Source organism: Anastrepha obliqua, chromosome 4 (genome assembly GCF_027943255.1).
Source record: "Anastrepha obliqua isolate idAnaObli1 chromosome 4, idAnaObli1_1.0, whole genome shotgun sequence".
NCBI lineage: Eukaryota > Metazoa > Arthropoda > Insecta > Diptera > Tephritidae > Anastrepha > Anastrepha obliqua.
This window is the reverse complement of record NC_072895.1, coordinates 13,108,654-13,180,742: the sequence shown is the minus strand read 5'-3', so window position 1 is coordinate 13,180,742 and position 72,089 is coordinate 13,108,654. Positions and strand designations below refer to the sequence as shown.

General features: G+C 38.2%; 2 protein-coding genes across 2 annotated transcripts; both read left to right on the top strand.

Annotated features, from left to right (window-relative positions):
• Nucleotides 1–48,189: 48,189 nt before the first annotated feature.
• LOC129243383 (uncharacterized) lies at nucleotides 48,190–50,787 on the top strand. The gene is made up of 2 exons (XM_054880356.1): nucleotides 48,190–48,689; nucleotides 48,933–50,787. Exons 1-2 carry the CDS (start codon nucleotides 48,190–48,192, stop codon nucleotides 50,785–50,787), a joined length of 2,355 nt encoding a protein of 784 aa, XP_054736331.1.
• A 928-nt stretch (nucleotides 50,788–51,715) lies between these two features.
• Nucleotides 51,716–52,726, top strand: LOC129243382 (uncharacterized). The gene has a single exon (XM_054880355.1). The coding sequence runs from the start codon at nucleotides 51,716–51,718 to the stop codon at nucleotides 52,724–52,726; it is 1,011 nt and encodes a 336-aa protein (XP_054736330.1).
• The last annotated feature ends 19,363 nt before the right edge of the window (nucleotides 52,727–72,089 follow it).

The following is a 72,089-nucleotide window of genomic DNA, read 5'->3' as shown; positions in this document are numbered from 1 at the left end:
CTCCGGGGAATACGGCGAATGCTGAAAGATCTCTCATTCGAGCTCTTGGACTCCGGCTTTGACGACTTGTGCAAAATGGTTTCTGACTTTGTCGTGTAGGAGTATGGTTTGACCATGTCGATCAGGTCTTTTCAGTCGAATAGCTTCATTCACGTGGTGTAGCTGGGCAATGTAGAGCTCCTTGTTGACCGTCGCATTCTTTTCGAGCATTTCCTAGAGCACCATGCCGCCTCAGTCCCACCAAACACATATCATGATCTCTTCTTTGTATGAAGATCTGGCTTAACTCTCGGCTGTTGCGTATCTTCTGGAGCCATCCACTCATGTCTTTGCTTCTTATTGTTGTATAAGCACTATTTTTTATCTCCTGTGACGATTCGGTACATAAGCGCTGTTTATGATCGCGTGTTGCTCGACGGCGAGCGAGATGCTGTAAAGCAATTTGAGTTCGACTTTCTTTGATTTTTTCCTTGATCTCGTGAGGCCCCCAGACTTCCGATTCTTCGGTAAAGCCCTTAAATGAAGTTGATTAAGAATCGTTTTATGATCGCAGTTCATTTTTTCCGTCAATTGACGACTAGTTTGGCGACCGTTCTCCTTTATCAAAAGTGATATGAGACGTTCTTCATCGAATCCGGAATTCCTTCTCCTGCAGGGCGTGTCATCGACGTCAAAGGCACCATTTTTGAACCTTGCAAACCATTTCCGTGCTGTAGACTCATCTATGACACCGTCTTCATACACGTCACAAATCTTCCCGGCTGCTTAGGTAGCCTTTTGACCTCGATTAAAATCAAAGAAGAGCAGGTGTCGAAAATGTTCATTTTTGCCTCCTGGATGTTCCATTGCTAAGCCTCAAAACTAATAAAAAATTAAATAACTGGAAAAAACCATTAACATAGTTTTGTAGAGCAGAAAGAGTTCTATCGAATCAATACTTACCTTGTGCCAAACAGCAAACAAATCGTTGTAAAATAAAAGAAAACATAAAAAAACGCCATGAACTTATTCCCCAATCCAATATTGTACAATATATTTGAAAAATCTATTCAGTCTAGACAAATCACCCTTTGCGCTTTTATTGACACATCAGAAGCTTTCAATAAAACATCGCATAAGGCGATCAACTCTGTCCTATCTCAAATGGACGTGCCTAGACCCAACGTAAGATTGATTGTATCGATGCTGGAATCTTAAATAATCAGTGCAGAATTAGGAGAAAGAATAAAGTCGATCAAGGCCGCAAGAGGTTGCCCGCTAGGGAGAGTACTCTCTCTTCTTCTCTTTTTGGGTATTAGTAATAGGTCAAGGTGATGCTTTGACTAGGCCTAGATATGAGGAAACCATCTCTAACCGCATGCAACAAATCCTTAACATATTAAACAAGTGGTGCACCGTCAAGGCGGTCTCTACTAACCCATCGATATCTGCGCTAATACCGTTCACTAGGAAAGGGAACATCAACATCATATGTCCTGTCTTAAGTGAATCAACTCACAACTCTCTTCTCTTGGCATCAATCTTGATAAAACGCTCACTTGCAACTCTCATCTGGAGAAAGTTACTACAGCAACCACAAGAGCACTCTTTGCCTGCATAAGGCCTTTTGGAAAAACATTGAGACTCAGCTCCAGAATGACTTACCCGGCATTCACTACAGTTGATAAGCCCATAGTGAATGACGTTTCCGTAGAATGGTGGTCTAAGGTTAAGCACCGAAAGGTACCCCGTCTGTGTCTATATAACAGGAGCATTCAAAGCATGTCCAACTGTCGCATTAGGTTAACTCTTATGTATACCACTGCTTGCAATTTTAATTAGAAGGGAAGCTTGTTTGAGCGCTTAAAGATAAAAAGGCATCTACGACCTATAAAGTGGGGATATGAAAGGACACGTAAAGATCTTCACAAAATTCAATTTTTTTTTTTTTCATGAAAGAAATTATTAAAATTAATTTAAAAAAATACTTACGAATATTATAATTCTTCAATAGTTCTTTATAATAGTTTATCAATATGTATCTTCATCATGTCACTCACTTAATAACCGGCGCAAGAATTTTATTTCTTAGTTAGTCTAATTAAAATTATGCCAGAGAGTACGCAGCAGTTTGTATGCAATCTTTATAAATTTTACATGAAGTTAAAAACTTGAATTACTACATATGTATGGTGTTTATTACAAAAGGAGCTATATATATTTTTATAATATTTTTTTAAAACCAAAAATAAATAAATCTGCAGTTAAAACTGGTCAATATTTGGTACCTGTATAATAATTTCGTGGTGTATAAAGCAACTCTCTTAGCCTGCGTTGTGAACGCCCCAAAGTGTGCTCCGTTAGTGTCCTGTTTAGGCTGCCCTCAATAACATTAGTGCGCAACTTAAATACCATAATAATTATTTCCTCCACGTATGCCACCGCTTCAACTCCATCTCACTTGACCCTTAAGATACTTTCGCTTACTCGTATAAAGTAAAATCGTAACTTATGCGGGAAGATACCGCCTTACAGAGTCCCTCCTCTTAGGTGGCTCATACCCTCGCTATTACCTAGCATTGCACTTGTAATCATTGCATGCAAGATTGACCAAATAAAGTACTCAATTAAAATACGATAAGACACAGTTTCAGTGTCTCTAAGCAAACAATATTGAAGCCTCCTTCTATAACCATGAAATGCGCTAACTTGTGGATATTTACATATTATCGAGCGCGGTTCCTGCCTTGTGCATGTTCTCATGTAGTGTAGTGCAGATTCCGCGGACTGCACCTTATATAGGTTGGCCAGGTGATCCTAAATTTCAAAACCCTGTTACATTTGCAAGCAAATTAATAAATTAAACAGTCACTAAACAGGTGCGAGCGTGAGCGTGATTTGCTTAAATACAATCAGCCAATTTCGTAATATTGCAAATCAGCAATGCACAAAAAGAGCAACGAGTCACAATTTTCGAAACTAAGGCTAAATATGAAAAAATCCAGACTACCATTCAACTACATGACGAAACTGCCTAATGCCACCACTGCTAACCGCTGAATATTGGTTAACCAAAGGCTGGATAGACGGCCAAACGAGAAGGTCTGCTGTGGCAAATTTAATTGAAAACAAAATCTATGGCAAAGTTTTAGAAATTGGAAAAACAAGAAAAACGAAAAAAAAACCTGCAATGAATTTTAATTTAAGCCATAACCCGGCCAGAAAAGTAAGCACAATGCAGATAAGGCAAAAACACCTACATTCGAGAATGTAAGCTTGCAATAGCGATAAGCGATAACAACGGCGAAACAGCAACAGTGCAAATTGTATTGTGCATAAAATCGATAAAGGCAAAATGAAAAACTAAAATTAGAGTAGACGCGCAAAAAAACAGAAACACACGGAAAAAAAGTTGTAAACAACAATGCGAATTACGAAAGGAAAAAATGTTTGTGCAGCCGAGCTAAAAAGCTTTATCCGCTTCACATTTCGACGCAGCGCAAAAAATTTACATAAAAAGCTGATGCATAGATAAAAAATTTCACCAGCAGACTACGCGCGCTTGTGCTTGTATGTGTAAATAAATATTTATGGGCGTTTGTGTGCTCGCATAAAAAGCATGAAATGCACTTAGTCAACATGCGACATGGGCTTGTTTAATATTACAACAAAAAGCCGACGCAATACAAAAGCAACATTAATGTGACTTGCATGCCAAGCCACCACATTTCAGCTGACCTGGTGGTGACCAACTTAATGGCAGGCGTTAAGGGCTGGAATATCAAAATGAACTCTAGGGAAAGCAGCAAACAGAAATATTTTCTAGGCAAATTAATACATTAAAAAGAAAAAAAAATTATATAAACTAAAGCATAAAAAAGTGATTTTAACAACGCTGAAAAGTGGAACACGTGACAAGATTTTGAAACGTTGATAGTCGGCCTACAGCAAAATGAATTGTATATACTAAGGTTGTCATCTACATGCGCCGTGGCGTATACGCAACTTCTATTCCATGTACGCAAATATTTGCATTCATCGCGGTTTATTTGGTTTTAAAGCAGCAGACTTGTTTGTTAGACATGCTTCGCAATAAGATTAAAAATACGCTTGTCAGAGGGTTTTTTTTTTGGTTGTTTTTTATCTTATTAAGGTGCTTTAATTTTTATATCTAGTGATTTATAGATTTGGATAGAGGTCTTTAAAAATACTTGTAAAAAAACTTGAAAACTGTTCCAAAAACCACTTAAATGCGAAATATAAGATACCTGCTTTTACAATACGAAATACAACTTCAAATGCGTTTTCTAAATTTCAATTTCAGTTTTTATTTGTTAGTATTTAAAAATAGCATTAACTAAGTTATACCTAAAATACATATTTAAATAAATTTTCTAAATTTATCAGGTGAAAATAGGTTTATTATATGTAATTATTGCTAGTTGCTCAATCAAGAAGATGTTGGGCGCGATTTCCAAATCCGTTGCACTTAGTTGTCACTTAGCCAAAACCAAGCAAATATACTTCAGGAAGCAGAGAGGGCAGGTCAAACTGTCACCTGCCAAAATAGACCTCTGCATACCCTAGATATGTCTGCCATTTCACACTCCTCTCCCTCAGGGTCTAATGTTGGATGATGTTAGATATCGCCTTCGACTCGAATGATGTCTAAGTAGGGTTTAATGGGACAGATACCTGTAAACGGCCATATTTTTCCTGATTTTCAATAAAATTTTTTAAAATGAAGAAGTCAATATATTTTTTTCTAAATTGGCAAAAAAAAATTACATTATTCTAATGTATAAATAATAATATATTATAATTTTTTTTTTATTTTAATCAACTCAATTCCTCTAGGAAGGTCACAGCGCAGCTTCTCAATCGGCGTTCATTGTAGCATCGGTGGCAGTGACCTGAACACTAAAGACCAAACATTTTTTTCTTTACTAATGTCATAATTTCTATATGAATTAACAACAAATGGAAAAAAAATTTGCGGAATAAAATGCTTCAAAAAAAAGGAATGTTGGGGCGAATTTTTCCGAAAAATTTTCGAAAACTTGTAAATTCACATAGAAAGCAAAATTTCAGGGAGATCGGTCAATAACTTTTCGAGCTATCGTGCACGCCAATTCCAAAAAGATAGTTTTGAGAAAAACGCGTCTAAATTTGAATACAACGTAACTATGCCTCTCCCAGCGCTTGAACGCAAAGAAAAGAGTCGTCACGGTTGACGATCTATAATCTAAGAAATACTTAAATTTACGTTCTAGCATTTTGTTGACTTATTCTTAAAGGAAAACATTTAACATTTGATGAAAAAAAAAAATTTTTTTTAAATGAAAAAATATTTCTACATAACATTCAAGTTTTAAAACTTTATATGGAATATTTTAGGAGGTATGGATAATATGCACCAAATGAAGCAAAAAGGATATTACTTACAAAAACTAAAGTTACATAAGATTTACAAAGCGACCTCCTTCCATTAACAAGCTGCACGACATCTATGTCTGAAGAATATTTGAACTAAAAGGATTATCGAAAGAATATGCGTTGTCATGTTGGAAAATCCGCGCCTTATCGCAATTATCATGAAAAAAATAGAATAAGTACTTCGTCTAGAAGTTCTATACGCTTCACACTGTTCATTTTTGTGAATATATTTGAAGACGTCTTGCCCTTGACACTAACGGTTACCCAAACCATGACAGAATCCTCTCCGAAATTACGCGTCATTTCCACCTCCTTTTTGTTTCGTTTATCATGCCAATACCTTTGGGAACCATCTTGTCCATCCAGATTGAATTTTTGTTTTCAACGGAAAAAATTACCTTTTTCCATTCATCTGATCTTGGAGGAGAACGGTTCAGAAGGAAGTTGAGACGTTGGAAAGAACTTGGATCGAAATCAAGCTACTTGCAAAAAATAGAACCAGTTGGTTGAGTTTTACTGAGGAGTGGTGGAGTTTTGGTGGAATTTTACTGAGAAACAGGAACCGATGATTATACATTAGGCCGGGTCGATTTGTGGGGAGGCAAAAAAATCGCCCATTGCTCTGCGAAAATCATATTCTAGGGATCAAAATAAGAAACTTTGCCGAAGGAACCATACCTCTAAAACGAATTCTGATGTCCCCCAATTTGGGTCGAACTTTTTAGTTTCTTTTCTCATGTAAAGGCCACAAATTGTGATATTTTGAAATACTTGTATGGGGAACCCCCCAGGGGAGTTCCAGGGGGTGTGCCACTGGCATGGGTGGATCGGCCGTCCAAAGTTAGTGGGGGTCGGTTATACATTTGGACTCGATTGGAGCACTCTAAATGGGTCAAAGTGGGATTTTTCGTTCGATCCAAATCGGGGGACATCAGAATTCGTTTTAGAGGTATGGTACCTTCGGCAAAGTTTCTTATTTTGATCCCTAGAATACGATTTTCACAGAGCAATGAGCGATTTTTAAATCGACCCGCCCTACTGTTTATTGGACTAAAACTTTATACAAAAAATTCATTTTAATTTTTCTTTACAAAAATTAGTATATAAAAAATCACTTGACCCAAAGAACAATGAAAAAAAAGTTACTCCACGGTCTGCATCATTTCTCCTCGAAATGTTGATGGATCTGTAAAAAAAATATTGTAAAATAAAGTTGTAGAGCCGAATTTTTGATTTTTGAAAAATTTTGCAATTTGCGGCATTTTAAAAAAGTATGCGTCAATCGACTCGAAACGCGTTCTCCGGAGTGGTCTCTTGAGTTTTGGAAATAGCCAGAAGTCACACGGAGCCCAATCAGGCAAATACGGTAGTTGTGGAACGATATGCGTGGAATTTTTGGCGAAATGGTCACGAAGAACGAGTGCAGTGTGAGACGGTGCATTATCGTGATGCAAAAACTAAGAGTTCTTGGCCCATAATTCGGGTCTTTTTAGACGAATTGCTTCACGTAAACGACGCATAACGCTCAAATAATATTCCTTATTAACAGTTTGGCCTGGTGGAAGGAATTCATAGTGCACCACACCACGAAAATTGAAAAAAACTGTAATCATGACCTTTATTTTTGAACGACTTTGACGTGCTCTTTTCGTTCTGGCCTCACCTTTAGCGCGATATTCGCTTGATTGGTCGGCTGTTTCAGGGTCGTAAGCATAAATCCAAGTCTCATCTCCCGTAATGATGCATTTGAGCTTGTCCTGATAGTCTGAAAGCATTGTTTCACACACATCAACGCGAGGACTTTTTTCCAAGAAATTAAGAGCTTTCGGTACCAAACGAGATTTGACTTTTCGTAGGCCCAAATGGTCTTTCAAAATGCTTTTCACAGATCCTTCTGATATTCCGATCATATCAGTAAGGTCTTTAACAGTCAACCGACGATTTTTGAGCACTAACTCCTTCACTTTATTGACGTGTTGTTCATCTGTTGACGTCGATGGTCGTCCGGAGCGCTCCAAGTCATCAACACGTTCTCGACCCTCTTTGAAGTCTTTGTACCACTTATAAATATTTTTCTGCGACATGGTCGAATCACCAAATGCCTTCTGCATGCTAAACGTTTCCGCAGCGAAATTTCATTCCGCAAACAAAATTTGATGGCACTTCTCTGCTCAATCAAATCAGACATTGTAAGAATCGAAAAATGCACCCTTGGTCGTTCGGTAAACACAAGCGTAAATATATTACTGATAATGACATTCACATGAAAGTTGGCCCAGATGTTATTAACAGTGCTGCCAACTCATGAAAAAAATAACTAGATAACTAGAGCGAAATTTTAATCCCGCGAAGTTTGACAAATAAATTCACCTTACTTTTTGCCCACAGTAGTATGTGTTTAATGTGATATGCCATATCTCATTGAAGTACTTGCACTTCACCTACATCACATTAGCCGAACATGAACTTAAACTATAATTAAATGGATTCACGGGAAATCCGAATAAAGGATTTTAAGTTGAAAATCTGTCTGAGAATTAGTTCTAAATCCTTCTTCAAAGCACACTCTAAAATATTTGCAACCATTGAAAAAGATTTTGCACATTGATAGCAAACTGAGTATTTAATGGCCCTCGCTGCCTTGCAATAACAATTTTTAACTGTTAGTATTTTACTCAAGGAAAAATCCTTGTATAGACATGCATAATTTAGAAAATATGCTGGTTTATCTCTTTAGTCACACATATCACAATACCCTAACTTACTGTACTAAGTAATTTACCAAGCCTCACATACAATAATCTTTAAATATATCGGTGTGAGAATCTAAAAAGTTTCCGATGGAATGAAAACATTCTCATCGGCTGCATAAAATAAGCTCTAGTGTAGCAGATTAGTTAAAAATATACTTTAGGTTAACAATACTACTTTAAGAGCTGTTACTACTGATACGCCATTTATTTTCGGATGCTCTTTTTATTTTCACTCGACAAGAACAGCGCGAAAGTTACACAACTAACAAGGAAATCCTTTCAATGGAAATTGATACAAAGTGATAATGCGTAGAAAATGCAATTAATTGCAATTTACACTACAACCAAACCAATACTTGTTTTGAAGCTACTAGCAAATCGCATTTTGTTACCATCTCAACAACAAACGCCGCTTAACCAACACGATTACCAATACCACAACACGTAAAAGTAAAGTTTTCCTCTCCTAGCCCTTAATTGTCGATTTGTGTGGTCGAAGTGGAGAAAATTGTGCAAAATAATGAGAAATCCAAAAAACACACACACGCACAAAATTACCAACACATAAGGAAAAGCATTAAAGGTAAACGTGAAAATAAGTGTAAGTAAAAAGTGGACTGCCAAAGGGCAAATTTCAAGCAGGCAAAGAGGGACAAGCTGACAGAGAAAAGTTGATGGTAAAGCATAAAACAAAAGTGGTGTTAATTAAAACCCGAAAACTAGATTGACCAAAGGCGATGTTGGCAAAAGCTTTGTATTAAAGCAAAATGGTAGAACAGGAGTTTGAGGAAGCAAAAACTTATGCAGCCATTTTGTCTGCGTGCATTGATTATAATTCGAATAGAAAAGCAAAACCACACAAGCAAATTTGCAATGAAACGTAGTAAGTAATGACCTTCTATTATTTTTGTTTTTCTTTGTTGGCGCCGCGCTATTCTTCTACCAGCCATTGCGTAAAGTTTTCATGGTCGTATTCGTGCACTCTCCAGCTGCACACCTCACCTTAAGCGCTCTTCACTAAATTCATTGGTGAGTTTGGTAACCGCCTGCCCACTTTACTGTCACTTAATCAGTGCCAATTCACTTGAGGGAATATCAGCAAATTAGAGTGATGATGAGCTTTATACTAGAATAGAGATTTTCGTTGCTGGTAAAAAGCCAACATAGCGAAGAGGAAGAGAAACTTTTGCTACACAGAGAATGCGAAGTGATTGTGAGCTGTTCTCAGGGGAGTTGCTCTAATTTGTGTGATAATCTTGAATAGCATTGCGTCGAAAATTTATAACATTTACAGCATTGAGAAGACTTTCGAAATTGTGAAGGCAGTCATTGCATAGTGAGAGTGAGAGTATGTAACTGGATGAATATTAAACTCTTTTTTTTTCTTTTTTTTTTGTGGGGGAGGGTAAGCATCCAAAGCCTATGGCCGAAGCTGTGGTGTGGGACTTTAGCCCAACTAAAAACCCCCTCATGTCCTACGGTATGTTCTCCTCGAACTTCACCGTTAAGTAGTACGTCAGGAGGCCGTTATGAGTATATTATTAATCAATCGTCCGTTATTGTCATTCTGTCCTGTACATTGTGTTAAGGAGCTCATTGTAGGGACCTACATGCATATTCCGCGTATTGAAGGTTCTTCATGATATTTGCGGCTACTACAAATGTAATTTTCCAGTTTTCTTCGTTTTCGCACATATGTGAGATGACATTTGTCTCACTTATGTTTTCAACAAACAAGATATACCTCGCCGTTTCTTGTTCTTCGGGGCACTTCGAGCAGTATGGATCGTTCTCAAGATGGAAACTGTGTAGGTATGTTTTAAAGCAATCGTGTCCAGTCAGAAACTGTGTGATACATTCTCAATTTCCCCGTGTTTTTGCTCAATCCACCTCGCAATGTTTGGAATCAGTTCAAATGTCCATCTACCTTTCTCGGATTGCTCCCATCGTATCTGCCATTCTTCAATTGTTCGCAGCCGTTCTTCTTTTTTAGCCACGTTCGACGGTTTCTGCCCAATGGTATTATGTAACCTATACAACTCAACCGCGAGAAGGTCGATAGGCACCATTCCCGTTATCACATAGATTGCGTCATCTGAGACAGTGCGATAGGCACTGGCCTCTCGCAGAGCACCAAGTCTGTACGTGGCTCGTATGTGTTGGAGGTACGATGGCTTTGTGTTTGCCCAGATTGGTGCTGCGTACAGATTCACTGAGGTTGTGACTGTTAACAGGAGTCTCCGTATACTTGCGCGAGGGCTGCCAATATTTCGCATTAGTCTAGTCAACGCGTTATTTATTCTTACTACTTTTTCACTGACTGACTGTAAATGATGCTTAAAGGTCATTTTCAATTCAATGAGTACTCCCAGATATTTGATATATGGTTGCGACCTTATATCATGGTCAGCTACCGTAATCACTAACTCTTCACGTACCCGTCGTGTTGTCAGTAGTACGACTTCAGTTTTTTGAGCTGCAAGTTTTAACTTCACATTTTTAAGTCATCTTCTAATTCTTACAACTGCAACACGTCCAGATGCTTTCCCACTACCACCAACGAAATTCTGTGCTCGGCATTACGAGTAGGTTAGGTTGCTGTTGTTGCAAGCACATGCAAGAGAGAGAGTGACGGTAGTAGAGGAAGGTGAGCAGTTGTTTAGTCTGAAAATGTTTCCTTATGCGAAATGCCAAATGTCATACTAGGATTTTTGGCATTTCCTGCCATTACACATTGATATATTGTAAAAGTAAGCAGAAATCTCAAGTTATTATTCGATTTTTTTTTTTTTTTTGTTGTAGCAGGTTTGCATATGCATGGTCTCAGGACCCTTCCCTTCAGTAATGGCTGAAATTTTGGAAGGTGCACTGGCTACACTCAGTAGTTGCGGTGTCAGAGTCAACTCTGACTAAACGGAGTTGATGCTATTCACCCTTGAAATTCTAGCCCCCTTTTAAGCTTCCAATACCAAAGAACCAGTGTCTTACACTCTCATCGGAAATCAAGCATCTTAGTGTAATACTTGACCCCAAACTCCACTGAAAGCTGCACATAGAGTTAAGAAGAACAATACATTTTTTTGAACATAGCCAAGTTGTTTTAAGTGATTTTCAATTCGTGTATTGGATGCATGAAGCTTCTCTGCAATCTCACGTATTGTACTGTGATGATCCGAATCGATTATTACTTTGATTAGGGGGTCAGCAACTTCAACTAGACGATCAGAGCGTTTTTTATTTTTCGGTGAAAAATCAGCAGAACGAAATTTGACAAACCAATTTTGACACTGCCGTTCTTTTAAGGCTTCGTCACCTTAAGCAGCACATAGCTTTTTATGAGCTCTCGATGTTGTTTTCCCTTTGCGGAAATGAAAAAACAAAAGGTTCCTTTTGATTTTCCATTTTTCAACGAACGCCAAACGAAAACTGCGCAACCGATCAAACAACTTTTTTTACTGATTGACAGCTGAACTAGTAACTATCAAGTAACAAAATGTGTTTTACATTTGTACTACGTCTGCAAACCTAAAAATTCAACAGAAGCCATCTATGAGTGAAATGCGCAATTACTTTTTTATTCATTTTAGTAAATCAAGAAATACAAAGTTTCTTACAGACTTCATAGAAGTAAGAGTATTTATATAGAAGTAATTACAATAACAAAATTAAAGCTAAGGAAACTAAATTAACAAATATATACTAGGTAATTATTTAGATTTCTTACAAAGAAAGAAATGTTTTAATTGGGTATTAAATACATGTTTCGCCCTGGAAAAGTCTAAATCCAAAAGGGAGGCGAGATAGTCAGACAGTGTTCTAACGAGTGGCGCATTAGCACTATATAATGTCCTCCTAAAGCCAACATGAAAAATTTTGCAACGGCGAAAATTTCTGCAAGGAACATTAAAATGTATTCTTTCTAGAAGAAACGGGCAGTCAATTTGTCCATTAACGAGATCGAAGATAAAAGAAGCTGCCTGAAACGTACCTCTGTCACTTAATGGACAGAGACTAATCAAACGACAGCGTGAGTCGTATGATGGTTTGGGGTCTGAGAAATTGAGTGAATGTAGCGCGAACCCTCTCCACTCGATTTATATGAACTGCAAGATAAGGTCTCTAAATAAAAGAGGCATAATCTAATTTGGACCGCACAAACGCAGAGTATAAAATCTTAAGAGTATATGGGTCAGTGAAGTGCGATTAGTGACGTCTAACAAAAGCGAGCATAGCAAGTGAATTGGAAATGGCATAATTTAGGTGCACGATAAAATTAAGTTTAGAATCAAAGAAGACCCCTAAATATTTTATCACATCAGACGAATCCAGATATGTATAATTGATATGATACTCGTAAGAGGTATAGAGAGGGTTTTGAAGCTTAGAAAATGAGATTTTATGAAATTTTTCAATATTAAGAAATAGACGATTCATAAGGCACCAGGATAATAAATTATTCAACTCGGACTTCTTATTTCACCGTACACTTTTAGGTCATCAGTATAGAGAAGAAAATTCGCGAAGGAAACGCACGAACAAATTTCATTAATAAACAAAACAAATAAGAAAGGTCCTAGAATACTACCCTGAGGTACACCAGAGGTGGCAGTGTACTGTTTCGAAGAAACTCCATCGATAACTACAGTAATGCATCTCTTTATTAAATAGTATCGAATCCAATCAAGTAACGTAGAATGAAAACCGATACAAGCCAATTTAGTTACTAAAATCGTATGGGAGATTTTATCAAAGGCTTTAGAGAAATCCGTGTAAATCGCGTCAGTTTGGAAACCATTCTGGAAACCTGTGTGGCAATCATCAGTAAAAACGGATAAGTTAGATAACGTTGCTCTTGCAGCAACAAAACCATGCTGTCGAGGACTAATTACATGTTTAACGCTAAAATATAATTTGTCTTTAACAATGCATTCAAAAAGTTTAGATACAGCAGATAATTTGGAAATTGGTCTATAATTTACAATATCGCTTTTATTACCGCTTTTGAGAATAGGAGTGGCTGAAGTCAGCTTCCAATCATCAATAAATATTCCTTCAGCCAAAGATTTGTTAAAAATTAGCTTAAGAGGTTGTACCAAAGAGCGACAATTTTTAAGCAAAGTTACCGAAAGCAGAGTTTTTAGTCTTTAACAGTCCCTCAATGACATCATCATCTGATACAACAAGTGTACCGAAGTCTACTGAAGAAGACATTTTCCCCAAGAAATTATGGCGAATGGCTGCCAAATGTACTTCCTGAATATCTTCATCAGACACAAAGATTGATGAAAATAAATTGGCAAATAAATTCGCTGCCTCACTGACAGAGCCGGCAGTAACGTCCCTATAAAAAACAGAATTAAGAATAGAAGAGGACTTAGTTGCCAATCCAATAAAACAGCGTTGAACGAAGTGTAAAAGCATAAAAGGAGAATATATCGCGAAATAAAAATGGCTTACGCCAAACAATTAAATAGTTTTTATTTTTACGCGTACTTTTCAAACGACCCCGGGACTAATGACCATTTTCTGATTGCTCGAGCTTATGAGTAGGTATCAAAAACTTCTTTTGAAATTTGAAATTTTAAATTTTAAATTTGCACTTTGTTGTACAAAAATTCAAAGGGCTATGAAAGTGCATACCCCAAATTTTTCTAAAAATTTAGATAAAATTTCTTTTTAAATTCCCACAAAGTTCGAAACTTAACTTTTCATGAGTTTTGTAGCAGAGCGACCTATTCACCTAACTACCCATAAGCACTACTTGCGCCTTGCCCTCTACTCTTTACTCTTTACACTTTTTATTGTTTTATTCCAATTATTGCACGCCCGCTCGAGTTCTTTCACGAGAAGCGTTAAATGAATTTGCAATTGCATTGTCACCATTATTTCTGTTGCAATTTATACAGATGTATTTCATCTTCAGCTCCAACTGTTGCTGCTGCCAACAACTCATGTTTATTGCAGCCAACGTGTTGCTAGTTGTCTTCTCATTGTGCCATTTGCGAAATAAAAACAATATAAAAAAATTCTACTTTATTCCATTTTATGGAATGCAACAGCCTGGAATGCTGTAGCCTGCTGAGTGAATTATTCGCTTGACACTTTTATGAGTACTGTCCGATCTCATGCGAGTAAATATGTATGTGTGTGAATGTGTGTATGTGTGAATGAATGTGTGTGTAGACATAAATGCGCTTAGCTGCTAGCTGGCAACCAGCAGTGCAATAAAATTTATGTCTGTTTGGTTAAATAAATTTTTGCAGGCAGTTTTTGTAGGCGCTGACATAAATAGCGGGCTGAGAAGAGATTATGCAGGTAACTTTCCATTTGTTTGGCATCAGCTGGGAGCATTTGGCGATACCTTCAAAATGTAATATTGCAATTTTTGTTAAACTTAGCGCAAATGTGAATTCTCAAGTCTAGAGAGTGCATACAATTTCTAGTATGGGTGTGTGATTAATTGAGATTTCTTCAGAAAGTTTTAAATATTAATGGTAATAAGTTCCCTCACAGCCTCGTATAATATTCTATATATTCAATCTTATTTAAGTACATTTTTGGAGCAACAGCGTTACAAACTTCTATCAATCAATCCTTTATCGTCTCACCTGCGGGTGGTGAAGAAAAGAAGGATTATCAATCAACCCTACCAAACCCACTATAACCCCATTTACCAGGAAAAGGATTCTAAATATGCCCACCCTGGGAATAAATGTAATAGGCGTGCCTCTAAAGGAAGAAATTAAATATCTTGGAATTCTTTTGGATAAAAAACTTCGCTTGGGAGACCCACCTCAACTCAGTAGTAAAAGAGGCAACGAAAACCCTTTTGACAGCCAAAACAGCTCTTAGGTAAATCCTGAGGTCTGAACCCTAAAATGACCTTCTGGATCTACACCCAAATGGGAAGACCTATCGCACTATATGAAGCTTTGGTATAGTGGGTTAAAACCAATCAAACTACTGCTATAACAAAACTGTGTAAACTACAAAGGCTGGCGTGCCTAAGTATAGCAGGGGCTGGCTATGAGAACTTCCCCGAACTGCTGGCATGGAAGCGTTTTTAAATTTCCCACCGCTACATTTAGCAATTCAAAAGGAAGCTACTACACGATCACTCTCTTTTCATATGAAAGAAAACCTTAAACTAGGAGATCTAACTGGACACCTCAATATCTTCAACTGGGTTCAACGTACCGCATGCATAACCCAAGCGAAAGACCACACAGCACACGTACTCAATTTTATAAAGAGATACAAGGTTATCTTCCCGTCCAGAGAAGAGTGGAACACTAACCCAACATAGATAAATGATGACTCACAAAAATGGCACACAGATGGTTCCAAAACGCTCCAAGGAGTAGGAGCAGGAATAATGGGGCCTAGAGCACAAGAATTCCTAACACTAAGTACAGATACCACAACTTTCCACGCAGAGCCCTTCGCCATAATGGAAACAGTGGAAATCATATCCAAAAGAGGGTTCGAGAAGGTAAAAATTAAAATACTTTCGGACAGCCAATCGGTTCTCAAAGCCTTAAGTAGCTTCTCATTGAAGTCAAAAGTCCTAATAGAGTGTAACAATTCACTGGCCACTCATAATCAGGTCTCACCGATTTGGGTACCAGGACGTGAGCGACACGAAGGAAACGAGAAGGCAGACGTTTATGCCAAAAAGAGCGCAGAAAGGCTATTTATTGGACCAACTCCATTTTTCGGCTTTAACAAAAATAATATAAAACAGGAAAGCAAAAAATGGATCGAAACTAAAATCAGGAAACACTGAAATGGTACAAGCGGCCTTAATCACTCCACAAACTTTTTGAGCTTCAATGCCAACAGAGCAAAATCTGCTCTAACCCTAGATAAAAAGATCCTCAGATTACTCTGTGGAGCACTTAGAGGTCACTTTGCCTGTAATAAACACTTTAACACAATTGGGTTATCTAGTAGGAAATTATGTATGTAGATTCTGTTGTGATGAAGGGGAATCTTAATCACTTAATCACCAACTGTGAGGCATTAGGCCATAGGAGACACAGAATCCTGGGCTCGTACCTACTAGAGCTCCGTCCTAATGAGCTGGTTCGACCTCGGTTTTTTTTTTTTTTTTGTTTTGTCCTAGCAAGTCCAGCACTCAGACATTAATTAAGTCCATTGTACTACACTTGGATTCCCTTTTAATTTTCTATAAATCTACCCGATCTCCGAAGAAATCTGAGTAGATCTTGTGTGATCGCCCACAGAAAGTGGCCCTTCATCAGTCCAACCAGCCGTCTGCACACCCCTCTGTTTAATGAAATAAGGGTTTGGGACAGTCGATCGAACATGACAGGTAACATCAGTTTAGTCCATCTGCAGCCTCTCTCAGCCTGCCAAGCTCGCTTGTGGGTTGTAGTTACCCATTTGCTAACCGTGGCTGTGATGGCTGCAGAAGGAAGTGGCTGAACGGGCTCCGGGCCAAAGAAGTTGGCCTCATAGCCCGTCCTAGTTAAGGAGTCAGAGGTATCGTTACCCACGGTACCCACGTGTATCGGGACCAATGTTAGCATCAGGCTATTATGTCTGTCGACATACATAGTTCAGCCGGGATTTTCAGGAGTCGACTACCCCTGATGTGGTTGGAGGGTTGTCTAAGGCCATAAGCGCAGCTTGATTGTCGCTGCAGACACATCGGTTTCCCACAACAAAGTTCACCGCTTCTTGAACCGCATACACCTCCGCTTGAAACGCAGATGCATGCATTCCAAGAGCAAAGTGCAGTTTTGTCCAACTGGATTCCACGTAGACCCCAGAGCCATATAACCATTACCATTCCCATCCTTTATGGAATTATGCGTTTAAGTAATATAAAAAAAATGATACAAAATTTTTTCCCCCTGGGATCTTGCAGTACAGACGATACACATTTTGCCAAATATTTATTTAAAAAAATGTTTTATTTTATGCCGCCTCAAGGTTTGCTCTTCTCATTTTATATGAAATTCTGAGATCTGAGTAATTCTAAATCTTTTTTGGATGCACTGTGTAATCAATTGCTTCATGTAATAAATTGATTGTCTCATGAAATGTAAGACTGTTTTGTTAGAACCAAAATGCGTTTGCTTCTAGATTTTTTTCAATCTAAACCAGGCAATTTTATTCATTCAGTATTCATTTAGCCAAAAAAGAGTCTATCGCTAAAATCAATGAGCGCGTGGTTTGGTATTCTGAGTACACCCAGCTAACACATCTGTCACTAGAAAGTTGTTGCTACTGTTGCCGAAACATAAACTTCTCTGAAAACCATTCACCTCGCAAAATATATTTTCATATAAGCAGGATGCATGCAGAATGATACTACATAATTCACATTTGTATAAGAATTTGTATATCACATCCATACCTTTGTAAATATATATATGTACTTATAACCATCTGCCTGTGGCGCTTACTTTGAATTTGTTGCACACTCGAGACTTATGCTAATGAAGATATGTACGTCAGTTTTAATTACTTCAACTTCGAATGAATCGTTTGCACATGAGCTGATAGCACACACACACACACACAAATGCATGAGTGAACATACTTGTATGGCACTGTAAACTCATTTTCGATCAAGTACGTAATTTGTGAGGACCTTGAGGAATTTATCATAAATTTTAGAGCTTCAAGTAAGCGCAGCTGGCAGTAAATAAATGCATACATTCGAGTGCGGCGATGCATTTGTATGGAAATTTTATATAGATATTGTTTTTTTTTTTGTAAGGCTGCCTTTATAGTAGTGCATAAAAATCACAAAATGTTACCTTCCCACGATAATATTTTGAGGCACCCTCAGCGTAATAAAATTTGTAGAAATAAACGAAGTTTTACTCAGTTGTTAATATATTTCATATTTCGAAGATTTAAAGTTTTATGTTTGTATCTTCCCTAAAGTAGACTAATAAAAATTTAATAATAATAATAGCTGAAATAACAAATAATAAAAGCCGACACAGCCCGCAGCGGCAATGCAAGCTCATCCCGCCAAATGAGAGCTAAAGAGCGCACTAAGACGAGATATTTCATTTATTCATTTAGTACGTCAAGTATAAGGATCCGCAAAGTCGGAAGCAAACCGCCTAATGAAAGCAAAATTTAAATGACAAAGAAACTGAAAGGTAGAGTCGAAGAATACTCCGAAATCAGTTACCTCATTAAGAGTATTTAGTTGCGAATTCTTTATAAAATATGAGGTAGAAATTAAATGATTTGGCTTAGAAAATGACACATGAGAGCATATCTTAATACTTAATTGAAGTAGATCCCTAACACACCATGACACGACATTGTTGAGGACTTATTAAAGATCGTATGAATCAGACAGGTTTCGTAAAGTTTTAAAAAGTTTAAAAGAAACTCGCAGAAATGAAAACATTCAGATATGTCATTAATAAAAATTACAAAGAACACAGAGCCTTGGAGAAATCAGTATAAACTGCACAAACTTGAAGGATATTATTAAAAGCAGGCGTACAAAAATCTGAGAAAACAGCAAGATTAGTGGCAGTTGACCTACCAGCCATAAAACCATGCTGCTTACTTGATATATTACGTTTTACACCGAAGTATAATTTTTGTTTTACAATATCCTCAAAGAGCTTTGAAACCGTTTGTTTGGAAATAGGTCTGTAGTTCGCGATGCCATTTTTATTCCCAGCTTTGGATATAGGTGTGATAGAAGTAAATTTCCAGTCATCTATGAATTGTCCACCAGCTAACGATTTATCGAAAATTAGCAGAAGTGGATAAGCAAGGGCAGAGCATTTTTTTACAAAAAAAGATGATAATCAATCAACATCCACTTGCCATGAACTTTTGATGTGCTCCAGTTAACTGGAGAAAACCAAAATTAACCGAAGAAACAGTATCCTCTCTATCATATCTAATTTATTCTGACGCTGCACAGTGGTCAAGTAGCCCGACGTTTTGGCCAAAAATCCCAAAATCGAAAGTTACCATTTGAGGTAAAGCTTCATATATTCGTCAACAGATGGCACTGGAGCATTAAAATCTAAAGGGACAGATGTTTACATTGAACAGATGTTCCGTGGTGAACGCTCAAAAGTGCCATTTGTCGGGACTCGCGCGAGACAGTACCCATGCACGTTTTCGAGCGCCACACAAAAATAGTTGCAGATTCACCATTTTTCAACGAAAAAGGGCAAACTAAAATGGATGTTGTTCGGAAAGGTATGTACATTACGAAAATACTTTACTGTAACCATATTGCTGTATTTTTAGAGGCAATATTAATGACGCAGTACAAGCCTTTTTTCCCCTTTTTTTTCAATTGCAATTCTTCTCGTAGATAATTATTTTTATTGCCACGAATTGCCACGGAGATATTTACGTTTCCTAGTGCAGAAAAGTATACAGATTTCAAATCCGTTTAGATCTTGCTCCCGCGCTATCCCCGCTCGTCAAAAATACGCTTTCTTTGCAGAAGGTCGCTCCCGAGCTTGAAGCGCGTGTTGGGGCATTTGAGCCGAGGGGGGCGATCGAAACTGGTTTTATTTGTGTGTATGCCTGGGAAATGTTAGGAATGAATGTAATATATGCAGAGTGTTTATTTCTACTTTTATCTCAATATTGTTATTAAAACAATAAATAATTATTAATAAATGCAAAAGAGTGGTAAAAATCATGTTTTGATAATATTAAAAAATCATATAATAATAATAATAAAATAATTAATATACAATAATAAGTATTTTTAAATGGTAATTAAATTATTATTTTAAAGTAATTTTTTTTTTTAATATATTAAGATTCAAGAGAAAAATTTTTTCATGGACAAGGAGGAAAATATTCGATGCATGATGTTTTTCTGTCAAAAAAATTTAATAATTTAATACAAATTATCTGTAATAAACTAGTGGACGACGCAACACCTTCATATGTTATCGAAGAAAAATCAAAAATGGCTTTAATAAAAGTTATTTCTGTTTTGAAAAAGAAATGGAAAAATGCTCGCAGTACGAAAAATCGTTTCCTGGAGAATAATAAAAGCTGGTTGGACGATTCAACGACCGTAACGGTGAATAGTTTACATAAATTTACATTAATATAAATATATTTATATTAATTTATATACATTAATGAAGTTTTCAGACAGCATCCTTGATGTGAACAATGACGAGGAGATATGAATAAATGTATGTTCTTCCTATTAAAATTTAAGTTCATTTCATAAATAAATGTATGATAGTCACTTTCAGTTCAAGTGTATTATTTTTCACGACATATTTTCCCCCCTTTTAATGTGGCATATTCTTTTGAAAATCGTACGTCTACTGTCGAAATCAAAGACTCCAAAAACCTTGGTAATGTGAACTTCAGTAAAAACTGAAAACTTTTCGCAAAACCTGTCCGCCATTTTGAATTTTGAAATTCTGATCTCATATTCACAATCAGCGACCCCAAAAACCTTGGTAATGTGAATTTTAGTAAAATCTGAACACTTTTCGCGAAAAATGTCCGCCATTTTGGGTCCGCCATTTTGAATTTTGAAATTCTGATTTCATTTTCAGAATCAGCGACACAAAAAACCTTATATGTAAAAATTTCATCAAAATCGTAATATTTCTCTTTGACTTATTGTTTTCTGACCAAAACGTCGGGCTACTTGACCACTGTGCGCTGGTACAAAATTGGAACTAAAAAAGTTCGCAAAAACAGCCTCCTTAGTAGAGGAAGCATAGTTTCGATGGAAGAAGACATCCAAGGGAATACTAGAGCAGCACTTCCTGGATTTTACATATCGCCAGAACGCTTTAGGATTCGTTTTAATTTTATCCTCAAATCCTCGAACATAATTACACCGTAGAGCTTTATTTAAGTACTTAAATTTTTTAGCAAAGAGCAAATATTTATCTCTATAGACTTTGGCATTAAATTTTTTAAAAGACTTGTGCCTGAAATTCTTAAGACTTTTTAATTCTAATGTACACAAAGGAATTTTATAGTTCTTAATACTAGAAATTGGTACTTATTTACAAAAAATATCACACATTTTCGTTTTAAAAATAGCATAGCAAGGACAGTAAGTAGTGAGTCCCAACCCAAAATCGAAATTTCAGTATTAACAACACTAAAATTACACCACTAAAAGCAAAAATGATTATTAACTTTGTAACCGATTTAATAGCTAATATGACACCCCAATGCAATATGGTGAATTCTTTTGAGAAGGGCGTGCACATGAAAAGAGTTGACTAGGTTCAAATCGCCAGATCTGCAGGTAAGACACATAGCGCGCAGTGCGGCAATAAGGTTGAGCACTTTGGAAAGTGAGAAAACATGGCTGTGGCCACGGTAAAATCCTGGATGGCATGTTGGAGTTTCACGGACAATTGGACTATGCAATCTCGCCTACACTTGCCATTACAACGGTCACGACTCTCCTAACCTCGAGGGAAGATCCATGTATACAGAGATGGCTCAAAGCTCGAGGACAAATTGGGTGGAGGTGTATATTCCGTCGAGGTGTATATTCCATCTGGGGATCTCCTTCAGTTTTCGGCTTCCCGACAACTGTAGTGTCTTTCAGGCTGAATTGATCGCAATAATGTAAGCGATACCTGGAGATAATATTTAAATTTCCACTGATAGCCTCACAAAGCAGTTGACAACCTCGACGATGGCTGAGCCATTTCCTCTTAGAGTAACATGGGTACTGTTGTCATAGTGAGAGTAACTGCAGAGCGGATGAACTAGCGAGACTCAGCACGAAGTTGATCGATGAGTACACAGGCAATGACATTGTTTTGTTTTATTTTATTTAAAATATTTTATTTCAGTTTTAGTATTTTATTTTTCTCTATTTAATTTTCCTTATTTTTTTTCTTTTTTATTACATTTTTAAATTTTTTTTTTTTTCATACATGTGGATTGTATTTTGGATTATTTATAGTTTTTATATTATTTCACTTTTATTTTGTTATATTTTACTTATTCAAAATATTTGATTTCGTTTTTAATGTTTTTCTGTATTTAATTTTTTTGCTTTATTTCATTAAAATTTTTAAATATATTAAAATTTTTTTTTATAAATTTTCTCTATTTATTTTATTTTTTTTTTACTTTTTACTTTTTTCATTTTTCGTTTTGTAATTTTTTTTTTTTTTTTTTGTTATTTTATTTTATTAAATTTTTAAGTGTTTTTTTCTACTTTATTTTTTATTTATTAATTTTCTATTCTTTTCTTTTATTATATTTACTTCATTTTATTTTATGTTTTCTTTGTTTCTATTTGTTTTACTTCTTCTTTTTACTTTTTTTTATTTTTTTTATTATTTTTTTTTTGTTATTTTAATTTAGTTCAACAGCACAATATTTTCTTGCCTTCTCAAAACTACTCTGAGTGTTAATTCCTATTTTCAAAACTACTTTCCTCCTCTACCTACGCTTACTCTCTTACCTCTGTTTCAGTGAAATTATCATTCTACTTTGTCATTCGCTCAAATATTGACGCGGCCTCAACTTTGAGCGCACAAACGGCAAACGGAATTTTTCCGCTCCAGCGGTTAATTGAGTTATTGCATTAACGTTGATGGGCTGACCCTGTGGCCACCACCACACAACCGTGCTACCTCGATGACACCACAGCAATAACAAAGCCACCAGCTGTCGATCAATTCGAAGCCAAGCAAAGGAAAGTAAATTGTACAAAAAAGCGCAGTGCAGCACAACACTGCTTTAAGCGACCACACAAACCGCACTCCGGCACCCAAACACCGATATTGTTTGCGCATACATACATATGCACGTATGTATGTATATATATACAAGTGTATGGGTGTGTAGGCGAAGAGAGAAATAGTCAAGTTAGCGGTGTAATGGCGATTGCAGTGACTGACAACCGACAACGTAGCCGTCAATAATACATGTGGGCTGGAATTTGGAAGGGCATGGCAGTGGTGCAAATAACTTTGCTTATTTTGGTGGCAGTTGGGTTTCGCTTGGTTTGGCGCACACAATTGCACCGCAAATTAAATTGAATTAAATTAACTTGCAACTAAAGCAGGGGGAAGGGATGTGTGGCATAAGCAGGAAATTGGTGTGCCCATGTGGCTCATTGAATCTAGCGAGCGCACGAGTGCTAAGTGAGTGATTGCTGCTAGGTGGGCTTGTTTGTTGGTGGGGTCTGCTGTAATTATGCAGTTAAGTTACAAAGCGAACGTACATTCACTTAATCATTCGAGCATTTATACTTTTGTAAAAGAGAGTGAATGAGTGGGTTTAGAAGAAAGTGTAATTTGAAACACTTTTATGAGTCGATATAGTCGTACCCTTACATGCCTTAAGCTCAGCGTACACTTAGGGAAAAGAAACACAGAAGCAATTCGTGCAAAATTCAGCTTACCAATACTTGCACGGCACTCATACGTAGGCTTCATTTTCGATTTAAGGTAAAGTTTCAAGTGGAGTGATTTTACTTGGTGGGAAGTATGCCCCAGTGAACTTGTAATTTTATATGGAAAGTGTCAAAGTCACACTGAAAATATACACGAAATTTAAAGTGAAAATTGTACCTGACCTTTTACAAAAGAGGAACGATATCTTCAATGCCTTAACTGCTCGCTGATCCATTTATTTCAAATATAGTACCACATTAGCTATATCAATGCGTATGAAAGTTTCTGAGTGCCAAGTAGTAATTTTTGAAAACCGATTTGAGTTTCTTAGTAGATTACATAGGCTTGCAAGTTTCAACAAATTGATTAATTTCATTTCATTATTTAGCTGTATACATTATTAGCATATCTACTATATATATATATAAATCCAAATTGTTCGTTAGTTTATAATTTTTTAACTCGTTTCAATGTACAGGGTTGGCCATATTAAACTGACCCATTGAGTAACCCTATAACTTTTTACTGTAATTTGAAATCTAAGGTTTACGTCAACAAGCCAAAGACACTAGGCGCACTTAAGGCCAAAATTCCGACGGGAAATAGCCGCCATATCGGCCGAGACGCTGGCCAAAACTATGGAAAACGCCGAAAAACGGGCACATTACGCTATACGAGCTAAGGGCGACCACTTGCGCGATATCATATTCAAAAAGTGATGTAAACGAATCTCCTTGAACTAAATTAAATGTTTTTCACAATGAAACACAAAAAAATGTTTCTTTTTCCATATTTTTTTAATAATCACATGGGTCAGTTTAATATGGCCAACCCTGTATTTAAATTATGAAAAAGAAATATTGGTGGCTCTTTTTCCACCTAGAAACCAATGTAATTTTGTACAATACAACTAAATTTAATAATGCTCTGCACAAGACTTGCAGAGAAGTGGGCCACTGCGTGAGCTGGTGCGGTTTTTTTCATCTCAGCCTTTATTTCCATTTACCTGGGTCAATTTAGGCTGATGCTTCGCTATTTACATGGTGGCGTAGTCTTTCCATATGAGACTTAGCGTTTATGCTGATCGAAGTGGTAACTGATTCGATGCCAAGGTCGCGTTCGATATCGGTATTGCGGACGTACCCAGGTGCATTAACAGCGCATCGTAGTACCTTATTTTGGAATCCTTGTATGGATTTTATATTGGTTGAGCTTGAGCAGCCAAATAGCTGGATCCTATAGGTCCAAATGTGCTTAAGCTCCTGCTTATATAAAAGAATTTTATTATATATGGATAAGGCTGAATGGTTGCCCATAAGCCAGTACATATTTTTTTCAAATCTGATTTTTAACTCTTCTTTTTTCTTTTTAACGTAACCACTCTATCTAAGCTTGGTATCTAGTGTTATACCTAAGTATTTGGCGGTGTTGTGGTACGGGATTTGCCCGCCGTTTATGTCTAGGGGCAGGTATTTCATTTCCTTCTGTGTGAAGTCTAAATGAACCGATTTGGTTTCGTTTAATTTTATGCACCATTTAGTGGTCCACTCGGAGATTTTATTTAAATAAATTTGAAGTTTTTCAGTGGAGTCCATCTAAGTTTCTCCTACGGACAAGATGGTTGTGTTGTCAGCAAAAGTTGCTGTGGAGCAATTTGTGTCATTAGGCAAGTCACATGTGGAAAGAATATAGAGAATGGGCCCCAGCACGCTGCCCTGTGGGACGCCAGCTTTTATTTCCTTAAGTTCGGAAGAAGCGATCCGATAGGTACAATTTTAGAATATTAAAATATTGTGTTGGTAGAAGCGCATTAATTTTGTTGAGGAGCCCACCGTGGCAAACTTTGTCAAAGCTTTAGACATGTCCAGAAGGTCACGTCTAGCAGAGCCCACCCTTTTCCCCTCAAAGGCGTTATCAATGATGTGAGTAATTCTGTGAACTTAATCAGTGGTAGAGTGTTTTGTGCGAAAACCAAATTAATGTGCTGGTATTATATTTCTTTGCTTAATAATTATGTTGAGACGTTTGGCTAAGAGCTTTTCCTTCAGTTTTTTTATAATTGGTAGGGGCGAGATGGGCCAATAAGATGTGACATCATGCGTTGGCTTCCCTGATTTATTAAACATAATTATTTCAGGAGTTTTCCACTATATAGAGATATATTGCAATTTGAACGTGGCGTTCATTATTTCAGTAAACTTAAATATTGTGCATTGAGGTTTGGTTTGAAATTTCAGCAGTAGTATGATCACGCCCGTGCGACTTTTTTGTCAATATGTATCTAAAATATTCACATAAAAATTTAAATTAACTCGAATTAAAGTTGAGGAGAAAGTGTCTTCAGAAACTCCGCTTATTGGGTCAGGTCGGAAAATAGGACGAATTTAAAATTTCAGAAAACCAAATTTCCAAAAAATGATTTTTAATAATTTTACATAAATAATGACATTTATTTATTATATTTTTATTTTCTCCTGGATATATATATGTATATATGTTTTTCTTTAACTCCTAGTGGAGCATTTATTTATTTATTTTTTTCCCTTATTCATTCCTCTCGGGAGCATAGGGCCTCGACAATACTCAGTCTTGCGTTGGTTTCGTTAATCTACTCTGATTTCTGACAGCGTAGGTGATTAGCCTGCCGCTAACAGTCTTAAGTAGTGGGAATGCCCACTTGTCGTTGCTTAGAAACAACGTCTTCTTACTGTTTGGAGCGCCATCTGTGTCTCACATTTTTCTGGCAGAAGGATGGCACAGATGGTTGAGCACTTCGCTAAATTTGGTGTGCCTGCACTATTACCGTGACTGCCTTCTTTCTCTTGCTGGCGCCACTGATGCAATGTGTAGATGTGTGTGTTTCTTTGTTTTTGCTTGTTTTAGCAGCTAAAATGGAAATAATGCGCTGACTATTGTGCGGGAGTAAGGAAGGAAAGGATACGGATAAGGTTTTTGGGTTAAGGAATGAGATTTTTTTGTTTTTTGTTTTTAGACATAGGGAAAGCAGGTAAATTTGGAAAACTGCAAGGGCCGCGCTTTACGTGGGATTGAAAAACAAAAGCCCTGAGAAGCCAGGCTAGTGCACTTACGTTAGACTACCGAAGCCGCAATGTGGAGCATAGGGCGTCAAAATAATAGGACTATGAATAAGTTCGTGCGGTTTTACAACAGATGGCGTAACTTGATTATTATTCCATCGATCCACATTTCCAAACATTCATTGGAGAGCTACTGTCGTAAGGCACAAACGTCAGTATAAGTTTTTTATTTGAAGCGTAAACAACAATATTTTTACCACACTTGAAAATGTCGAATTTCGTGCCAAATAATGTGTTTTTGCGGGGAATTCTTCTTCATTATTTTAATATGAAGAAAAAAGCAGCCGAAAGTCATCGTATCTTGGTGGAAGTTTATGGTGAGCATGCTCTAGCTGAGCGAACGTGCCAGAAGTGGTTTGCACGCTTTAAAAGTGGTGATTTTGGCTTGGAAGACGAAGAACGCGAGGGTGCGCCGCCAAAGTTCATGGATACCGAATTGGAGGAATTGCTCGATCAAGATCCGGCTTAAACGCAAGAAGAGGTTGCAAAAACTTTGGGAGTTGATCAATCAACCATTTCCAAACGTTTAAAAGCCATGGGAATGATCCGAAAGGTAGGCCATTGGGTGCCGTATGAATTGAAGCCAAGAGACGTTGAACGCCGTTTTATGGCATGCGAACAACTGCTTCAACGGCACAAAAGAAAGGGTTTTTTGCATCGAATTGTGACTGGCGATGAAAAGTGGGTCCATTACGACAATCCAAAACGTCGGGCAACGTATGGATACCCTGGCCATGCTTCAACATCGACGTCGGCGCAGAATATTCATGGCCTGAAGGTTATGCTGTGTATCTGGTGGGACCAGCTGGGTGTTGTGTATTATGAGCTACTGAAACCGAATGAAACGATTACGGGGGATGTCTACCGACGACAATTGATGCGTTTGAGCCGAGCACTGCGAGAAAAACGGCCGCAATACGCCGATAGACACGACAAAGTTATTTTGCAACATGACAATGCTCGGCCACATGTTGCACAAGTGGTCAAAACATACTTAGAAACGCTCAAATGGGATGTCCTACCCCACCCGCCGTATAGTCCAGACCTTGCGCCATCCGATTACTATCTCTTCCGATCGATGCAACATGGCCTGGCTGACCAGTACTTCCGTAATTACGATGAAGTCAAAAAATGGATCGATTCGTGGATTGCGGCAAAACCGACCGAATTTTTCACAAAGGGAATCCGTGAATTGCCAGAAAGATGGGAAAAAGTAGTAGTAAGCGATGGACAATACTTTGAATATTAAATTTGTAACCATTTTACGTCAATAAAGTTTCAAATTTCGAAAAAAAACCGCACGAACTTATTCATAGTCCTATTAGGAACAACTAGAGTTCAATAATATGATTTGAAGTTTCATGTCCTTGAAATTTTCCTAAGCAATTACATGTTAACAGTCAAACTAATGAAAATTGAATCATGGATATCTTTAGTTGAACCTTACGTGCTTCATTACTTGTGTACTTGTCTGTTCGTACACTGCAGCTGTCTGGTTCACAAGTGTCAAATATTACTGACATACGACGCCATTTGCAAACACAATAAATCTTCCGATAGGGTGATTAATTTTGCGTCACCTTTGCGCGTCATACCTCAACTTCGCTTTTCCTGCTGCTTTATAAAAACGCCAAACAAATAGTTCAACTTTACTTCCATGAAATTAAGTATACGCAATGGATGCCTCTGTGTACGTTAGCCCCTATGAAAGTTTAAGGTGCTGTAAGAAATTAAATTGATGAGGAAATGAAAAGCTGAGTATTCAGCATTTACAAAATTTATAGTTTCGCCTGTATGTGAAATTTTTCGTGAATAACAAAAAAAAAATTACGGTTGCCGCACGATGTTATTGCAGTCTGCTGAGATTGGTCGCAGAAACGGCAAGAGTCCGTATACCAATTTCCCGATCACGTGCAGATGACTTCACAGTCTGCAGTAGCCTATGAGGATGCCCGTGAGCACTATCAGATTATCCTTGGGAAGTCTTGAGCCTATAAGTCTTTTAAACCTCTTTTGGCTGTACCCTCCCAGTAAGGATTTCGCCTCGCGTAGCAAATGGCATACATCTTCGCTTGGAAGATGCTTGGAAAACCGCCCATCGGCACAGACCATTTAGTTCTGGGGCCACAAATTCCAGCGCCCATGTCTCCTCGAGTTTCAAATGCAGATCTATTATTATTCAGTTAAATTCCGAACTTCTTTTCGAATACGATCATCTCAGTGGTAGCATCTCTGGGTAGGTGGGTGAGGGAGAGCTGCAGCCTTATCACTTCCAAGTTTTTAGATGTCTTCACTTTTCCTCTCCCGAAGCCTTCCCTGGTAATATTTAGCAGCCTACACTAGGCTGATTGCTGAATAACTATATGGTGCGGTGTCAGCTCGAGCAACACCTCCATCGCAGCTATTAGGCAGGTCTGCATCGCTCACGTGATGCAAACGCATGTTTGAAGCTTAGTTAACGCTACCCGCACTGTAGAGAGAGTGACTCTCAATGCCCAAGCGACCGCTCCAAATGCCATCATTGGTCTTGTTATCAGGATGCACATCCTTCTCAGGATTCTTGGACTGCTGGACGTTTGCAGATCATGAGAGCCTTTATGGTCTTGGACAAGGTTGCGTCAACATGCCTTTTCCTAGTTAAGCTTGGCATCCAGAATAAGGCCAAGATACTTAACTTGGCTAATTAAATCAATAGCAACCACATCTATGCTGATCTCTTGCATTCCTGGTAAGATACTAAAGCTTTGCCACAAGCTATGCCCTTTTCGTGCAAATCCAAATCGTCGGTGCGGCCTTTCAAGAGCTTCTGAGCCATGCCCATTTGACGGTTCTGTAGTTAAAATTAGCATAAACAATTTCGAGCTACTGTAGTCCCTCTTTATTTTGTGGCAAAGTTCTCGGTAGGTACTCGTATCTGCACAAGTTTCTGGCAGGTAAACTTTTGTTATGAATAAGAAAACTAACTAACACAAGAACCCCAAAAAAATATCAAAAAACACATCAAGGCATAGTTCAAACATCAAGGCATAGTTCAGTTGGAAAACAAATCCTAATACAAAGGCCTTGAAGTTTTGCACTAAAAATCACATCACTCGCTCAAATTATTTAGCAATTCGTGCGCAGCAACACCGGTACCACAAACTCAAATACCCATACTTACACAAGCTTTACGACCGAAATGTCGGAAATCAATTTACCGCACATAATCGTAGTCCTGGCGCACCAAGGAAGCCAATAGAAGATTTAATTGAGCAAAGCGAAAGTTTTATTTTGGCTCGCAGTCAGCCTAAGTCGATTCCAATGGCATTGGCAAACATGTGAGGGTGTCCATATACACGCAAATATGGGCGTGTGTGTTTATGTGCGGCGAATTGAGTGCCATTACCGTTTTAGCCCGCCTTTAGTCGCCAGCGTCACATAATTGCCTCATGGCACTTTCGTCGAATTGCTGCGCATTTGGGAGGTACAAAAGTTTATGTGTAGCCGTAATAGTTGTATGTTCATTAGTGTGTGTGTATGTGTGTATGTATAGGAATTTGGGGCACTTATGTTATGAACTTTCGAAATATGGTTGTTTGTTTGTGCTATATGACTGCATTTTCCCCTCTCGCTATCTTCATCACATCAGTTTCTCCATCGTCCTTTCTCCTTGTGCGGGTTTGTCCATTACGCTTTCGCGCCTAACGGTATGCTTATCAATAAATTATTACCCTGTTGGCGATCGAACTGCGAAACATTCAAATCAGCTCACATTGCCTTTGGAGTGTTGAAATATTGAGATTAATTAAAGCCATGGGAATTCGTGGTGCACACCGTTTCGTTTAAATCATAAGCTTATCGAACGAAAGCCTTAAATTGCGTAAGGGTTGGCTTGTGCGTGTTTGAAGCAAAGTTACATAAAATATAAAAGGGGAAGCGGAAGTGCTTTTTTACATAAATACACTTTAGAAATTTGTTACTGATTTAAGTGTTTATGATTTTATAAAGTTTTTCAATGTTTGGAGGAATGAAATAAATTTGTGAGCAAAACGGGTTCTGGCGCCAAATTTTTATAATATCTGTGATCACAAATTTATTTTGTTCCGCCAAACATTGAAAACATTTATAAAATCATAAACACTTAAATCAGTAACAAATTTCTAAAGTGTATTTATGTAAAAAAGCACTTCCGCTTCCTTTTTCTAATATCTAAGCACGGCAGACGGGTTTCATGAAAGTTTTCTTTATTCTTAAGGTCATTTTTTGATGTTACATGTTCCCAGTGGGTATCGAACCCATTGCCACGCTGCTAATCTTCATCATCTTGGCGTTACAGTCCGGGGTGGACCATTGCCTCCGCTTCCATTCTTCTCGACTGTCCGCTTTTGCTCTATATTGTGAGATTTTCATCTTTCTTATATCGTCTTCTACGTCTTGCAACCACCGTCGCCGTGGCCGGCCTCTCTTTCTTGCTCCTTCAAGGTTTGCTTCAAATACTTTTTTGGTCGTTCTTTCGCTGCTCATTTTTAGAACGTGGCCATACCACCGCAATCTTTGGAACTTTATAAACCGCGTTCCATTTCCTCCCGTGATTAAATTACTGAGCTCCGGGTTATAACGTATACGGTATGTACCGTCTTCTAATCGTATAGGGCCGAAAATTTTTCTAAGAATTTTTCTTTCAAATCGCATCAGTAAATTTACGTCATTAACTTTAAGGCCCACAAAATGGAGGGACCTACAGTTTTAAGCCGACTCCGAACGGCAGATATTTTTATGAGGAGCTTTTTCATGGCAGAAATACACTCGGAGGTTTGCCATTGCCTGCCGAGGGACGACCGCTATTAGAAAAATGTTTTTTTTCCTAATTTTGTTGTTTCACCGAGATTCGAACCGACGTTCTCTCTGTGAATTGCGAATGGTAGTCACGCACCAACCCATTCGGCTACAGGCCATTTTGTGGAACAACATCAAGACGCCCACCACAAATAGGAGGAGGAGCTCGGCCAAACACCCAAAAAGGGTGTACGCGCCAATTATAAAAATAAAAAAACTTTAAGGTCCCATGTTTCACAGCCGTAGGTGAGAACTGGTCTTATTATAATTGCTACGCTGCTGGTAGTCAATCATAAACCTATTCTTCCCAATCGGCTTTGCATGAGTTTGTAACTAAAACTTAAATGGGAGTTTTTGCGTATATAAATTTTATTTTTCGTTACCATTGCTAGGCTTTTTCTGGCGTATAAAAAAATTCCAGTACATACTTTGCATAGAAGAAAAGACGTGATACCTCAGCGAAAAAAATTTCCAAAAATCAATGGTATTTTCTAGTGACTTAAAACTTGCACTTTGTTACACTAAAAAATAATGGACTACAAAACTGCATACACAGAAAATTTCTAACAATTCTTGAGGTGGATTGTGAGCGCTATCGACCCATGCTGACTAAATTTGTGCTTCCAAAAATTAATCAGCTAAACATCGACCACATTTGAGCAAGATGGCGCAACTTGCCATAAAGCGCAACTTATTCCAATATTCAAGCCATTATTGACGCCATACGGTCGCATTTATTGGTAGCGAGATGAAATGATTGAAGTGCCACTCAGGTACTGCCCAAGTATCACAGCACTAAAGCGCCGATTCTGTTATGAGACCTCCAACGGGCAGATATCTACAGTCAACCAGAGGTGTTGATGTTATGGAGAAGACTGATGGGATTGAGGTAGGCACACTGCTCCAGGCTGTCGAAGAAAGAAACACCCAGTGGCCTTAACGTCTAGCTGCCAAGTCTGGACATTTACAAAGGAAGTGTTCAACAATCTCCTTCTCTGAAAAGGTCTCCACAGATTTTGCAATGGGATTAAATGACAAAGCTAGCTTTTGCACGTGTCAACCGATCGTCCAGTGACCAGTAAACACAGGTACGAATTTGGAAATTGAATAGCGTGGAGTTTTCACGACTTTCTGGCTCCTCCGTCTATTGTACTTAGGCCAAAGAGTCTTCGAAATAGCACATGAACAAATATAGCTCTATCTTTTCAGGGTTTTCCTGAGCACTAAGTCGGGCAATCCCCCTTTAACAACGATTAGGGGGATGCCGTTGACCAGGTAGGAGGCCTCTGATATCAATTCAGTCGATCTCTTCTTTTCAAGCAATTCATCAACAATTTCATATCCCTTTATGTTCCTATATTTTGATACCAAGATCAGAGAAATATTACCTGCACACCCAAGAGATTTGGTTTCCTCCGTACAGGGGTTGACTAGTTTAGGTCTGCACCATGGCGTCGCTAGAGCTTCAATCGCGACTTGACTATCCGAAAAAAAATTAATATCTCCCTCGCTTCCACGTTTCTTAAATGTTTTGCATGGCTGCAGGATTGCAAAGACTTCTGCTGAAAAACACTAGCAGTATTCGGCAGTTTAAGGAAATAAATATAAATTGGCTGAATTACAGAAAAGCCCTGCTCCGACCCCCGACTCCATCGAGTCGATAGGAAGCAAGTGCAAAACAGCATTAAGGGCAGCACTGGGGCTAGTTCTACCAATACATGCAGCCCTTTTCACCGTCTCATGTGTAGTGATATTATAGCCCTTCTGTACCCCTTCCCACAAAACCAGGCATCCAAAAAAGTAGTCGAGAATTCGACTGATTGAATGGACCATGTAAAACGTAGATATCCCCTCCATTGTATTTAAGAAATAACTGTCATGAAATAATCTACCTGATTACAATAAAAAAAAATGCATTACTCAAACTCAAAATTTTAGTTTTGTATTACCATTGTTAGTTATGAACCTCTTAAAAAAGACCCGAAACATTTTTAACTGAATTCTTCCTAGTCCCCACAATTACATCAAGAATTTGTTCTAAATCGATTAGCGATCTATAACTCTGGAAAATCCCAACTTTCCCCGAACCGTGGAGCCATTCGCACCTGCAAAATAAATTCCAACAACTGGCACACCTAAATCCTTTTTGGTCAATTTACTTTGCTGCATTCAAACAGCTTTCTAAAAGTTGTTTGATGAATTTTTACGTTTCAGTTAACTTTTCGTGCTTTCGAATTGTTAAGCGCGCCAAGCATCGAACAGAATAAATTATGAAATTCTGCGTCGAAAAGTAGAAACACAAATGTTTGCAAAACACGTACGGCAAGGGTAAGTGCAGTGAACGGTGAAGCACAGAGATACTCATGAGGCGGAGAGGATGTTGAGCGAGGAACGCACAAATGAACCAACACAAATGTACGCTACGAAATGTAAATCGTAAACTGCTTTCAAAGGTTGTAGTTTGTTGGTATTCACTTCAAAAGCCCTTTTCGAGTGTAGTTATCTTATGTGTAGTGTTGTTGGTGTGTGAAAGCACTACCGCGCTTCTATAGTATGTATGTGCGTTTGTGAAGAATACGCAGCATACAATTTTGTTTTTATTTTTCATTTTTCCGCCACGGCGATTTCAAATGGTGCCCACGTTCCTCTCACTTGCAGGTGATTTGCATATCAAATTTTTCGTTACGTATACGCACTGGCACGCCAAATGTGCTAATTGCTAGCAACCAACAATCTACAACTAACAGAGTTTTGGATTTTAAACTAAAATGAATATGTATTTTTATGGTCAGAATATTTTACTTGTTCATAGCAGAAATATTTCCAAAAATATTAGAAATATTTCAACTATGCGAGGAGATTTCAAAACCCGATATTTTAGTGCAGTTGAACCCTTGAGAAGTATTCAAAGTTATTTTTATTTGCCGGTAGGTGTTAAGTTGTGCGGCTTTTTAGTGAACGTGTTATAAATCATAAATATAAAAGCTACGAGTTAGGAGCTGGAGATCTGTTGCTATGGACTGTGCACATTGAAAGAGGATTGTGGATGAAGCTAAAGCTCACTTGATGATGATGATGATGTTATAAATCACAGGTAAATAATAATCTATGATTAAGTTAAAATTTGTGCACTACAGTGAAATAAAGAAATTAAGAAAAAAATGAGGAAAAAGTGCAAATGTATCTAGTAATTTTCACGCTTTGTTTCATGAGTTATTTTCCTGCAAATCCTTTCTTTTTTGACAAATTTCTTCAAGTAAACAGCTCATAACGCCCAAATAACAGTTCTTATTAACTGCTTGTCCATCTGGAACAATTTGAGGTACACAATGCCGTTTTTGTCCATCAAAACCGTGAGCATCACTTTCTTCTTGAACTCCAAATTACGTGGCACTTTCGTCTTGGTTCATTCGCTTGATGTCTAAATTGCTTACCGTACTCATAAGCTCACTTGTCGTCTCCAATAATAATGCTCTTGACAAAATATTGGGTCAGATTCAGCCTTAGTAATCATGTCTTTGGCGATATCAAAGCCGGTCCCTTTTTGCATGAAGTGCAAAAACTTTGGGACCAACTCTGCAGCAACACGGCGCAAACTCAAATCTTTAACCACAAATGTCCTGAATAGATCCATAAGCAGTGTTTAAGTCCTCTACCAGCTCTCTGATGGTTAATTTGCGGCCATCGATCAACGTTTCTTTCGCTTTATTGCTGTTTTCATCAGTTTTTGATGTCGACGGCCTGCCAATATGTTCGTCATCCTCGATGGACTCACGATCACTTTTGAAACGTTTGTGCCACTCGCAAAGGGCTGAGTAACATTAACGAAATAGTTTTTCAACATTTCAAAAAAATCAAAATAGCCTATCAGCCTTGCATTGCAAATCAGTATGATTTTTATAGTAATATAAAATCTGTAAAATGTAAAAATTTTACAATAAATCGTCTGATATGATGTATTTCTAGCAGTTTCAATTTGAAAAATGTATTACTTTCATTAAAAATATTCTAAAATATTATATTTATTTTCAATGACAGAAATACACTATTAGAAACAACTTTTTTTATTACTTGGTATTTCGTGAGCGGGGTTTCGAATCCAGGCACTTTCGAATGTTAGCCAAGCATCAACTTATTCGTTAAAGGAAGCCGCTGTTTAGAATTTTCGTTTCTGACGGAGCTGGGTGTTTTCTCCCATATACAAATTTCTGATGTATTTGCCTTATGAAGAAAATCCGAAATACCGGCAGCGAAAAAAATTACCAAAAATCAACGCGAATTTTTAGTCACTTCGAACTTGTACTTGGCGCAATGGCGCAAAATTAATCATTATTATTACTTTTTTGTTTTTATTAATAACTTTTTTAAAAATCAAAAAAAAACTGATGAAAATCCTTATTTCTTTTTTTATTGCTTATCTATTTGCATACTATGGCTCACAAGTGTCAAATATCATTGACGTATAGCACCATTTGCACCAAATTATAAGTCTGATAGGTTGATTAATTTTGCGCCACCTTGTATTAGAACTTAATAGCTCATAAAACTGCGTACCAAATTTTTTCTTAATTGTAATTAAAAAATACGAAAATTTGTCGAATTTTTTTAAACTTTTGTTTAAATTAGGATTAGTATGGCCTTTGCTCAAAATTATCTATAATATATTTTTCTAAAAAATAATCGAAATTAAAAAATAAATAAATAAATATCGGCAAGTCCATAAGTTCATGCATTTTTTAAAGGGGGTTTTAAAATAAATAAAAAAGATGTTTAAAGTATTTGTTAATCAATAAAATATTTTCCATCATTATTTACAATATCTTCCCAACGTTTAGGCAAATTTTTAACTTCCTGGTCAAAAAGTTTTTGACCTTGGATAAATACGCTTCGATATCCCTTTTTATTTTGAGGAGTAGTTTCTTGTTAATCTTGATAATCACAAGGTGCAATATCCGGAGATATGGTGGATGCGGCATTAGCTCCCATCCGAGCTCATTCAGCTTGCCTAATGTTTGCCTTGCGGTATGAGGTCTTGCGTTGTCGTGGTGAAACAAAACTGTGCGTCTATTCACTAAAGACGGTCGATTTTTGTTAAGACCACATTCAAGTTTGATAGCTGATGGGACTAATAATCAGCAGTTATTGTCCGGTTTGATTCTAGAAGTTCATAATAAACAATACCGGCCATATCCCACCAAATAGAGAGAATCTTTTTGAGGTGAAGGCCATCTCTAGGGCCGATCCCTACGGTTCAAAAAAATTTTAATTTTCAAGCCGTTGCAGCAGCTGAGAACACACATTCACTCTCTGCTGAAGGTTGGCGACGGAGAGTCTATGCGGAACCCATTTTCCCAGCTTTGATACCTTCCCCAACTGAACCAGGTGCCTGTGAACTGTTCCATGCGATGAATTTAAGCTCTGAGCTATCATATCGACTGTCAAATTTGGATCAGCTTCCACGAGTTCGAGCAAGGCGTCTGAGTTAAAGACTTCAGGACGACCAGCGCGCGAGGTTATCCTCCACGTCGCAGTTACAACTTCGGAATTTTGAAAACCACTTTTGCGCAGTCCTCACACTCACGGTATCCCCTCCGTGAACAGTGTTTATTTCTGCAGCAGCAGTTTTGCATTTTTACCACTTTTATAAAAAAATACAAAATATGCCTCTTATACGCGTTCGAAGATTCCATTTAATTTTTTAATAACAAGTGCTTCTATCCGCGATTAAAATCACTTGTTGAATGCACAATATATCAAAGACAATATAAATAGTTCCGTTATATTCCACGAGTAATTTTTTGTATGCACAAATCGTACAAAAGTGAAATTATGGGTAAAATACGCACGAACTTATGGACTGGCCTGATAATCAAAAATGCATTCCGAAAATGATATCAAAAACAGAAAAAAGTTATAAAGATTTTTTTTAATTTTTCACAATTTTTTTTAATAACAACTTTTTTTAATATTCACCTGTGCCGCCAACGCTTTGCAAACTCTAATTGAATTTTCATGGGAAAATGCATTGCGAAAATGATATCAAAGGTTTTTTTTTTAATTTTTCACCATTTTTTTTTAATAACAAAAGTTTTTTTTTAATTTTTAATATATATATTTTTTTTTTAATTTGGGATTCCATACAAAACTGATATAAAACAGAATTTAATATTAAAAAAAATAATTATTGTTTAAGGTTTATTTTATATATTTTAATTTTTTTTAATAAATTCTTTTTTTTTTTAATTTGTCCCAATTTTTTTTAATACATTTTTTTTTAAATTTCATTCTTCATATTTTTTTGTTTAATTTTGAGTTGCTATCAGTGCCCGTACAAAAATAGTTAATTGTTTCTGTTAGTACAGCCTGAGGTATCACGGCGAAAATTATACTAAAAATAGAAAAAAGCTATAAATATATATATTTTTTCAATTTTTCATAATTCTTTTTAATAACTTTTTTTATAATTTTTGAAAATTTTTTTTAAAACAATTTTTTTTTTAATTTTTCAAAATTTTTTGTTAAAAACAAAAATTTATTTTTAAATTTTAATATTTTTTGTTGTTTTATTTCGAGTTGCTTTCAGTGTTCGTACAAAAATAGTTACTTTTTTTCTTTTAAATAAAACCTGAGGTATCATTTTTTAAACATTTGCAAATGCATATTTTCATAGTTTTTTAAGTCCATTTATTAAATACAATCTGTCAAGACATGACATCTGTAAGAATTATCTAGAGTACTCTACTTAGAGTCTACCTTTTAAATCTTTATGGAAGATCAGTAGGCCTAAAATTTGTATGGCTGCGTGGAACGTTGATTCAGTATGAAAGGTTTGACGGCCGAGCATTTGTCATGCTGATATTGTCAATTTCTTGATGTACCGATAACACTTGAAGATCTCGATGAATTATATCGTTGCAGTCACCCCATTACGTGTTGGCGTACATGCGCAACATTTTTGAATGGAACCTTTGTATGTGATGTCAAGATTTGATTTTGAAGCTGAGTTCCAGATTTGGTTTCTATATTGATTTCAGTATTGCTTTGTATATGAGGAGCTTATTGTCCAGTGAAAGCTCCGATTTATGTCAGCTAATACAAATTGGGGTAGAAAATAAGAAAGAAAATTCCCATCCTTTACATGGGAATTGGGTGTGAATTTGCAAACGCCGCTGAATGCTTTTTGTGGGGGATAATTCTCAAAAAAACATCACAAATCAACGCGATTATTTTATTTTACTCCATTTAATGAGCTGTAAAACGGCATTTCTAAAAGTTTAGAAAGCTTTTCGGAATAAAAAGTTGAATATTTTGAAGACTAATTAAGGGGTTAGAGGACCGCAAAAATAATGATTTTCAATCATTTTTGCTTGCTCGTCAGCTGCTTTATTTTACAAAAATAAAAACATAGCATTAATGCATCATGTTTCGACTTGACTTTAGCAAAATTTCAACAAAAAAAATATTAATAATTGTAAAAGTTATCGCTGTTTGTGTGGAGCCTTTGTTTGTGTGAAGTCCTTGGAGACTCATCTAAAATCAATCGGACAAGAAATTAGTTTTATTAATAGATAATCTTGCGCCTGATCAAACCTTTTTTCAAAACTAACAATATGGCGGCCTCAGGAAATATTTTTTAGATTTTCGAAAAAAAAAACCGACAATTAATTGTTTAAAAAAATCGAAATTTTTGAACAAAAATCCTTCGACCAGGCACAAGATTTTTATGTTTTTCAAATACAGTATACATTTTATTGAAATCCACCAAGCGGTTTTTAAGTTACAGTGATTACCAGTTCAAAAAACATAGTTTTGAGACAAACGTATTTAAACTTTTGCTATCGACCCCGGAGCACCCGAACGCCCTTTGTTAATTGTTGAATAACTCGAAAATTATTTGTCGGATTCACTTCAAATTTTCGCAAAGTATTTTTAAGATTTTATACTTTAAGAAAATGCAAAATAATTCAATTTTTTGGAAATTCTGACTACTCCTACCCCCCTACTCCTACCCCCTTTGTTAATTGTTGAATAACTCGAAAATTATTTGTCGGATTTACTTCAAATTTTCGCAAAGTATTTTTAAGATTTTATACTTTAAGAAAATGCAAAATAATTCAATTTTTTGGAAATTCTGACTACTCCTACCCCCTTAAATTTGATAAAATTTTGTACAAAATTTAAAATCCTGTTTCTTTTTAAAGTTTTATTTTTTATAAAGCACTTTTTTTTAATTTTATAAAGAAACTTTTTTTTATTTTTATAATAAAATTTTTATACAATAAATTCTTTTTTTTTTTGTATAAATATTTTTTTTTATTTTTATAAAAATTATAAAAAACCAATATCGCATTAAAAGTTTTTTTTTCTTATTTTTATACTTTTTTTTTATTTTTATAAAAATTATAAGAAACAAATATCGCGTTAAAAATATTGCAAATACTGTGCAAAATTAAGTTGACTTATGTGAGCACTAATTTCTTATCTTCTTGTAGATCAAACAAATAACAACACTTTATTATTCATTACTTTCTCCGCCTCACAACTCTCATAAATTCATACCAACTCAGGAGCGCAATTTTGAAATTCCATAACTGTGAAGCAATATCTTTGCACTCTTATCCTCATGTACTCGTGCACTCGTAGCGATGTGATGCAAAGTCCTCCCCGCCATTTTCATCGACCATTTACATTGCAATAACTTTCGTTAATAACAGAAGCTCAAGGTTGCCAGCCTACAACTGAATATACGAGCATGATAGCACAGATATCAGTATATATGTATGTAACCAGGCGCACTGATGAATGCACTAGTGCGTGTATGTGTTGCAGTACATAACTGATTCTCATTTGTACGAGCATCTTCCGCATCTTCCGCAACTTCATATCAGCCACTTTCTTGGCGCCATGTTGCAATATTAAGTGCCGTGAATACCAGCTGCTGCTGCTGCCTACACTCCTACTGCTGCGTCAGCTTTTCAGGTATGAATTTCCAAGTCAAAGCCAGCTCAATTTGATGTTCCCTTTAAAATGGCCTTTGCTGCAGTCATTTCAGTTGTTCGTGGCTGTTGTAGCTACGTTGTATAGCAAATACACAGCAGCTGCTGGAAAAGCGTTTCGTTAGCAGACTTGTGCCTGCGAATGGTGCAAATTGATTTCCCAACAGACATTTTCACACTGCAGCGAAGAAATCATATTCCACTCAACCTCCACAAATATAATATAATTTTTACTCAGGCCTATAATCCTGTTGCTTCGAAGCAACATTAAATGTATGGGTTTTATTGGAATTTCATTTTTAATAAAGTTATGAATGCCAACCCCACCGTGACCCCACCATTCACCATTCTATTGCTGCTGCAGCGATTCGCTGTTGACTTCGAATCCATTTCATAGCTTTTTTGTGCGCATTTTTTAGTTTTTTTTGTTTTTGTATTTGCTTCACTTGTATCAGGAGTGTTTATTTGCTGATGTGCACAGAAAGTACGATTTGTACAAGCATGTGTATGTATGTGTGCGCGTATGCACTTATGTACGTATGCAAGGAAATGTAGCGCCAAGGCAGCGAGTAACTAAAGTTGACTAAAAAAATATGTTCTCCGATACGTCTGCTAGTGTGTGTGTAAATATGTATGGGTGAGGCAGGGGTGAATAAGCAAACGAACTCTGGCATCAAGGCCAATTAAGTAGCTGGCGGCTCTCGATATGGAATTGCAAATCAAAACAACCAAGTTACCTCTGCGGATTTTATTGAACCTTGGTTTCGCTAAGTACTCATGTCTTTCAAATACTGAATGTATTGGGTGCGAATAAACATTTCCTAAAACTATGCTTTAAATTTCAATAAAAACCGTGCAGTGTTAAGAAAGAGCTCGAAATTGAATTTTGTTTGGCACTAATGCAGGTAAGCAGGGTAGGCTTCGTCGTCAGATTGACTCAGCTGAAACTAACACTTATTTGTTTAGTTATTTGTTTATTTATTTATTTTTTTTTTTTTTTATTTATTTATGGTCCTAGTTACTTTGCGGGAAACTGCGAGGCCAACAAGCTGGCCTAACAAGGGACCTGTGAGGTAGTGTGCCCGCCAAAGGAGAGGATAGGGATCTCCTTGACAACCTGCGCTCTACTCCTGGACCAACTGAGCAAGCGCTGGGCAAGTACATGATCGTGTAAGGTCGCGAAACTCTTCTGGCCACGCACGGATGGGATATTCTCGAATATTCATTCGAGGCATATTCTGAGGATAACAAAATCTCAGCTCTCAAATTTTGTGGGTCCTTTTTGCGTCAGCTGTATGGAGTATGGGGTGGAATCATCTCAGCACCTGCTTCTTAGCTGCCCCGCTCTCGTGGGGCTAAGATTTAAGCACCTTGGTTCTCACTTCTTTTCTGCGCCTGCTGACATAGAAGGTATTGATATCAAATATCTGATGAACTTCACCAGCAGCATAATCCACAAATACTCAACCCCACCCCCCTCTCATTTTCGTCCTATCGCTTTTCTTCACCTCTTTTTCCCCTTGCAATGGTATCACAAAGGATGAACCAAACTTCTTTCATCCAAGTGGGCCCACTTTCAGGGTAACCATTGCAACCTAACCTAACCTAACCTCACCTAACCTTACAAAGGCAACGCAATGGGTTATTTTATTTTATTTTTTGTTTTTTTTGAAAGAGGTTTAAATCAAAATGTCAGAAACATCTCAAAGGTGCCGTCACAACAATGGTATGTGGGGCACGCTCCCACTAATACTATAACAATATTCCCACCTCGGCTAATTCTACTCTGTAACCACAAAAGTATAACATCTGGGTAGAGCCGCGTCCGAAAATACAACCGGTACCTGCGTCCAAGTTCCTCTCCTCCAGGCATATGAAGGCTATACACTAGGCCGGGTCGATTTGTGGGGAGTCAAAAAAATCGCCCATTGCCCTGTGAAAATCATATTCTAGGGATCAAAATAAGAAACTTTGCCGAAGGAACCATACTCTAAAACGAATTCTGATATCTCCCAATTTGGGTCGAACTTTTTAGTTTCTTTTCTCTTGTAAAGGCCAAAAATGGTGATATTTTGAAATGATTGTATGGGGAACCCCCCAGGGGAGTTCCAGGGGGTGTGCCACTGGCATGGGTGGATCGGCCGTCCAAAGTTAGTGGGGGTCGGTCATGCATTTGGACTCGATTGGAGCACTCTAAATGGGTCAAAGTGGGATTTTTCGTTCGACCCAAATTGGGGGACATCAGAATTCGTTTTAGAGGTATGGTTCCTTCGGCAAAGTTTCTTATTTTGATCCCTAAAATACGATTTTCACAGAGCAATGAGCGATTTTTAAATCGACCCGCCCTACTATACACCATTGATAGTGACAATTAGGAGACATCGGCGAAGTTGCAGAGTTGTTATATTAACCCACTACCGCCTTGTCTTCTATACGATATTGTATTGAGTGTTTCACTCAGAAGTCTGTGCTTGTCGTCAGAGGTATCTTTCTAGCTATTACGCACACAGCGCGCCTTGCCTGTATGTCTTCCAGTAGATTAGACTTTTTAGCCCCCGCCCAGATAGGTGCTGCCTAGTGAAATATGGAGTCGACAACCAATGATAGTAGTCGCCCGCAAGTTTCCTCCTTTATAAAGGAGGACAGACATTGACAGAAGCCGTCTTGGAACTTACATTTATTAAATGCTGCCTGAAACCAAGTCTTGTGTCGATCCAAACCCCAAGATATTCGATCGCCTTTTTCAAGATTATACGGTGGCTCCCTATCTTCAGCTCAAAGAACTTGCGCCCTTGAGCACTTATTAGAACTGCTTCACCCAACGTGAAGGGTGAATGTTAATTATCCACCACAGTGAGTAGACCACGAGACCTTTTGGCTTGGCTCCTCGAGTGCGTGGCTACTCCAGCCCGGCTAGAACAATGGAGAAATCGGTGCGCAATATTTCAAGTCATGAGTTGGAAGATTGAGTTAGGATGGGATATATTTTATTAGGTTTGAGAGAAGAACCCTATCGCAAAGTTCTAACCGTGGGAGAGAAACAGTTTGTAATGGTGCAACTTTGCCCTTTGCAGCGAGTAAATGTAAAGTTTTTGAGGTTCCGCTGTGTTGAAGTATACACAAGCGCAGTAGGCCTTTTCAGACGCGTCCGAAAATCCATGTACTGCCATTGGTTTATTTCTTAATAGCTTCGATTGCCTAGAGATTTTTTTGGAAAGAATCCCATTTATGAAAAATAGAACGGGTTTGGCAGTTTCGTCTCAATCTGTGCCTTCCAACCACAGTTGTTTTATTATTTATTATTTATTCTTTATTGAACCTAGTGAAATTATAATAACGCACTGACAAGTTTCGAGTATTTACAAGGTGGCGCAAAATTAATCATCCAATTTTGTTTTTGAAGAAAATGTTTGATTTTTTGTTACTAAATAAAAAGAATTATTTTGAATGACGGAAATCTTTATTTTGACCTTTATGCGCCGCATTGCTAGTCTGTTTGTATGTACACAGCAGTCATCTAATTCACAAGTGTTAAATATGATTGACGTATAGCGCTATTTGCAAAAGTTATAAATCTTCCGATAGCGTGATTAATTTTGTGCCACCTTAATTTATTTTGGTTTTTTTTTTTATTTCAATCATTTTAATTTCTTAATATAGTTCATTCTATGACAAAGACGATAACTAACTTTGCACAAGATTTATAAAAAGTTGACGAATTTTTATCGAAATCTCAAACTTTTAATCAGAAGTAAAAAACAAAAAAATTAAATACGCAGTTTTAAAGCCTATTTGATTCTAATATAATAAAATGCCAGTTTGAAGTAGCTCAAAATGATTTTTTATGATTTTCCCCCTTAAAGATGCTGTGCATTTGTTTCATCTAACGAATGTACGACAATCTTTTATACCACAAATAACTGTAATTTTTGTTTAAGTTAAGCTGCAGTATTTGCTATATAAAGCGCGCTTCATTTACAACTTTTAACAGTTTATTAATTTCTTATTTAATTTAAGAATTTTGTTATGAAAATACAGATCATTCCCCTATGAAAACCATATATACAGCCATGTTCTGAAAATCGCGCGATTTCAATTCGGATCCGAAATGGCAATTCGTACGATTTTGTTTTGGGTGTTCTGTAATTCGTCCGATTTCATTTAAATTCGAATTTAAGTTCGAAACAGCCGAAACAGCGAAAGGTAGTGAAGATAATAAATGTATGTTGCGCACTACATAACATATGTAGGAGTAATCAAATAGATGACATTGAAACAGAAAGCGTATTAGAAAACAATCCAATTGATGAGGAAATTGCTGAAAATGAGGAAAACAGTAATTTGTTGGCAGAAATATAAAAGACTCTATTGCTAGAAATTTAATATTATGAAACATAAAATTTATTCATATTAAAAGTAAATATATACATAACAGTTCAATAAGATTCTTTTATATTTATTTTTTAGTCTCTATCTCAAGCATTTTAATTTTAATTTTAACTGTTTCATGTTGTAACTGCTCCATTTTGAGGTAATGTCTTTGCTTTTGCTCTATACTTTGAGTCTTCAAGCGATTTTGCTCTGCCAGCAATTCATTTTGTTTCTCAACAGCACGACAAAGTCGTCGAATCTCTTCCCTTTCATCTTCCTGCGATTTTGCAATCTTGTGTTGGTTTTCGCAAATGTTATCTAAAGTGGTGGATATTTTCTCCATACAAGTAGATTGTGTTGCCATATACGTCTGAAAGCTGTCCTGCGTTGACACTCGTGGCCTTTTTGCAGCTCTCGGGGTAGCTACCGCTTCTCTACTTGTTTGGGGACGTTCTTCCTCATATTTGATAGCGCTATTATTTTCTTCTGTCCCAAAGCTTCTAGAATGGTTTATGCCCTCAACGGCTGCAAAAATTCCACAAGTTCTTGCAACACATTCTTCGTTGCTCGCCAGTACATGCTTATTAAAGGGTCCACCTCCTGTTGCCCTCGATTCTAGATTGTTATGGGCAACCTTTTTCCGAATGCACCCCTTCGAGTCAGACCATATCTTGAAAAAAGACAACTCAAAAATATTTATTTTAATATTTGAGTAAATACTTACTTTTTTCCATCCATTAACATCTTTTTGGGGCGGCCCTTCTGCATTTAGCAGCGTCGTTAGCGCTTTCCACTTTTCCTCAACAGCAACTCTGTCGCCCTTCGAAAAATTCTTCGCCAAATCTGGATGAGATTCCATAAACTCGACTAAAATTAGCTCTTGCTTGGAGTTCTTGTGTTTTCACCTAAAAGTTTTTGAATAAGTTTTAAATATTTTAAATAAACACTTTTATTTACATAAATATATGCAGTTATTTTAAGTAAATACTCACATTATGATAAATTTATTTCAACAAACAGTTTATAAGAATGCCACAAACCGCTAACGTTTAAGTTGCCGAAAATTTAACTGGAAAATTTTAACGATAACGATTTCCAGAACAGGGTGACAAAACGATTTGCTGATGTTCGAAAAAAAACGAAAACGGAACGATTTACAGGACCAGTCAAACGATTTGCAGAACATGCCTGATAGTAAATCCAAGTTTCCGACTTCGGGCAAATTTAAAAAAAAATTCAACAAATTTTCAAAATTTCAAACTTTTTAGTCAGAATTTCTAGGAAGATTTTGAAAACGTAATTTTATATTGAATTTAATTTTTATTTTTCAGATTTTTCCCCTGGCAGTATTGTGCATTTTCTCCATATAAGGCCAATGAAATTTTTTTTTTTCAAGTTAACGCGATTTTTATTTTTTTTTGTATCATACCAAAATTCAGTAGTTTGTGAAATTGCGTATTAGAACAATTTCTTAAGGGGTAACATAGGTCCAGCAGCGCCAACAATGCGCTAACAGAAAACAATTTTTTTTTAGAAGTAATAACAATAGAAAAATATAAAAAATATATATATAAAAAAATTATACATTGTTTATTAGTACTTAGACTTTTTAAAAAAATGTATTCGAATTTTTCCTTACAAAAATTAGTATATAAAAAATGACGTGACCCAAAGTACAATGAAAAAAAAAATACTCCACGGTCTACATCATTTCATCTTGAAATGTTGATGGAACTGTAAAAAGTAAAAAAAAAATCCTGGAAAAATAAACAAAAATCCTTCAAAAAATTTTGCAATTTACGTCATAAATGTCACACCTTCTTATGTTTATAAAATTTATTAACAAAAATACCAAAAATTCGGCTCGACGGACTATAGAGAAAACACTTTCGAATATTTTAAAATTCCTCATATCATCGCATCAAAAAATACTAAAAACTGTATGAGTTATCACGCAAGCCTTGCCGGAAAAAGTAGTTTGAGAAAATCGAGTTTTAACTTTCAAGTGCATTTCGCTCGAGGCCAGCTGCCTCAAACGAAGGACAGCTACCTGCGCGCATCAAACTCTCGTCGGGCAGTTACATTTTCTACCGTAACTGTTCAGAATTCGTCCAGTCTGGCACCACCTTAAGATGTTCATCAGTTCGTCCAGTCTGGCACCACCTCAATTTATAGCATTATTGGTGTTATTTCTTCGAATTCATCTATGCACAGTTAGCTTTGAACAGTTATTGAAAAATGAGACGCTCAATAAATTTAGTACTTGTACAGCATCGGAGTAATCAAGTCTTTGTCTTTTGCTTAAACATTTTGGTGCCTCCTGTGAGGACAAATAATTAAATTGTGAAATAGAACCGTTTAATTAAATTATTGTTCAGCTAATGGCAGAATTAAATTTGCGCGCTTCGGCAATAAAGGCCATTAAACGCATACACGATCGGGTGAGTGAATTCCAGCAGGGTGCATTTGATGAATTTCATCTGGAGCAAGAGTTGAAATCATTGTCAGCACATTATGCACGTTTCGTGACCAACCATGAGCTGTTGGTGGGCAATGCAGCAAACGCCGAGTTGGAGGCCCACGAGAAGTTATGGGAAGAGGTTGAAGGTATTTACAACAATGCATGTACCCACTTGAACCGTGCAATCATGGGTGCAAAACCGAGTCAGTCTGCTGTGATGCCTGTGCGAGAATGTGAGGTTAAGTTAGAACCGCTTGCAATTCCAACGTTCGATGGAACTATGCAGAATTGGCTGGCGTTTAAGGACGTTTTTGAATTGCTTGTCCACAATACAGACTATCCTGAGGCCTACAAGTTAGGCAAGTTGCGGCAGGCAGTAAGCGCAAGTGCTGTACCGCTCGTCGGGAGTGTATATTCTGGGGGATACGCTGATTTATGGAAGGCGCTTAAAGAACGTTTTGACAATAGAAGGCAACTGGCTGAGACTCATGTGTCACGCTTACTCAATATCAAGCCGACAACGGAGGACACACCAACTGCGTTACTGTTCATCGTCGACACGGTACATGAATCACTACGAGCTTTACATGTCATGGGTCTACCAGTGGCCGAATGGGATGCTGTGGTCGTACCGATACAGACTATCCTGAGGCCTACAAGTTAGGCAAGTTGCGGCAGGCAGTAAGCGCAAGTGCTGTACCGCTCGTCGGGAGTGTATATTCTGGGGGATACGCTGATTTATGGAAGGCGCTTAAAGAACGTTTTGACAATAGAAGGCAACTGGCTGAGACTCATGTGTCACGCTTACTCAATATCAAGCCGACAACGGAGGACACACCAACTGCGTTACTGTTCATCGTCGACACGGTACATGAATCACTACGAGCTTTACATGTCATGGGTCTACCAGTGGCCGAATGGGATGCTGTGGTCGTACCGATAATAGTTTCGAAACTTCCGATAACTACACAGCGCGAATGGAACATGAGCTGTTCACCCACCGAAATTCCGAGCCTCGATGAGCTGCTTACGTTTTTGGGTCAGCGGGCTCATAGCCTCAGCACAACAGTTGTCACATGGAGCAATGGGGTTGAATTTACGTCCAAGAGTCATCAACGCGCTGGTGGTCCGTCAAGAGCTGTCAGATCACACGTCGTATCTGCAGAGGAGGGTAAATGCACATACTGCCAAGGTGCACATCGTATTATGAAATGGGCACGCTTTCTTGGGATGAAATACGAAGACAGAATTACTGCTGCAAAGGCTACAAAGCTTTGTTTTAACTGCCTAAAACAAGGTCATTCAGCAAAACAATGCCCATCGGGGAATTGCCGTCACTGTGGTCGTAAGCACAACTCATTACTTTGCCGCGAATCATTATCTCAGAATCCATCAGAGTCAGTGTCAACGTGTCCGGAAGGAGCCGTCACTGCTATTGCATCCAGAAATTCGAATCTCTGACTAGAGCCTGCTGTGGTAGGTTGCCTTGCCAACGCGAGTTCAACAGTGTTATTAGCAACTGCGCGTGTATACGCATGCGGCAACTCTACCGATGGACGTCTGGCGCGGGTGCTCTGTGATCCCGGATCACAGGTCAGTTTTATAACAGATAAATTAACTAACTCTTTGTCTCTTCATAGGAGCAAATGCGAAGTTTCGGTGGAAGGAATCGGAGCTTACTCCTACGCACGTACACGTGGGCGTGTCACACTCTCGTTAAAATCGCTCTATTCCAGTTTCAGTTTGGAAATCGTTGCACTTGTCATGCAGTCAATTACTAAGGTCATCCCAACAGTGCATATTGACATGACACGGTGGCAGCATTTGAATGGTCTAGAATTGGCCGATACGCAGTTCGGCATTCCTAGCAATATCGACATTCTTATTGGTGCGGATGTATGGGGAAAAGCAGTCGAAGGGGACATAAGACTCGGTGGCCTCAATGAGCCACACTCCCAGCGAACCCGCTTCGGCTGGGTTGTCTTCGGTCCAGTGCCAGCAGCGCAGCCAGCAACGCCGCCAACTCTTTCCTTCAGCACCCAGCAAGGCGAAGAGGACGCACGCTTGGAGGAGCTCGTAAGAAGCTTTTGGAAGTTAGAGGAAGTGCCTTCACAAGATTGTAACGGCGAAGATGAATGTGAGAAAATCTTTTTGACCACACACTCCCGCACAAGGGAAGGGCGCTACATGGTTCATATACCATTTCATCCTGACGCACCGGCTTTGGGCAACTCATACGCCCATGCTTTACGACAATTTCACCTTCTTGAACGACGACTAGCAGCGAATTGTGAGCTCAAGAAAAAATACATTGCCTTCATGCGCGAATACGCGGACCTCGGCCATATGGAACCCGTTAGTCACATTGGAGATGAGGGGGTCAACTACTACATCCCTCACCACGCGGTTCGGGAAAAGTTCCGCGTTGTGTTCAATGCTTCAGCGCGGACCACGAGCGGCCTCTCACTGAACGACGTCCAGTTGGTGGGAGCCACGATTCAAGAACCACTTGTGAATATCATCTTTCGTTTTCGGTGTTTTCGCGTAGCATTAACAGCAGAAATCGAGAAAATGTTCCGTCAAATTCTGATAACTCCCGAACATAGGGATTTCCAACGCATTATTTGGAGAGAATCACCAGACACTGACCTAGCAGTATACCGTTTAACTACAGTGACGTATGGGATGGCTTGTAGCCCGTACAACGCAGTTCGCGCACTCAATCAATGCAGTTATGATAACTACAACGTAGTCGCAGATGGCCATCAGTCGATTGTTGCGCGCGATGCGATTCTGTCATCATTTTATGTAGATGATTTTCTCATCAGTTGTGACACTGAGGATAAAGCCTTCGAACTCGCTGTCAATGTGAGTGCGATTTTGTCGGCCGGACAGTTCCGTTTACGAAAATGGAATTCTAATAGTGGTGAGGTTGTAAAGCGTTTAATTAGTAACAATTCCTCAATCGTAGAGTTAGCAAGTGAACCATCGACGGCAACGGTGCTTGGTCTAAGTTGGGACCCAACAACAGATGAGATCTTTTTCAAAGCGAATCTAAACCAGAACATCGGATGTCTCACAAAACGTCGGGTTTTAAGTGAGGTCGCCAAACTATTTGATCCTACTGGCATGCTTGCTCCAATTGTTATTGCCGGGAAGATATTTATTCAGAAGTTGTGGGCTGCTGGCTTAGAATGGGATGCACCACTCCCAGATGCACTTCAAAATACGTGGGTCTTATTTTACAGAGAACTTGACGTGATAAACCGTATCCGTGTACCACGATGGTTAGGTTTGGCTGAGGGTAAGACTACTATGCTACTTGGGTTTTGTGATGCAAGTCCACTTGCCTATGCGGCTGTCCTCTATACTAGGACAACAGACGGTGAAGGTCGGTCAACTGTATCATTGCTAACAGCTCGCACCAAAGTGGCGCCACTCAACGATTCCTCGCCTAGAACTTTGTGCGGCACATTTACTCACATCCACACTTGACAGTGTGCGGACTGCTTTACGTCTAACGGACACTTCTTATCATTTATGGTCCGACTCGCGAATCGTGTTATGTTGGTTACGTAAACCTCCAACTACTCTCAAGCCGTACATTTCCAATCGTGTTCGTCACATTCAAGAGCTGACATCACCAGATCGTTGGCATTATGTACGGTCTGCACAAAATCCGGCAGACTGTGCCAGTAGAGGTATCCGAGCGTCAGAGCTGGTTGAACATCAGTTGTGGTGGCAAGGGCCAAAATGGCTTATGGACAAACAGCTACCAATTTCCTTTGGGATCAAATTAAAAGATGACGAGCTTGACATTGTACGTGGTGAACAGAGAGTGTCATCATTTGTAGCAACGACGGCCCACGCGAGCATTCTTACAACTCGACGTCTAGACGGCCAAATAATTCCATTAAGCGAACGCTTTAGTTCATTGCAAAAGCTTCTTCGTACCGTGGCAATCGTACTTCGGTGGCTACCAGTTCGCCGACATTTGCGAAGACTGATCGTCAATACTACAGAAATGGACGATGCTCTTAACGTGCTAATCCGAAACGAGCAATATACCTTTGCGACTGATATGTCTCTGATTCGGAAGGGATCGGAAATATCCAGCTCCAGCAAACTAAGGTCATTGAACCCTTACATAGATTGTAACGACATATTGCGAGTCAGAGGTCGTATTGGTCACGCTGACCTTCCAGAAGATCGACGTTTTCCGATAATTTTACCGAAGCATGGGAGTTTGGTACACTTACTCATCCGATACGCACATGAAACAACGCTTCATGGTGGGGCGCAAATCACTCTTCAAGCTCTTCGCGCACGGTACTGGATATTGAACGGAAGGCAAGCAGTCCGAAGCTTCGTGCAGACTTGTGTTATTTGCCGACGACATCGAGGCGTAACGTTATCTCAGCAGATGGCATCCTTACCCAGGCATCGCATTACTGCAGCACGGCCATTTATATCTTCAGGCGTCGACTATTGCGGGCCTTTTACAGTGCGCATCGGCACAAAAAGATCGCGTACAACGACCAAAACATATCTAGCTGTTTTTGTTTGCATGGCGACCAAGGCCGTGCATATTGAAGTTGTTGATGATCTTTCATCACCTGCATTCTTAGATGCATTTACGCGATTTACAAGTAGACGAGGTCCATGTCGAGATCTCTATAGTGACAACGGTACTACGTTCACAGGTGCTAACCGTTTGCTTAAAGAAGACTTGGCTGCTTGGCAGAACGACAACAACCAACAAAGTTTGGCGAATCTCGGTACTCATTGGCACTTTATCGCTCCCAGCGCTCCTCATCAAGGTGGTCTCTGGGAGGCTGCGGTAAAATCTGCCAAATATCATTTGGTGCGCCTCGTTGGAGCGCAGTCATTATGGTATAGCCAACTTCAGACTTTGGCGACACGCATTGAAGCATGCCTAAATTCTCGTCCGCTAACACCTATATACGATGATCCCAATGATAAGTTAGCTTTGACCCCTGCCGACTTTCTGGTTGGCGCTCCACTGGTTGCAGTCCCTGAAGCTGACATCAGAACAATTCCGTCGAACCGTATTAAGCACTGGCTCTGGCTGCGTCAGATACATCAACAATTTTGGCAACGATGGAGCGAGGAATATTTATCTACTCTTCAAACTCGAAACAAGTGGCAGACGAAATCAAGGGACGTAAAGATCGGAGACATAGTCATCGTAAGACATGAGAACTTACCACCAACATATTGGCGCTTAGGGCGCGTAACTGCGGTTCATCCGGGCAGCAATGGTCTAATACGTAATGTCACGCTTCAGACGGCGAACGGTATGATGACGCGTGCGGTACAGAAATTGTGCCGGCTTCTGGACGCAGAGCATTTTGAGGCCAGCGCCTCAACCGGGCAGGATGTTCAGAATTCGTCCAGTCTGGCACCACCTTAAGATGTTCATCAGTTCGTCCAGTCTGGCACCACCTCAATTTATAGCATTATTGGTGTTATTTCTTCGAATTCATCTATGCACAGTTAGCTTTGAACAGTTATTGAAAAATGAGACGCTCAATAAATTTAGTACTTGTACAGCATCGGAGTAATCAAGTCTTTGTCTTTTGCTTAAACAGTAACTTTGTACCGTTGGGGAATTTTTACAATCGACTTCCACCGAAATCCACCTGAAACTATTAAGGATACAAATCTGTAAAACCAAAAAATTGATTTTTTGAAAATTCTGGACGTAAGTAACCCCTTAAACTTGAAAACAATCGAATACCAATACCATATCACCAGTTACACGTAAACCCATTTGGGTACGACGGCCACTTTCTATACCTCAATTAAGCAGAGTAACTACGGTAGCAGAATCCGACGAAATAGAATTTTGTAAATTTCACTTGCATTGGTCAGGAGATAAAAAAATTTGACAGTACTTAAAGGAAAACCTACACAAAATTAAAAGAAAGAAGAAAAAAACTCGAGTGCTTCAAAAGAAAGACAGGGAAAATGCACACTGAGATTTTCATTTCTCAAACAAAATTACGACATTACCTTTTTCATGAGAATCTACGGCGAGGACATGCCAAAAGAAGCACAAAAAGAAGAGATGTGCTGAAATGTGAGGTAAACTATAATTTATGTGTTTGCAGCATAATCAAAGCCTCTGGCATAACTACTGACTGCCACACCACACACACATGCGCCAGTATAGCCACGCAGTAGAGTGAGTTTTAGTATGGAAAAATAAGAATTCCGTTTCCTGAAACAATTTTGCAGTGGCATAGCGAATTGTAACGTGTTGCTTTGTTTTTCTTTGCCATTTTGACGTTTCTGCGCGCAGTTAAAATAAAATATTTAGCAGCACTCACACCACTACACGACCATACAGAGGAGAGCCGTATAAGTAGGCTATAAAGTCTGAAGCTTGCTATTGTGGCACATTAAGCGGAGTATAATTCGTAGCCGTTTCGCATGCAGCATGGAGTGGCAGTAAGGAAACAGCCAAGCAGCCGACGGGCTTGCAAGCCATCTCAGCAAGCCAATAATGCCTCCCTCATCTACACTTTTGTTGCGCGCAGTAGAGAATATTTAATGAAGGTAGGCGAGAGTAAGGAAACTACGCTGGAACGCTGGTAAAATGTAAGAAGTGAAGAAATGAAGAGGAAAACTATAAAGGCACTATGCGCATTGTGGTGCGGAGTACGTATGGCATGTCTTAGGTTTTTGGACTAATGAGAAATTAAAATACAGCGAGTGGAGCGAAGGCAGTAGGAAGGCAGATGGCAGTCAAGAGGGTAAAAAGATGGCATTTGGGTTAAGAACGACTCCACTAACAACATGCGGGTATATTATAAGTGCATACTTATGCACACATACATACATATATGCTTCACATTTCAGCTGCATTTGCTCGTGTTGGTATATATTCATATACATACATTAGGGTGGGTTAATTTGTATAGAACGATTTTTCCCACTATCATTCCCAGCAGATTCCGATAATACATAAAATTTTTAGAAAAAAGTTCGCTAGAGCACGGAAATTTCAAAAGAAAATATCTTAAGGACTTTAAAAATTCGAATATACCTCAAAAATTAATCAAGATATCAACTTGAAATTTTACATATTGGCCTTTGCTTTTTTTTCCTTGTTCACTCCTCTCGGGAGCATAGGGCGTCGACAAGACTTTTCCCATGACATGTCAGCATCTGCTAGTTCGCACAGCATCGACCTTCTACAAGTGTTTTGTGGTCGATCGCGACCTGGCGGGTTCCAGTCCAGTGTCACTGCCGTGGTGCTATCTGGTAGCTTTCTAAGCGTGACCTATCCATCGCCACTTTCTGCGTTTGATTTGTCTAAGGAGGGGCTCCTCATTCGTTGCTATCCACAGCGCGTCGTTACTGATGGTGTTTGGCTAGAATATTCTACAATGATGCAGAGGCATTTGTTAACGAAAGATTGTAGCCTCTTTGTGATGGTGTTAGAGTCCAGCCATGTTTCGCTTCTGTACATCTGTGCGGACTTCACGCATGAGCCGAATATTCGTAGTTTGGTGCGTCTGGAGATTTGCGAACTCCCCCATATTGTGTGCATTCGCACTAGCCCAGCGCACACTGAGTTAACGCGAGGCACATCTTTCCAGTAGCAGATCACAGGTTCTCAAGGGAACTCCAATCCTCTCATGTTGCCACGAAGCCGTCTGCAGGGTCCCCTATCTAGCCAGCTCATCGGCCCAGCAGTTTCTGGGTGCAACTGTGTTTTCCGCTGTGACCGGGAACCCAAATATCGAAGTATTCGGATACAATCGAAAGAGAAATCAGGCATTCTCTGACTAATTTCGTATGCACACACACCGAGCCCAATGTCCTTATTGCCGCTTGGCTGTCGGAGTAGATGTTTACCTCGTTTACAGTAATTACAGAAGCGAGCAACCAATCGGCTGCTTCCTTAATTGCGAATACTTCCGCTTGGAAATAGCTCTTCCGTCCAACTTTGAGCAATCCATAAACATGGTTGCCATACCCTGCCTCTAAATGTTACATCCCGCTAACTCTTCCCTTGAAGGAATATGAATGGAAAAAGTTCCGCTCGGGCCTCTCTTAACTTACTTAGTATGAAATAGGTACAGTTGCCTAGTCACAGAACGGCCCTTCTTTGTCAATGCCATCTGTCTTTGGAACCACCTACCACTAAAAACGAAAGTAATCAAAACAATAGTGCTAATAGTTCCCAATATGTACAAGGTGCGCCATCTTTTAAGTCGGTAGGTAAACGCTGAGTAACTTGGTCATTTACCAACCGATCGACTTCAACGTACATGTTTCGATACGCCAATTCAGTACAATTTCAACGATGGGTCGCCGAAACACCGTCAACATGCCGTTCGTCAACGATCAAGACGTTCCAATGAACTTGTTGAAGCAGTGAGGGAGAGCGTTGCCCAGGAGCCAACAGTATCGTATCGTCGTCGCGCTCAGCATTTTGGCGCCAGTGAAACCACAATGCGGTGCATTTTAAAGGATAATTTAAATTTGTCTCCGTATAAAGTGCAATTGACACAAAAAATATTGCCGACAGACCATTCGCGTTGCTTGGCATACGGAAAAACAGTCGCTCGAATGGTTGACACTGAACCCAATTTATGGAAGCAAATTTTAATGACTGACGAGTCACATTTTTAAGTGGCGGGTCCCAAGCCCAGCGCACAACCAGATATCCTGGGATGCTTCGCCTTCTCACGTTAGCTCGCTTTTGCACGGGTGTTCGGAAGGTACCCAGAAGATAGTTCGGAAATTGTGAGCCACTTGGACCGAAATCAGAAGAATCGTCCTGGCTACTCCCAAGTGAAAGCCGATCAGAAACTTTCCCTACTAGCGTGGACTTCTACATATGGAACCATCCATTCATACGTTTAAACACTGGAAAATAGCTTTTGGTTGAGTGTTTGATAAGCACATCAAATAAATAAATCAAAAAATTAAAAATAAATCTGCTAATTCCTATGATGGAAAACTATTAACCCACCCTAATACATATATATATATACATATTTAGAAGTAAATAGGTATATTTCTAGTATATGTGTGCATTACTAGTTAGTAAGTATAACCCGCCTGTTTTTACGCTATCCTACACCGCAAGCTAACTGTCGTATACGAGTTTGTAGCGCTGCATTACCGGAAAGTATCAAACCACATGCAAACGAGACATAGCGCCTAAAATGCTACTTTATGGCACACTTGCAAGCTCAGCACATAGTTTGAGACATAAAAACAAATATTAAATTTTCGTGACAGAAATGGCATTAGTACCTATAAAGCGAGGCAGCTAAGTGAGTCGACAGGATACCACTTCGAGTGTTTAATAAAAATTTGCGTCATATCCGTAGTTGTAAAATAAATATGTAAATTTTCCTAACTATCTAACCCATATTTATATATTAAATTCCCATATAGGTATGCTCGACACTCTAGTGCCACCTAAGCAGTCATGCTTGCTAGTGATATCAGATCTAGTCGTAAATACAAGTATTGTAAGGTATGGAAGTAAGGGTATGATGGCCTTCGTAGCCGAGTGGGGTTTTGGGTGATTACCATTCCATCTATTACGCGTTCGGTGTCCACTAGTGACATGACAAACATCCAAAACAAAGAGTGTGATAGGCAATTATGCTTATATTTGTGTATGCATTGAGATACTAGATTGTCTTCTAATTCAGTCTTGGAACTTATTAGTGTGGCTTTAGAACTGGAAAATCCAGCATCGACCAGATATTCACAATACGCTGTCTTGGAGGACCCATAAAAGGAGAATCGGCGCACATCATCTTTTTCTCGATTTTAAAGCTGCATTCGGCAGTACCAAAAGGAATTCCTTATATGTCGCGATGTCGGTATTTGGTATCCCCGCAAAACTAATATGGCTATGCAAAATGAAGCTGTTCAATACCAGCAGAGCTGGGAGAATTGAGAAGGATCTCTCAGAGCCGTTTGATACCAAACGATATTTCAGAAGGCGTGACTCTCTACCGTGTGACTTCTTTAGCTTGATGCTGAAAAAGATTGTGCTAGCCGCAGAACTTAATCGCTCAGGCGCAAGTTTTTGTAAGAGCGTAAAACTTTTAACCTACTCCGATGATACTGACATCTGGGTCTTAACAATCACGCTCTTAATTCTGCATTTTCCAAGCTGGATAAAGAAGTAAAGCGAATAAGACTAGTGGTCAACGAGAACAACACGCAGTACCTCCTGTCATCAAACAACCAGTCGGAGCACTCGGGTATCGGCACCCACGTCACTGTTGACAGTTATAATTTCGAGGTTGTAAAAGACTTCGTTTATTTAGGGATCAGCATTTATGGGGTAGCAACTGCCACCGCCTGTGCTATGTTTAATGGCGAACCCATAACAGATTAATTTGAAGCCAATGACCAAGCAGAATCTTGGATTATGTGCTTATAAAATAAATTGTAAGAATTCCCCCTGATGCTTTCCATTTCAATTCAACCGGGCTATTCGGGACATGGTCTTCGATTTCGATGTAACTCAAATATGTTGCTCTCTGGTCAAAATAATGAGAAACGTATTTTTTTATTCGCCCGAAAATATTTTTTTTTAAGATTTATCGGCAATTTTGTTTTTCGCCTCAAAATCGATTTTTTTTAATTATTTAAGAAAACTTTTCGTTTAAATGCTCATAACTTAGTCAAAAATGAACCGATTTTAATGATTCTGGGTTCAAAATTATCGCCATTACTTACACGAGGGACCTCATGTAGAAATAATTGCAAAAAGGTAGTCGAACATTTTTTTATTTTTCAAAAAACAAAAAGTGCGGAACAGGTTTTTTACTCAAAAATTCATTACTCTAAAATAACTCGTTTTACCTACTGCGCATTCAGCTCAATTAAAGTTTGAGGTGTCCTCTTGATTTATAAAAGGTTGAAAAAAATAAATAATATAAAAAAAAAAATTGAAATATTGAATTTCGAAAAAATTTCGATTTTTTTTTTCCAAATAAAAAATGTTCAACTACCTTTTTGCAATTGTTTCTACATGATTGCTTGTGCAAGTAATTATGATCATTTTGAACGCAGAATCATTAAAATCGATTCATTTTTGACTAAGTTATGGGGATTTAAAAAAATAAATTCTTATATAATTAAAAAAAATCGATTTTGAGGCGAAAAACAAAATTGCCGATAAACCGATAAATCGTGAAAACAATTTTTTTCGGGCGAATAAAAAATACGTGTCTCATTATTTTGACCAGAGAGCAACATATTTGAGTTACATCGAAATCGAAGACTATGTCCCGAATAGCCCGGTCGAATTGAAATGGAAAGCATCCCGTACAAGAATTGGCGACAAATGACTTTTGTTTGCGTCGCATTTTTGCTGATTGGGCTTATTCGAAATTACTCGAAGAGGAGCATTTTTATCGAATAATTGTGTTTAGTGATGAGTCCCATTTCTGGCTAAATGGCTACTTCAACAGGCAAAATTGCCGTAGGTATAAATACAGGGTGGGCCATATAGCGTTTGCTTTTTGAACAACCTATTTTTTTGAGAATGGTAACACAAATGACATGTCAAACATGTTCATAATTTACTTAAAGGTTTGACATTTACGAAATGGGACGCTATACGCTTGAACAAAATTGGGAAATATTGAAAACCTATTTCCAAAGGGGTGAGTCTTCTTCTTCTTCCGCGGTTACAGTAAATGGCGAGCGTTACCGTGACATGTTCAACGAGTTTTTGTTTGCAACAATTGAAGAGCATGACATGGACGACATTTGGTTTCAACAGGACGGTGCAACTAGCCACACTTTTGGCTACCGTTTTTGAATTCCGATATCAATTGGCCGCCTCGGAGCTGTGATTTAAGCCCGTTGGACTATTTTTTGTGGGGAGCCGTTAAGGACAAATGCTATGCGAACCATCCGGAGACGATTGATGCTTTAAAACACGAAATCGAAGTTGCCTTAAAAATTGGGTTGATCGAATGGCCTACTGTAAAGCCAGTCGTGGCAGTCATTTGAACGATATTATTTTTCATTCATAAATGGCAATGTTCAATCTTCAAAATAAAACAAAAAGTTTGAAAAAATGTTAATTAGTTTTTTTTTTATAGCCGATTCAAAAAGCAAATTTTACATAGCCCACCCTATAGTTCTTTATTTATAATTTAAGTTCACAATATTTACTTACAGACTACAAAAAGCGAGTAAAACGGGGAAAAATATATTTTTTATTTTTGTGTTCAGTATTTTACTTCTGAATTCATTGTTAGAGAATAAACATTTTGTTTTCCCATACGAGATTCGTTAAAAAAGTTGTCAGCTTTCACAATAAAGATCTTCTAAAAAAGCTATGTCGCTGGTATAACACGGATTCCGGGACTCACCATTATACTGGAAATTTCGTTACGCGATGCCCAAAAAAAAAACAAAATTTGACAAAATGGCGGACGTTCAAAGATGAAAAAAATGTTTGGACCCTTTTTCACTTTAAAAGTCCAATGTTCGTAGTTCACACGATAACGACATCAATTCTACGTCCTTTAAATTTTACATCATCAAAATCGTTTCAGTAGAACCGGCTAAATCTGTGTCCATTTTCCAAGTGAATACCATATTTTGAAGGCTCACAACTTTTTGAACAAACCTCGTACGGCAAATATGAATAATGAATCAGAAAATAAAATACTCAAAACAAAAATAAAAAATCTTTGTTCGTTTCCGTTTTACACACTTTTAAAGAAACACCCAAATGAGGCGTGGGCCTTAATACTATGTCATCTGCATATAACAGCCCTATAATATTCATATATTATATATCGATCGACCACCTCCTAACTCTCTATTGCCGTATATGGAGCGAAGACAATTCTTGAGCCGTTAAAGAGTCACCACTACCTCCATTAAAATTGACTTCATGGATCGGCCTACACTGAAGTTAGAGTGAATGGCGAGCGCTATCGAGCCATGCTCAATGCCAAAAACTAATCAGCTAAACATCAGATGACATTTAGTTCCAAAAAGACGGCGCACAATCGATTTATTGCAAAATCAATTTGGTCGCGACTTTCTCTCCAGAAGTGGTCCTGTTCACTGGCCCCCTCGTTTGTGCGATTGAAATCCTCGGGACTATTTTTTATGGGGTTATGTTAAGTCATTGGCTTATGCCGACAAACCAGCAACTCTTCAAGCATTGGAAGCCAATATTCAAGCCACCAGATTTATTGGAAAATGTATTCAAAAATTGGGCTGATCGAATGGGCCATGTAATTCATAGCAGGGACGGTCATATGCTGGATATCATTTTCACAAAATAAATGCCATAAAATATCCAACCGATAATAAAAATACAAAAAAAACAATATTTCTCTATTGCATTATCATTTCAAGTTCTCAAGCTCTTACAAAAACACCCGATATGTATAGTACGTACAGCTGTACATCTGAATACAAACTAACAATTAGGAATGTGAAATTCGCGTGCAAGCCAATGCGACGTTTAAATTTATGCTAAAACTATTGTGTGTGCGAGTATACAACTGGCCGACAGCCGACAAGAAATGAGCCATGACAAACTTTAAATGCGTCAGTCGTCTGCATTCGACATGGTCAGTGAGTCAGTCGCACTGGCGCTGCGCTATTTGTATCCCCTTCACAAAACTAATGCGCTGTGTTAGTGGATTTACATACAGATATGCATTAAAATGTGCGAGCGTGCGTTAGTAGTCCCATGGCAGGACATTTAATAGCCTTCGAGCGAAAGTGAAAGTTAAATTACAAAAAATAATAAAAGCGAGCGGCGAAGAATTCGCATGGAATGGTATTTCAGCAGTGCCGCAGACAAGATTTTCAATATTATACGCATTTATGTAAATAAGTTTGTAATTGATTTTTTTTTTTTGGTAAAGGTTTGGGCTTTTTGTTTTGAAATAGGGAAGATGATTGGTAGATACGACATTGACGGATATAAAATAAACTGTGGTGTGGGGAAAAGTATCTATTCTTGCAGGCCATTGAAAGTAGGGGATCACCTGCAGAAGCTATCAGGCGGAGGGGGTGAAAGAAAGTCTTTTCCGCTATTTATGCGAATGTGCAAGTTTATCGAGAATAAGACTCCGCTCTTTCGGTTTTCTTACCGTAAATTAATGAAATCTCAGATATAGAGATAAAAAGTTTGCTGTTAAACTTTACTTGGATCTCACGAAATAAATCTGACTTAAACCAAAAAAAACACGAAGGTATCACACAGTGGTAGTAAGACGGCGCTAGTCGCTAATTAAGCTTTTTTCAGTGGAAATACTCAACCACTTCTACAACAACAAACCGAGATCTTTACGCAAAATTTTCCACGTAGTCGAAGGGCAAAGGCCAACAAGTTGAGAACGGCGACGAATTAACATCTCGGCAGCTTCTTCAACACTTCGCGCTACAGCAGCAATATTCTCTTGGGTACGCATATGTGACCTGGTCCATGAAAAGGTACCTTACGTGTCAAAAAATCATTTTTCATTTTTTTGTTGATTCGAATAGCGTGTGAAAGGCTCTTTAAAATGGTGAAAACCAGAAAGTCATACGTTGTTTAAAAGTTTGTTAAAAGTAAAAAAAAAGTACAAATACGAAAAAGACTGATTTGTTTGCCATGATAGAATTAGAATAACGAAGACAATAATTTGTGCAAATTAAAAACTGAACCATTCCTGGACAGCCCGAGGTGTAATGAATACGATACTGAAGTCTGTTTTCAAAAAATTTGTTACAAAAAATGTATTCATAACTTTATAAATGGTGGTTTTTAAGGATTTGTCAAAATTTTTGTCACGAATTGTGGCATTGTTTCAACATCAAAAGTTAATTAAAACAATTAAGAACTGTTATTCGGGGGTTTGCGAGGTCGCTGAATGTGAATATGAAGTGAGATTATTTAAAATCAAAATGACGGATCCAATATGTCGGACATGTTTTTTAAAATTTAACGGATCCTCTTAAGATTCAATACAAGGGGGTTTTTAGCGTTGCTGATTACGAATCCGATATTAGATTTCAGAAACTCAATATGGTGGATCCAATATGGCGAACATATTTTTTCAAAATTCATCAGATCCGCTTGAAACTTTTCACTCGGGGGTTTTGGAGGTCGCTGATTACGAATCTCTGTGCGATTTAAAAAAATAGCTGATCTAATATGGCGGACAAATTTAAAAAAATGCATCGAATTCTTTCGCTAATTGCGAATCCAATATCAAATTTAAAAGATTCTAAATGATGGATCCAATATGGTTTTCGAAACTCAAAATTCATCGGATTCGTTTGAAATTTTTTAGTCGGAGATTTTTAGGGTCTTTGATTTTTTAACAAGTTTATTAAAAGGTTTTTCAGAGTGAAGAGAAAGAATAGTACAAGTATAAAAAAACTGATTCTATTTAAAAACTAAAATAATGATAACATATCTACTTCTAAGATAAAAAAAACATTATTATAAAATACGAGTATTATGCACAAAAATTTACGTTTTTCAAGTTTTTATATTTTTTTCGTCGCCCTCTTTCGCAGGATTTTATGCATTGGTTGTAAAAAATATGGACTTTTTTCTGCGTCAGGTTTGAGAACATCTAAACTATCCTTTGCCTTTCGTTTCTTTGGTGCTAATTCTTTTATCGGTAATGGAGCAATGCATTTTTCCGATGACAATTTTTTTTTGATGATGCAGACACCTTTTTTGATGTCGTAGCTTCAGATTTCTTCGATACCAACTGCTGTTTTGGTAATGGAGCCACAATATCTGCTTTACTTATATCTGAAACTAAGCTGCGAATATTCCGATAAATATACCACTGACGCTCCAGAGATACTGTGATCTGTGCTGAAGAAAACAAGCCAAACCGGATTGAAAAATATTAATATTTAAAAAAGTTACAAGGGTTTTTAGAAGTTTGAACTTTAACTGCTGTTTTCTCGAAAACTTGTTTTCGCACGTAAGGTACCTTTTCGTAGACGAGGTCACATATTTCTTTATCTTATTGATGAGTTTGAATCGAGAAGAGTAAAATTGGTGCAAAGACGATTAATAACTACAAGAATTGCTTGCTGACTAGGCCACTTAAGTTGACCGTAAAATGGACGCAGTGGTTTTTGTACATTGCGAGCAGATTTAGTATTTTTTATTATTACTATTTTTTTTTTTTTTTTCAAAGTAAATTTCCAAAGTTCTGAAGCGTTGTTCTAGCGCTAAACGATTCCCGATGACTTGCCAATCCTAACTGAGCAGAAATCTCAACACAGTTTGTCACTCTCAGCTGTCAAACCATAATTATCGATATCCTTAGCTCTCAAGCAGTAAAAAAAGCACCCTTTATTTACATATACAGACACGTCTTTTCGTTCGCACATTTATGGGATACATTCGGGCAGTGAAAATTTTTACTAGAAGTGAATATTTCCATACGTGGTTGAATGCGTGAATGAGCCAGTTCACCCATTAGACATGCGTGTTTTAGTAAAAAAAACATATATACCTAAGCATGTAAGTGTGATGGTAGATACAAGGTGCCGCAAAATTAATCACCCTCACGGAAGATTTATAATTTTTGCATATTTGACACTTGTGAACTAAAGAGTTTTCCTATAACAGGTGTTACAGGTGAATATATTGCACTATCGAGAGATGATTAACGATTTTCTATGGCCGGAATTGGATGGCATTGATCTGGACAATCGGGCCGTGTTATCTCTCGAAGAGGTGATCACAATTGGCCACGGAGATCTTGTGATTTAACAACTTGTGACCTTTTTCTTTGGGGCCACGTGAAAGAGAAGGTCTACGCCAACAGCCCAGGGTCGATTCGAGACCTCAAAGATGGAATTCGTGAGACTATCGAGGACATAGGACAGCCACTTTCCAATTCAGTTATGGAAAATTTCATGAAAAGGATATTGTCCGGTAAGCGTGGCGGTCATTTGCCTAATGTTATTTTCCACTATTAACGGCATACCTTCCTCTTTATAATGAAATAAACATCCGATCATTTATAATAAAAAATAGCATTTTTCTTTGAATATCAAAATAACACCTCTTATTGGAAAACCTTTTAGACAGCTGCAGTATACAGACAAGCAATGGGGCGCGTAAAGGGTAAAATACATATTTCCATCACCCAAAATAATTGTGTAAAAAGTTATTCAAAAACAACATTTGCGCCACCTTGTATATTTGCATATGCAGTCAAATGTATAGTATGTGATTTGCTTCTTCCTGTATTTAAATGCACACACTTGCAAACATACACACACACACATATACATGCTTGATTACTTCCATATGTGCATATCTTCTTCCCCGCCTCTCTATTCACCATGGCAATTATTATTGAAATTTTATACCCGTTTGCAGTGTAATTTATTTTTTCTATGTTCCCATCTGTCATAATTTTGTCCCTCGCTGATATTTTGCTCTTTGCATGCAATTTCTCACATTACTTTCCTTTTCTCTCTGGCATTATATTGTATTATTATACTCTGTTTTTTTTTTGTTGGCTGTGTTTTGTGGGGCATGAAACCTTGACATGTGTGGTGCACCTGTAAATGAGCGAAATGGTAAATTGCATTTGAACGCAAATAACTTAATGTGCGTACGTATGTATGTAGGTCGAAATGCCTTTTTACATGAAATAATATAGAGAATTCACTTGTTACACCGTGCGACAAAAATCATTTAATTGTTTAGTTATTTTCTTTTTTTTTTTTTTGGTTCATAAACTTGATTCGAATATATTCAGGCCAATAGCATTAGCAACCGGTGTCTTCAGTTTTTTAATATAATTATAAATAAAGGAGTTTGAAATAGCAAATGGAGTGCGCCAACGCTGCGCTTTATACCCTCTGCTGTTTATCCTAGTGCTGAATGGAGTCTTGAGACAATCTGACCGCGAAGCTCAGAATGGAGTTCAGTGATATCCCTTTCAAAAGCTGGGTGTCCTGGACTACGCGGATGCCATTTGTTTTCTCTCACAGTCACACTGCACGGAACAAGAAAGAAAAATTGGTGAGGCTCGTTGAAAACGCAAGACTGGTGGGGCTGAAAGTAAGCATGTTCAAGACAAAAGTCATGCACATGTAGACAATGGTGCAGAACCTCTAACTATCCGTTTGCATACCGACACTATAAGGTGAAGTCCAAGATAAACAAGACTGGCGCACAGTGCGGCCGATTTCCGAAAAGCTGGCCAAAACTCAAAAAATGAAGTAATTGATTCAAAATTTCTTACTCGGGGGTTTTCGGGGTCGCTGATTACGAATTTGATCTTAAAATTTTGAAAATCCACCCCCTTCCACCCCTATTGGCCACCCCCTCACGTGAAATGGCGTATATTCAAGAACATAATCAAGATGCATGTAAATTTATATGCTTTCGGGGTCACAAGGTAGCAAGTGGTAGCAGCTGAATCTTGTTTTATTCAGTAACCATTACTTTTTTGAGTAACCTTTAATAGGTTTCAAAGCAGCATATGACGGCGTTGTATTACTATACAGTTTGAAAACTCAAATTTTATAAAAAAAATTGCAAAAAATGTATCTACGTATTGCTGCAGCTAAAAATTTTGTGTCGAGGTATTGATATGTACTAAAGATTTCTCGTATTTTACTAACCTTCCGAAGATGATTCCATTTGGTTTTGTTCAATTTACTCCATTACAAAATCTTTCAAATGTGTACAACTTTCACTATTCATCGACAGTAATACGATGCTCAAACGAAGGCCACGTTGCGACTGAAAATACAGAGTATACTTAGGGTACAGGAGGTTGCTATGAACGGTTTTCACTACTCAAGGCGTTACTGTAGCCAACCCAAAGACAAAAAAACTCTATCTAGAAACTTTTTTTTTCGACTTTTGGCCAGCTTTTTGGGAATCGGACGCACTGTGTGGCGTCATAAAAATGTTTTCTATGGCGCCATCTTTTTAGTGAGTTAGTGCGTTGGAAGTTATATCCCTAGCTGACTTCTAGTGAAAGTTTGGTCACATTCGGTTCAGTGGAAGCGAAGCTATTGCGTCTAAAGTGTCAGTATGCTTCATCGGTACAAAAATGAGTTTCGAACACACAGCTAACATCTAATTTTGTTTTCAAATCGGTAAAACGGCTACCGAAACATTTGAATTGATGAAAAAAGCCTATGGCGATGATTGTCTATCTCGTGCCAGAGTTCATGAGTGGTTTGCACGTTTCAGAGATGGTTGTGAGGACATAAATGACAATGATCATTTTCTTATTCGTAAATTTATCAAACATGAACCAAAATCCTCGTTGAAATTCATGGAATCGGAATTGAATATCTCCAAAACATCGATTTATTACATTTTAACTGATCATTACGAAAAGTCTGAGAACGTTTCATTCCGCACAAGTTAACTGAGGACCAAAAATTGCGTAGAATTCAACATTCCAAAGACCTCATAAAAGAAGAGAGAAAATACGAGAACTTCCTTTACCACATTGTAACTGGTGATGGAACGTTTTCTAACATGAACCTGAAACTAAGCGTCAAAGTGCCGAATGGAAGGCCCCAGACGAGCTACCACCCAAAAAATCGCGTTTGGAGAAGTCAAAAATAAAGTCGATGCTCATTGTTTTTACGACTCCAAGGGAATTGTCCACAAGGAGTTCGTGCCGTCAATGTAATTTTCTGCCTTGCCGCGTGGAAGCGTTTGTAGTATCGCATTCGTCAAAGTCGCCCTGAACACCACGAAGGATGAAGCTGGCGCTTATTGCATGAGAATGCACCATCTCAGCGATCCCCTCTTGTGACTGATTTTTTGACTACAAATCGCATTTTAACCATCAATCACTCACCGTATTCGCCTGATATGGCTCCTTGTGACTTCTCTCTATTCGGAAAATTGCATTTGGCCATGAAAGGAAAACATTTTGCGACCATAGAGGCCATTCAAAAGGCTTGTACCGACATCCTGAAGGACGTTTCGGTCATTGACTTGAAACACTCTTTCGAAAAGCTTTTAGATCGCGCAAAATAGTGTATCGAGGCCAGAGGGGACCATTTTGAATAAATACACTCGAAGTTATCAGAACAAAACTACTGTCGTTTCTATTTTAGCTCAGTCTTGTTCATTTTGGACTTCACCTTGTACAGTATTTGATGACGTTGAACGTCTTACTTAGCTGGTCAGTGCGATAGCGAAGGATGGCGGTGCAGGTGCTGACGTAGACTCACGAGTTAGCAAAACTCTCACTGCCTTTTTCAAGCTGAAAAACATCTCGAACTCTAAGATTATATCCCGAAACATCAAACTAAGGATCTTCAACACTCAATCAAATCAGTTCCTCTGTGCGGCTCAGAGACATGAAAAGTCACTGACGCGATCTGCAATTAATAGCTCGTTTTTATGAGCAAATGCCTATGCGAAATCTACCGAGTTTTCTGTCCAAATATCATTTCAAATGAAGGCAGAGCGTTCGATGGGAATCCTCAAGGGAAAAGAGCGCGTGGTCGACCAAAGATGACGTGGGTGCGAACAGTACGTACTCAAAGCTAGAGTTTTGGCTCCTGGACTCAAATAAAGAGTTATACATATGGCAGAAGACATTGACAGAGACGAGTCTTCGCCCTATGTTTTGACTAAGGTTAAGTTAAGTAGTGCTGGTTGATCTGTAAAAAGATCTCTAAGGTCAATTGCGTTGCTTGTGCTATGTATTGGAGTCGAACATATTATTTTTGTATTTCTTAATACACATCTTTGCGAGTTTCAACAAACCATTCAGCCTTTCGTCAGCAATATCCTTCAAAGATGAAAAATATATTGATAATAGGCACATTTTTCGAGTCCTACAATGAGCAGGGCAGTGGCAAAGTAGATGTTCCAAAAAACCGCTAGCATTCGCATCGTTGCTACACCAATTTTTCACTACGCATTGTAATTAATTATTGAATGTATTACATATAATACTATGAATTATTCCAAGGAAGAAATAATTCAATAAATAATCTTTTTTTGTTATCCAGGGAAAAATTCTAATCCATATGAAATTATAGATTTTTTTTTTGTTATCGCTGCATACTCAGTTCTTCATTTTTTTATCAATTTAGTATTTTGAAGTATTTTGCAGTTTCAGCGGAGGTAACATAAGCAGAGCTACCCATTGCGTTTAGTTTGTTTTAAAAGGCGAAAGTTCAAATTTTTTTATGTGTTCATGAAACAGCAAAAATTCTAATGGAAATTGGGAAAAAAAAACAAATTTGCAACTATTTATAGCTGGCTGATAAGAAGTTTGCACTTTTATTACGAACCAGACCAAAAATGCTGTAATCTGTAGATATGTCAGATGCCATGTCCGATATATCCAAATCATATGTCGGGTTTAATTAGTATTAACGGCAAAGTATTAACAGCTTCTGTTGCTTTTTTCGGTGTTACAAAGTCTATTATTAGACTTTGCTTTTTGATTTCTCGAATTTTTTTACAGAAGTTGGCGCAAAAGACGTTTTTATTTTTACGAATGGTGTCATACGTCAATCATATTTGACATTTGGGAACTAAACGGCTGCAGTGTACAAACGGTCAAGCACTGGAGCGCGATACTCCCCAAAAGCATGGAATATTTTTGCCGATATTTTTGTTGTGTCAATAAACAAAATGTTCGTTTTTGGGTGCACTGAAAATCTGCGTGTGACGCACAAAGAGCTTTTACATCCGCTCAAAGCCACTGTGTAATGCGGCATTCACCCTCGGCTCTTGGCCCGTATGTTTTTTTTTTTTGAGGACGTCATCGGTAATACGTTCACTGTTGCTGGCGCACTCTAAAGGATTTTCCTATAAGAGGAGTTATTTTGATATTTAAAGAAAAATGCTATTTTTTATGGTAATATAAATGATCGGATGTTTATTTCATTATAAAGAGGAAGGAAGGTATGCCGTTAATAGTGGAAAATAACAGTAGGCAAATGACCACCACGACCACGCTTACAGGACAATATCCTTTTAATGAAATTTTCCTTACCCGAATTGCAAAGTGGCTGCCCTATGTCCTCGATAGCCTCAAGTCTTGAATCGACCCTAGGCTGTTGGCGCAGACCTTCTCTTTCACGTGGCCACAAAGAAAACAGTCACAAGGTGTTAACTTACAAGATATCGGTGGCCAATTGTGATCACCTCTTCGAGAGATAACACGGTCCGGAAACTTTTCCCGTAAAAGATAAATGATTTCGTTGCTTGTGTGGCACGTAGCGCCGTCTTGTTGAAAATAAACGTTGTCCAGATCAATACCATCCAATTCCGGCCATAAAAAAACGTTAATCATCTCTCGATAGCCTTTCATATATTTAAATGACACCTGTTATCGGAAAACCCTTTATGAGGCGATGATAAATGACTTCTTACTGCCACAATGGATATTTTGAAGGAAGCGTCTCCTGGTCGCGTAATCTTTTGTTTTGCCGACTTGGTATCAGTAGAATCCTCGCTAAAAAAAAATTCATTGACTGCCCAATAGTGACATGACACAGACTAACTTACCTGGGAAATGCGGCCATAGATCCAAACCTCCTTGTAGCCTACAGCAGTTTTAGGATTTATTAACAGCCTAAACTGTTTGAATAGGCTACATGGTTTCACAATAGATCTCTTCAGGTCGCAGTGCACAGACAGCCAATCAATAATAATAATAATAATAATAATACCCCAGTATATCGTTTGCGTCAAAAAATAGGTGTGTTTACCGAAGTTTAATTTACAAACCCAATAGTGGCCCAAAACTAACATTTGTGGTCTTTCTAACGCGTCCAGAGCAAGTTCTTCTCTACACTCATTTGCTTATCTCGCGATTTTTCAAAAATATTCGAGAACCCAAAACCCACGTTTTCACTTATTTTCCGATGCTCAACACTAACACAGCCCAACACATATGACCTTGAAATTGAATTGCTGGAAACATACTGTTAATTATTCAACTTGACAACCCTGACATGAACGGAGCTGTGGTGCACATATGAATATTTTCCAATAACCAACTCGCCCACTCGCATTGTATTTTGTGCAACTACAGATATGTGTGTACATACATATATACACACGACATTTGAACTTGTGCGTGTATGTGTGGTTTAAATATGACAGCGAAGGCATTAATAAAATACGATTCTCTTACTACATACATCAAAGTTAAGTATAAACGGCACATAAATATGCGCGAATATTGCATTTCAATATGCTGACATGCATGTGGGCGCCCCGCCCCGCCCCGCAAGCAATTGAATCTGATATGCACTTAAATAGAACGAAAAAAAACAATAACAAAAAACATCGCAAAAAAAGCAAACAATAAAAAACAAAAAAGCGCTGTAAAAGCACAAAAGAAATGTGCAAAAAATAAGCAGAGAAGATTGCTTGCATATGTAAGCCACTTCCGTTTCCGTTCGGCATTTTAAATGTTTCGCTACTGCTGCCTTGGGATGCACCGACAGTGCGCTTCCGCCGCTGACGTTAATGTCAGTGATGGCGAAGATAGTGAGAGTTCTGTTGACAGCAAAAAGACAGCCTTACATACACAGATTTGAGATGTTTGCACGTATGTGAGTGTGTATGGATTCATACTTCAAAAAACAATTCAGGCATGAGTAAATGTAGGGTATATTCCTGCATAAGCGTACTCATTTCCATGGCATCGCAGGCACATAGTAACGGGTGCCTGTTCAGACGTATATGTTGCTATTAAAGTTAAAAGATATATTATAACGGGTGGCTGTTAAGATTATATGTCACTATTAGCGCGCTTATGTAGATAAATATTGCGTTGGGGAAAAAGAAATGTCGTATTTGTGATCGAAATTTGACGCTTTATTTAACGTACTTAGAATTATCCGATTCAAGTCAAATATGCCCCGTTTTGTTCGCAAACTCGTTGCTATTTAGAAGGAAACTTCATTATCCCCCCTTTATAAAACTCCCCCTCCTTATTTGCAAAAAACTCAGACAACCAGTTTTCGCAAGCCTCTTTTGACGCCAACACCAAGGGCGTTTCGCATGGACCGGAAGAGATGATAGTCACTTGGTGCCAGGTCCGGACTATATGGTGGGTGCGATAGGACATCCCATCCGAGCTCCCGTAGCTTCTGGCGGGTCATCAGAGATGTGTGAGGACAAGCGTTGTCCTGGTGGAACACAACACCATTCCTATTGACCAATTCTGGCCGCATCTGGTCAATCGCCTGCTTCAAACGGTCAAGTTGCTCACAGTAGAGAACCGAATTAAGGACCTGGCCATAATTCCCTTCCAACCCCACCAAACACACAGCAAAACCTTCCTGGCGGTCAATCTGGGCTGGGCGATGGTTTGGGCCGGCTCACCGCTTCTCGACCACGATCTTTTTCGCTTGGCGTTGTCGCACGTGATCCACTTTTCATCGCCAGTCACCATCCGCTTTAAAAATGGGTACAGTTCGTTCCGTTTTAGCAGAGAATTGCAAGCGTTGATTCGGTCCAAGAGATTTTTTTGCGTCAACACGTGTGACACCCAAACATCCAGCTTTTTTTGGAATCCAATCTTCTGCAAATATTTCCAAACGGTTTTGAGGTCTACACCTAGTTCCTGACTAATCGAGCGAATGCTCACATGCCGGTCTCTTTGGATAATTTCAACGATTTTATCAGTCTCTACGACGATTGGCCTACCAGTACGCGGTGCATCTTAGACATCTACTACACCAGAACGAAATAGATCGAACCAACGCTGTGCTGTGCGAATCGTTACAGTATCAGGCCCATAAACTTTACAAATTTTTGC

What these genes read in the sequence shown, in the direction of transcription:
- LOC129243382 (XM_054880355.1), top strand. Translation starts at nt 51,716, where the DNA reads ATGGCATCCTTACCCAGGCATCGCATTACTGCAGCACGGCCATTTATA.
- LOC129243383 (XM_054880356.1), top strand. Translation starts at nt 48,190, where the DNA reads ATGGGTCTACCAGTGGCCGAATGGGATGCTGTGGTCGTACCGATAATA. An exon ending in TTATCTCAGAATCCATCAGA is followed by an intron (nt 48,690 to 48,932) that starts GTCAGTGTCAAC and finishes GTCTCTTCATAG; the next exon opens with GAGCAAATGCGAAGTTTCGG.